The sequence below is a fragment of the Pyrgilauda ruficollis genome, unplaced genomic scaffold, assembly GCF_017590135.1.
Source record: "Pyrgilauda ruficollis isolate IOZ18807 unplaced genomic scaffold, ASM1759013v1 scaffold19, whole genome shotgun sequence".
Taxonomy (NCBI): domain Eukaryota; kingdom Metazoa; phylum Chordata; class Aves; order Passeriformes; family Passeridae; genus Pyrgilauda; species Pyrgilauda ruficollis.
The window spans coordinates 5311713-5383801 of record NW_024518095.1 but is presented as its reverse complement, the minus strand read 5'-3'; the positions used below and the strand labels follow the sequence as shown (position 1 = coordinate 5383801).

The 72089-nt window shown below is 39.4% G+C and overlaps 1 protein-coding gene across 1 annotated transcript; it reads right to left on the bottom strand.

Moving 5' to 3' along the window:
- Nucleotides 1–28157: 28157 nt before the first annotated feature.
- On the bottom strand, nucleotides 28158–51247 carry CAND1 (cullin associated and neddylation dissociated 1). The gene is made up of 15 exons (XM_041465599.1): nucleotides 51131–51247; nucleotides 47430–47573; nucleotides 40497–40651; nucleotides 38625–38748; nucleotides 37949–38205; nucleotides 37759–37864; nucleotides 37120–37265; nucleotides 35767–36059; nucleotides 34969–35110; nucleotides 32841–34334; nucleotides 31971–32066; nucleotides 30111–30280; nucleotides 29854–30018; nucleotides 29529–29636; nucleotides 28158–28460 (listed from the first exon to the last, which is right to left on the bottom strand). The coding sequence occupies exons 2-15, from the start codon at nucleotides 47567–47569 to the stop codon at nucleotides 28236–28238; spliced, it is 3621 nt and encodes a 1206-aa protein (XP_041321533.1). The 5' UTR covers nucleotides 47570–47573; nucleotides 51131–51247; the 3' UTR covers nucleotides 28158–28235.
- Between the last annotated feature and the right edge of the window lie 20842 nt (nucleotides 51248–72089).

Below are 72089 nucleotides of genomic sequence, written 5' to 3'. Positions count from 1 at the left end.
GGATGAGAGTATTGATTCTCATCTTCATTTCCCAGTGGACCACCTCTGGGATGAAGTGATGTAAGAAGGAATTAATTTGGTCTCATGGTCACGAATGAAAACTATTGCTATGCATCACCTGAAACGTCCTCACAATGCTCACAAAGACTGCACCAGCACCAGCAGCATCGGGGGTTTTGTGAGGTGCAGTGAGGGGCTTCCTGGTGATGGAGCCTCCATACAGTTCTCTGAGGGAAAAATAATTGAATCCACTGGCAGAAGTCAAAACCATCTCTGGTGAGTGTTGGGTACCTGACTGTCTCTTACTGGAATCCCATGGTGAGTAAAAACCACTGACTTCTGTGAATTTTGCTCAAAAATACATGCAAATTTGTGACAGTCATTTGACATGCTGCCTTCTTCCATTCTCCTCTGTAGTTCAGACTACAGTATTTCCCTAGTAACCTTTCTTTACCACCACAACCCCTGTGTGATCCCAAGAGGCCATTAAAATGCCAAAGATGCAAGTGTGACATGAAGAGGGCTGGCGTCTCTGCCAGCACAACTTCATGGACGCCAGTACCCTGGGGAGTTGAGCTGTGCTAGGGAAGCATCTAAGGTTTTAAATGTGAACAGTGTCCCCTTGGTGCAATAGATATCCTCTTTTTGCTTTCACCACGAATGACAAGTTGAAATGCCTGCCCTCGGGCGTGTGGCAGCAGCATGGGATACTAGGAAAAGCCAAGTTCCTTCTGAAACACGGGGAATGATTGCATTAAGTTAAAATCTCCAAGGACTCTGGGCAGATGCAGAAGTGAGAATGACAAAAGCCATTGCACTGGAGCCGCGCTGTGGACAGCAGATAGAGCTGGAGCTAGAGGTGAATACAGCACGGGTTAAAGCACTGGGATCTCCTGTGCCAGGTCACCTTCCTGCTGCCACTAGAGGAGTTTGCATACATTTTACAAATAGCTTTGCTGTGACAGAAATACTGAGGCTTTCCTTTTGGATAGGCAGCATCTGTGCGTTTTAGCCATTTCTTTGTTGTTTGCTGCCTCCAACAGGACTACTGGGAAAATTTTCTCCACTCGGTGACAATAGACTTGCAGCAAGAGCAGCTGCCTTTGATACTCACAGAGGAGGGCAGAATGGTCCTGAGAGACGAGCGAGAGATTTGCAGTGAAGTCAAGAGATGTCAGCTAGAAATTAGCACAACTCCAAATTAAAAACTCTCTTTCTTCATGGTAGTTTAAGTACTAATGAAGCCACTGTTTAAAAGTCCATGAATAACAACAGATTTAAAAATCAATTGCTATTTGGAAATGAAACTAAGATAATTCCTCCAGTGTTGTTCTTGGAGGTTTTATCTCTGTGAAAGGGCAGAGAAAATAGGAGAAGATTGCTGTGGGCCACCTCTCAAGGCACCCCTTCAGATGCTACCTAAGCTGCCTCTATATCCTAACACAGCTGCTAGCACTGGATCTTTGAACCCAAGTGCAAAGTCTTGGTTCATTAGGATTAGTGAAACTTGAGCTTAAGTCCAAAGTTTCAAGAAAGGTCAAAGAGATTGCTGTGTGCTAGAAAAAGATGAGAATGCTGCTTGACTTGAAGGAGTGCTACTGCTAAACACAAACTGAAATGTAGGTTAACAAATGTGTGCGGGCTTGCAGATCTGCACACACACATGAAAAGGAGAGGGGGAAGAGGGGAAAAATGGGGGCGGGGGGGACGGACATGCAATACCCATCATGTTCCCTGCAGAAGACAAGGCAAAGAGATAAAGGGGATTTCTCAGAAGTGCAATATGTGCAATGTGAGTGCAGAGTGGCCCCTGGATGGATGGGTGAGGCCACCTGCAAGTCTTAGCCTGAACCACAGCAATCCCTACCTCCCAGAAGATCGACTCACTGGTCCAGCAGACCCAACAGCCACCACAATGATTTTCTTACCAAAAAGGTGTTACATGACGAAAAACAAAATCAGCAAGGGAAAGAACTTCTTCATTTCTGCTTTAACTCTGATTTTTCCATTGTGTGAGCAAGCTTGAACCTGGGGAGACATACAGATCTCAGTATTAAGGTGCTTGAGAGCTGTGTGTTTATACAAAACCGTATTTAGTTAAAACTCTATGACCTCTTAACATACACAAGTCTAAAAATAACATTAAGCACATGTTTTTTATCACAGTTAAAGCTGTTGCAATAAAACCTATCCAACATCACACCCAGATATTTGCTGTTATGTTGCATAGTAACAGTTGGCAAAAACAAAAACCACTTCTGGTCAAATGAAGATCTGATAGTAGCCCCAAAAGCTCCATGAAGCCCTTGAAGGAAGATACACAACTGATGCTGTGGGATTTAATCTGATGAGGGGGACACAGGAAAGAGGTAAATGCAAACTAGAGACCAAGCCTGGTGCCATGACACCCAGTCAGGAAATGGGATGGGTTAGGAACATATTTTCCTGGGAATCAGCAAATATTTTTCAGTCCCAGGAACAAGAAAAAGACACAGCAAGGCTGCAGCATACTTCCCCCTGGCTGTGCTCTGATCTACCTTGCTGGGGGCTGGGAACCAGCAGAGGAGCCCTTATTTCAGGCCACTCAGTGGGAGGGAAGAGGAACAGGTTGTGCCTACTTGAGCACATGCAATTGAAACAGCATGAAATTAAATTAGTGCAATGAAGAATCAGTCCACAGACACAAAAGCATCAAACACCATGTCTATGATGAGCTATGATGATTGGTTTGTTTTCAGTGTGGCTCAGCTCATGCCCACAAGTCTGGTCCTTTCCAAACTTTCAAATTCAGCTTTTCCCGTATGGAAAAAAGGATTAACTCAGATGGCATACACTCCAAAATACCTTCAGTGACATGAACTTCAGCATCTGATCTACTTTTCTGCAACTCAGCCAACACTTCTCTTCAGTTACTAGGAGCAGAAAAACACTGTTTCTCACATCTTTCTGTTCAGCTGAGAGGCAACAGCACATGCATTTGGCACTTTGTCAGTCAAGAAAGAAAAATGAGTTTATAAAGAAAATGCTGACACAAATGCTGGCAGGGCATCCCTGTAATAGGGGTGAAGAACACAAGCTGTTTGATCTTCATTGATCCTAAGTTAGAAGCTAAACAGGAGGAGATAGCTAAAGGCTCGTGAGAATGAAGTCTTCACAGCTCATTGCTGCCAAGGCAAAACTCCCTACTTTAAGGCAGAGGTGGTTTTACACCTTTGCCACACTGCTGAACATCACTGGTGTGCCACTAGCAGTCCCCAAGTGATCACTTAAAACCAGCAGGTGGAAGTCAAGGAGCATCCCTCCAGGTGAAGGATTTTGTTCAGTCCACAATTTGCTTTATCCCTTCCTTATCACCTCTTTATCACAGCTCCATTCATTCCTGGCCTCCAACTCACTCCTTTCAATTTCCCTCCGTTTCCTTGCCATATAGCACCTCTTTGTCTACCTAAATCCTCCCAGAAAAAGCTGGGGAAATAACCTTGTCTTTGCCACTGTCCCGTGATCCACTTCACTTGTCTGCATCTTCCCTCCCCTCTGTATGCCTTGCTGTTGCACAGGCTACAGGACAGGAGCTGCCTGCTGCCCTGTGCTTTGACAGAGGGTGCATGCCCAGCATATTGTCACAGAATAGGCTTTTCACCACTACTGGGGCTAGATTAGTGGCTTGGGAAAGATCATTCAGGACAGTCAGCTATTTTTATTTCTTTTTTTTTTTTCTTGCAATTCATAGGAATGCCAGCCCACCCATCAAAGATCCAGTTTGTTGCACAGCTTCCCGCACGAGTCAGAGGTAGTCACTGATTCCTGGACTGTGTGGGCAGAAGATGTGCTGGAAATTACACACACTCTTTGCACCTGATTTTGTTTTCCCTGAGAAAGAAACCACAAATTTTGGTTGTTTCTGCACTTACACAGAGCAAGCAGGAGATTAAAATGAAATTAAATTACTCAAAACCACCCAGAAATGGGGTAGAGCTGCTGCCTGCTTAGGAGCCATTTCTGCATCTATGTATAAAGATTTTAGTGTGGTTTTGTCCCATCTGCCATCACCTTTGGAGGGGTAAGTGAGGGCCAGGAGAGTAGAGGATGATGCTGGAGATTATGAGCTCCACTGGTGCAGAGGCCCCTGAGACCAGCCCCAGGCAGCTGCTGCAGGTCCTGCTAGCTGACAGAACTCCTCATGGCCTCTATGTATTAGTCTGTTATTTGTTAGGTATTTTTGTCTGTGAATTCAGCTTTTGCTTTCCCAAGGAATGGCACAGTGCTTTCTCTTCCCCCCTATTTCTGGGAGCACATAACACCAAATTATCCAAGATTTGTATAAAACACTATCCTGGGTGTGATACTTTCTTAAAGCTGCTGGAAAAAACAGCCCTGACTTGTTTCTATCAAAGAGCTGGGGTGGGTCACCTCCATCTTCCATCACATGCAGAGATGTGGCCATCCACCCTGCAGAGGGGGCAGCTCTTTACCCATGCTCTACTGCAAGGCCTGGGAGGCAACTTGAGCCAGATCCCAAAACTAGGATCTGTTCATGCTGTTGGTTCCCTTAAGGCCCCTGTGTCCATGGCTGTGCCTGGCAAGAGGGTGAGCCCTGCCTCCAGTACCTCCAGGATTACATGGAGAGGGCTGCTGCCATGCCCATGGCATTCCGCACACCCACACTCCCCTCTTGCGGCCCTTCAGACCCTTCAAAGGGTTCTGGAAAACACAAATCCCAGAGCTCCAGGCACACCGCAGCTGCAAAAGGCATGAAAAGGGAACACAGAACTGCCACAACGTGGCTCCCTCCACAGCTTTCTCCTTCGAACCAGCCTCAGCCCCAGGCTGCAGTTACTGCTCAGCCTAGGCTTAGGGCTGCGCCTGGGGTCTCCACATGAGGTGCGTGTCTCACCACACATCTGCTGGGTCTCACACGTTTGGGGGCAGTGCCACACTGTCCCCTTGTGCCTACAACCCAACAGCTCGTGCCCCACAGCCTGGTCTCACCTGTGACTTAACAACTTGCTGAACCAGGCACATGGGGCCCCAAAATTGGAAAGAAGCTGTCAGACTTCAAAAGCAGGTTTATTTTCTCCCGGTGAAAACACCACTGCTCAGCAGTGCCCATGGGGCCAGTGTCCTGTGCCCAGGAGGCCCGTGGGGCGTCAGGAGGTTCCCAGCCTGTCCAGCTTGCTGTCTGTGGGACAGAAACCTCCTGCTGGGAGCCTGACGGGCTTCCTCCATCAGCTCATGTCGCACAAGGCACAAGCAATTTCCCCTGGAACACAGACTTGCTGTCGTTTCACTTGGTTTCTAATCACCGGTCTGCACTTGAAACACTCAGTTGATTTTATTTCCTATGGAAACACCACCAATTCAAATTTTAAGATGCTAAACATCAACACAATCCTGTACCAGGCCCTTCTAATTAAGAGACATTTTCAGAGAGGGGGTGAGGCAAATGAGAACAGTAATTAACTGAGAAACAACTTAAGTTGTTCTCTCAATTCCCTATGCACCAGGCTGAAATGGTATTATGGCTTCCTACAAAATTACATGTACCACATCAAAAGTAAACACTTAATCTAATATTCTAATTGTGGGTTTAGATAAACATCAGAGCTGTAAATCATTTTAATGAGTATATAAAAAAAGAAGCAAATACCACATTAACTTTTCATTACCTTTTTAACATCCCCCATGGATAATGCAATTCATTTATGGGTATAACAGCCCCCTCTACTATATGCTGTAGATACACAGAGGAATTAAATAGTGTAGCTCTGGGGGTGGTTAAGGTGTTTTAGAGTAAGAAATGGCTATGACTGCTCATAAAAATAAAGGTTATGCATTTTAACAAAGAAGTCTGGGATGGAAACACAGATAATTTGATCTAGTAATTAGAAAGAAGAGTTTTCTTAATTGCTGACCCTATACAAAAAGGGTTCTTAATCAAAGTAAAAGCGAACAGTGGGAAACTGAGGAAAATCATCTTTTCTTGACAAGCTGTTAATCTAAAGACTCTCCAGTTACAGTCATGTCATCAAATACATCCCCAAAAAAACATAGTTAAGGCAAACTAAGCATCCCAATGGGTGGCAACTTCTTTGTGATAGTAATTTAACTGCTTTCAGAAGTGTAGCCACATGCTTCAGTGAAGAAGAGAAACATCTGGGGAAAAATCATGCTGTTCTGTAACTCAGCAGAATTTCAACATTGACTTCAAATGTGATCAGGCATTGGGAGGTGTTTTAATTTCACTCTTTCAGGGAAAAGTCCCTCTTTAGGTCATTTGACTGATAGTAATAGCTTAAAAACATAAAACTTTGGTTATCTGAGCAAAAGCAGTATGAAATTCCTATTTCTTTGAAACAATGTAAGCAAATATACCATGAAGCCTTCCTAGAGAAGTACAGCTGGTTTTTCTGATCTCACATCTCTTCTTTTTGTCTTACTCTAAAATTTATGTTGTAATATTTGTACAGGCAAGAGAATTTCACACAGATCTTTGCAGTAGCTGAATCAAATGACAGCAGTGATGAAGAAAAGAAATTCTTTCGCTGTATCCTAATTTATTGCACTTGACTGAAATGGTTTAGAGGCATCTCTGAGCCACACAGCCACTAATTCTCTCCTTCATGGACAAGACACATTTTCCTAGATGTAAACTAAATTATTTATATAATGCATAGAGCACATGAACCATCCATTACCTGATACCCTCGAAACAATAAGATGGAGAGAAGCCAGCATTAATTCATCATCCAACTGTCCAGTTACTCTATGTGGGCAATTTATGCCAAATGCTGTAAAACAACACTTTGAAACATTTTCCACAAATAAATCTTCCTTATAGAGGGAGGTGGTTGTCTTTGGAAAAGCTATTTATGAGCAGTGATTTGCCAGCTGCAGCACTGGGTAGGACATGAGCCAAGCTCCTGTCCATGCTCAGCAGCAGGGCTGGTGCTCGCATCCAAACACACCTGATGGAAGGGCTGAGTCAACAGGGCACTGCGTAATTCTTCTAGGACAGGTTCCTCTGAGGTGTCACAGGCAGTTTGGCCTGGCTCAGAGGAATCAGTTATTAAAATCATCGCTACTTTTCAAACCTGTGGTAAGAAAACCACCTTTGACGGTCTCCCCCAGTGCCACTGGCTCGGCAGGGCTGGGCAGGCAGGTAGACTTGCTAGGTAGACTGGTCTGTTCCCCAGAGCTGGAGGTCACCATCTGAGCAGCAGCTGGCTCCCTGAACCAGGCACCCTGGGACAGAAACAGCTCAGCTCTGGGGCACTGCTTGGCACAAAGCCCAGGTCAAACAAACCAGCAAGGGCAGTGTGCCCCTGTGCCCCAGCTTGCACAGGGCCACACTGGCTGGTCCGTAGGGAGGTCTCATGTGAATGTCACCCAGACATCCTGTAGCATCAAAACATCACCTTCCTATATCAGCATGGTCTATATCATCCTATGCAAGCATGGTGATTAATCAATTAATCAAATAACAAGTCATTCCAATAAAAATGGCAACAAACTCTTTTTCTCCCTCTGATTGAGCTACCAGTTCTGAGAAACTTTCTGGTCTATCAGTTCTCTCCGTTCAACTTCATGTCCCACATGAACACTTGGGAAAGTTTTAATTTCTAATCTCAACTTTCTATTCCACCAAAGCAAATATATTTACATCCAAGACCATGTGCCTGTTAAGTTTTCTGCCTTCATGTGGTTGAGTTTTTTTATTTCACAGGAGCTTTTCCTTTGGAAAAATCAGCCTTGGAACATTGTTCAACCTACAAGGTGATGAGATGCTCTACACAACTCAAATCAAGGTGACAAATCAACATGGTATGTTTTAATAGACTCCTACAGCATGTCCATAAAAAGATTCTGTTTTATCTGATAATATATTATACACAGTATTTTTTTAATTGCATATGGAAGAATACTGAAAAATCTAATTTGTTATGACTGCAGTGTAAATCTTCATGCGACTTCAGCAGGAGTGCCTGTGAGGCAGACAGAAACCCTGTAGTGCACAAAAAAGAATGGCTTTTCTTCATCTTTTCCTTGCTGCTCCACAAGACCTGATAACAGGTAATCTTGATAGTCTGAGCAATTCACAGCTGAGCCTTTGCAATGACAAACTTGTCTTTCCCTCTGTGCTGCGAGTCCCAGTTTCCCCAGAAGAACCACCCTGGGTGTCAAAGATTTCAGATGCAAACTATTTGGGATGTTCCACTGCCACCTACAAAGAAAATCCAGCTGGTGGGCATGGGCTCTCCTGCTCTGGGAGGGATTTCTTTCATGTTCAGTGTATCCTACAGTTGCTCTGTCCCTTCCTTCCATTTTCAAATCAGTCCATCTTTTCCTTTCTTCCTGACTCCCTCTTACTCTTGTTTTCCCAAGTCTTTCTATGCCTACATTTTTAATTTTTTCCTCATCTAAACTGGCATTCTGTTCACTTCCTCCTTTATACTCCTAAAATTCACTCCCTGCAATGCAATACTGATCCCCAGAAGAGGAGGTGGTGGTGGCAGGACCATGTTGTTCCTCCAAGATCTCTTTCCACCTACCCCTCATCCCCATAAAAGACATTTTAATTCTGCAGAAAATGTTTACAGAGATTATGGGTAAAATATGACAGTATCCTTTTCCCGCCATAAGTTAATTTAGATGGATGATTTGACTTAGTAAAGGTTTTGCTAAGGTACAGGAAACCCCCTACCTTTTCTGCAGTTCCCAAGTAGAAAAGATTGCCCCATACATAATTATAGTCCCTCAGATCCAAGGATACACAACTGTTTAATATGGTTGTTTATAAGAAGTGCCACTTAAATCAATAGCTGGGGTCTGAAGAGGTTTGCAGTCACCGTGAGATCAGACCTGTCCACACAGGTGTGTCTGAGTACTTGAGCTCCTTCTTCCCCCTGGCACAGTATCAAACACTCAGATTCCCTACATGGATGCACCATGCATGGAGCACACCATGCTGGCAGGCAATGTTCTGGAGTTAATCCATTTCCCCATTTCCTGCCATGTCTGTGGCGAGCTGACAAGTTCTCTAGTGAGAACTTAAAACCAGAGGTGAAACACAGCTGGTGACCAAGAAGGGTTCAGTGTTTTCACTCACTATTGAAATACAAGTTGAGGCTCATGTGGCAAGGAAAGTCCCCAGCTGAACCCTCTCGGTGTGCAGGAACACTCCGTAGCCCAGAGCACGGTGCTGATAACCCTGAAGTTGTGGGTTCAACAGTGTGCAGGAACACTCCAGAGCACGGTGCTGATAACCCTGAAGTTGTGGGTTCAACCCCCATTTGGGCCATTCACTTAAGAGCTGGACTTGATCCTTGTGGGTCCCTTCCAACTCCAGATATTCTGTGAATCTGTGATGAAAAAGCACAGCCAATTTCCCGCCAAGCAGACCTGACCAGCCATCACCCTGAGTCCTTAGCAAAAGGCAGGCAAAGGCTCATCCCTCCAGCGGGTGCAGGGAAGCCTCTGGTCCCAGCCCAGACTTCCAGCCTGCCGTAGGAATGGATCTGCAGATCACATTGAAAGCGTGCTCTCACTGGCTCCAGCTCTGGGAGAGCAAAGTGCAGAGATGGTTAAACTGCTGATGCATGGGGGAAACCCTGCACGCCAAGAAGAAACGGAGTGAGGGGTTTGCTTTGCTCTTCACGTCATTGCTTAGACCTTTCTTTTGATGCCTGCTTGGCTGCTCCAAAAAAATCACAGAAAGGAGGTGATAACCTACATAGCCTAGATTTGATCCAAGATTCTCTCTAAAATTTGTTTTCTTCATAATCTTTTCTACAAAAGGGGAGCTTACATACTTTTACTGAGCCTTCTTATCTTTGCAGGACAGCTTAACTACCTAACTAGCAAAATATAGTGCCATAAAAAAACAGGATAATAACTGTTGGACTGCTTATCTTAATGATAATTTATTCTCTAACAAAAGAGGCATATAGCTGTGAGATGGGAATTTATTTACAGTTCATGCCTGACCTTTTTAACATCTGGTAAAATCATGTTATGGAACTGTTTGAAAATTTATTGTCCCCATTTAACAATGGTGACATTTTGTAATTATTGGCCCTGGAAAATCTACCGGCACTGTCGGATAGAGAAAGTTCAGAAACTACTTCCAGGGAACTACTATGCTCTGACTTTTACTTACATACTTTTACTGAACCTTCTTATCTTTGCAGGACAGTTTAACTACCTAACTAGCAAAATATAGGGCCATAACAAAACAGGATAATAACTGTTGGACTGCTTATCTTAATGATAATTTATTCTCTAACAAAAGAGGCATATAGCTGTGAGATGGGAATTTATTTACAGTTCATGCCTGACCTTTTTAACATCTGGTAAAATCATGTTATGGAACTGTTTGAAAATTTATTGTCCCCATTTAACAATGGTGACATTTTGTGATTATTGGCCCTGGAAAATCTACTGGCACTGTCAGGCAGAGAAAGTTCAGAAACTACTTCCAGGGAACTACTATGCTCTGACTTTTAGAGTGCTGAACACTAACAGATCCTTTTTATTGCATATTTTTAATATACACAAATAAGGAAAAACAAGATGCAAAGCAAAGCTGAAAAAGGAAAAGAGAGAAGTACTCTTGATTAAATGCAAATTAGAAGAGAGCTTCACTCCCAGCTGTCTGAAGTCCGTGGCAAAAAGCATCATTACTTAAAGCAAGAATGATCAGGTCCAGGGGCACTCCAGACCAGTCCTGTGACAGGTGGAAAACAGCTCAGCAGAGCCCGGCTGGCAGCAAAGCAGCCACACAGGAGCTCCAGACTTGTGGGGGGCTGCAGGCAAGGAGCCTGAGCTGGTGAAATTTCCAAGTGCCCACGCCACACAGGCAGGGCTGAGGGTGGTCCCAGCAGAGTCTGCAGGTCACCAGGGGCAAGTGACAGCTTTTGTACGGGCCCAGGGTGGTGCCCCTCAGCCGGTGTCTGCACACAGCAGTGGTGAGGGTGAGCTGCTGCACGAGCAAAGCCTCCATAAAATTGTCAGTAGGTAGTAGCCTGACATGGTGCTCGAGGTGGTGTTGAAAAAAACCTTTGCCAGGATATTTCAGCTGTGCTCATGTACAGCAGCTAAATATTACTGCAGAATATATATAATGACCACTTGCAGGCTTTGTTAGAAGATACCATGGTTTTCCTGACCTTTCATTCTCAATGACCTTCCTTTTCAAAACTCTCCTTTATCCCTTTACGCTTTTTCACCTAACGCTACAGAAAAATAGCATTATATTCGTAGAAACCAACAGCTTTTTGTACAGCAGTAAGAAACTACCTGCTCTGTCAAAGTGTTCTTAAAATTCAGAGTGACATTGATTCACAAAATCTTTTCCATTGCCAAGATGAGGCAGCAGATCTCAGCTCTTGAAATACATGTTCCTGGTGCATCAGTACTTCTGAAGGAATTAGTGAGGCAGGGTTATAGCTGCTATGGAAAAATGCACAGTCAGCTGACCAGTTAACCAATTTACCACTGAGGGACAGGGATTTTCCAACATGTTTAGCTTGCTACAAAATCTTTAATGAAACCGGATAAAAAATTCTTGCAGAATTGCAGCTACAAAGAGAACCAAGAAATAGAAAGATTTACAGCCTTTCAAATATTCAATTTTCAGTTTGCCATCACATCTGCAGATTCTGCAAGAGGAAGTGGCCTCCCTGTTGCACCAGGGGAGTTTTAGGTGGGATATTAGGAAAAAACCTTTTCACTGAAAGGGTTGTCAAATATTGGAACAGGCTGCCCAGATATTCTCCATCCCAGGATATGTTCAAAAGACACATGGGTGTGTCAGTTAGAGACAATGTTTAGTGGTGAACATGGAAGTGATGAGTTAACAGCCGGGCTTGGGATCTTAGTGGTCTTTTCCAACCTAAATATTTCTGTGATTCTTCTAAACAAAACCACAGAAGAGACCATAGCAGTGTGTGACAAGAAATATGTAAAACTCTACAAGTGGAAATTGTGAAAATTATGTTTATGGGGTTTTTTGTTATGATAGTTCTCAACCATTGTTATTTAGAACCAGCCAAGCATTACACTGATTTCATTGAAGTATAATGGTCTTTACAACTGCTCCTCTAAGTGTAGTGACTGATCTAACAGTAAATTCAATGGAAATAATTCAACTATTTTCAATAAAATACAGAATTCACACTTTTGGAAAAAGCACTTTCACTTGAAGCACACTACAGCTCGATAAATGCAATTATATATCTAAATGAGTTTTTCTTCATTCATGGTAGTATCAGATCTATTCTGTCTGTTCTTAATGCTCCAAAGTTATTCATCAAAATCTCACGTTAAAACATCTAGGAGAAATTTTGACTCAGCTACTCTAAAGGTCTGGGTTGCAACATGGATCATTGTGTGCTGCTGCAGTCATTTATACCACAATAGAATCTTTGATTATATTCTACTCTCCTGCTTTGTCTGCTGCAGTACAGAATCCCCATGGATTTGCCAACACTTGAATTAATTTTAACAATAGCTTTTGACTTGATGCAGCACCTCAAGAAGCTGTTAATTATAGGACATTTTCAGGCTCTTTCAGCAGATATAAAAGTTGTGTTGTCTGGTGATATTTTTCATAGTACCAGTTCTTCATTCTTTCTGCAAAATGCACATCTTAAAATTAATTGGTCCATTATGAAGGATTGGAGAAGTAAAGTAAAATAATGAAACCCTTATCCCAATCCCAGTAATTGTAACAGGCTTAAACTCCACGGGAGGAACACAGATAACTTTTGTGTAACTGAACATTGAGAGTAATACATTGAAACATTGAAACCTTGAACATTGAAAGTTTATAGGAGTGACTGTAGTAAGAACTTGCCCCATTTTCTGGTGGAAGTGATACCAGTTTGGATCAGCCTACACTTTTCTTTATCTAGCTATTGTCAGCCTCACGCACCAGCATCTGTGTCTGCCTGGCAAGAAGACAATTTTCAAATAAAATCTGACAGAGTCCCCAAAGCTAAAGTATGAAAGGAGCAGCTTTCTGCCCTGAGACAGACACAAACAGTGCTGGAAACGATGGAACAGCTCCTTTCTGCAAAGAGCCAGCAATGACCACAGTATTCCTGGAGCATTCTCAGGTGCCATTAATGAAGTTTAGGGGTGTAGTGAAGCTGCTGGTGGCCATGAGGAGCACTGCTGGAGAGTGGAAAGCCCTCCCCACACACACGTTCTGCTTCAGGAGTCCGGCATGCCTAAGCCAGCATCCTTGAGGAAGATCCACTTCATCTAGTATTTGTCACCTAAGCAAGAGCATTTAAACAAAGCAGAACAGCTCTAATAAGGCACCTCAAGGGAAACTTACCTCAGATTAATCTGCAGTTTCATTTTAGACTAGTGAGAGTTAACGAAAGAACAAAAACCAGACTCGAGCTCCACAAGATGAAGTTGATTCTCTCACTGGTGCCTGCAATTTCTTTTTTGGAAATTAAAGAGTGCAGAGAAAAGCAAGGAAAAAGTACAGCATCTTGAATAATCAATATTTCCATTTACATTGAAGAAAAAATGGTGATCTTTGATTTTGGCATAGAACATTATTCTTTCCGTTTTACCATTACTTGCATGGAATTTAATTCTGGACAGGGCAGCCCATTTTCACCTTTATCTCAGAAAGGGAAACATTGTCAGAAAAGTGCCTGTGTGTGCTGATGGACACCAGGCTGAGCAGGAGGCAGCAATGTGCCCTGGTGGCCAAGAAGGCCAACAGCCTCCTGGGCTGCATCAGGCACAGCCCTGCCAGCCGGGCGAGGGGGGTGATCCTTCCCCTCTGCCCATCCTGGTGAGACACACCTGGAGTGCCAGATCCAGTCCTGGGCTCCCCAGTGTGAGGGAGATATGAACAGACTGGAGCAGCTCCAGGGAAGGGCCGTGACAGCACCTGACATTTGGGAGGGGAGGTGAGAGCTGGGGCTGTTCCACCTGGGTAAGGGAAAGCTCTGCGAGGGATCCCACCCGTGTGAGAGTGCCCGAATGGGGGAGGAAATGAGTAAAGGAGACAAGGTCAGGCTCTTCTCAGTGATGTACAGTGGCCAGGGGCAATAGGTGTGAGTGGAAGCATAGATGAAACTAAGTAGAAACATTTTTAAGTGTTTAGTTTGTTGGGTTTTTGGTTTTGTTTTTAATGAGGGTGGTCAAGCACTGGAACATGTTGCCCAGAGAGGTCCAGAGAGTTATTCCTGATCTTCTATTCCCAAAGAATTTTACACCTCTGGTACAGGGTAGCTTCTTGCTGGTGTTTCATGGTTAGCTTGTAGTCTGGATGGCTCAGGGAATGTCCCACAGCTCTCCCCAGCCCTATATATGAATTTATTAACCACAATCCTACACCTATATTTATTAAAGCCCTAAAAGCAATTATCTGAGGCTCCACAGCAGCTTCACACCATCTCACTGATTCTTCTTCAGCTGCCTCTCTTCTGTTAGCAACTCTCTCCCAAATTCTGGATCCTTCTTTGCCCTGGAAAGAAACTCTTCATCGTCAAGCCAGTGCTTTACAGTTGATAAAGCATGCCAGCTTGTAAGAGCTGAGCCAGATAACCTCTGCAGGGACAGAAAGGAGAACAGTATTTTTCTCTCTAACTTGTGCAGTTCCTATAACTACTCTGAAGCTAAAGCAAATTATTTAGAAAGCGTGAGATAACATGAAGATACTGTTCTCAGAAGTTAACTGACATGACAATCAGAGGATGCTGTGTCCTTTTGTTATCCATTAATATGCATTTTGTGTTTTCATGGTCTCAGTGGACACACTGAGATGTAATTCATTTAAAAACACACCAAAGTTAAACCAAAATAGGTATATTAATGTGTGTCAATGTAATCTGAAACTTTAAAAATTATAAAAATTGGTGGTTTTTTCATACCTAGAGAAATTAACTGGGTTATGCACAAGGTAACTCAGAGCAGATTTATGCTCTCAGTTGTTCACTAGAATAAATATCATGAAGGAACTGGATCTGAAAGTTCAAGGTGGGCATTCACATCCAGGAAACTACAATTCAGGCAGCAGAGCTGTAAAAACTGCAATAAAGGCCCATCTTGGCCAGAATGGTACAATGTAACCTCCTTGCCATCATGGAAGCAAACCTATTCCCGAAGCTGGAGATGCGGGCTCTGACAGAGATGGCAACTGCTAAGCAGTGACTTTTCCTGTTGTCAGAGCAATGGACACGTTCCTCAGTGAAAGGAGCTGACAGCCTGTAAATGAACAACCAAACCAGCCCTCGTGTTTGCTCCATGCAGCTCCTGGCTGAATTATATTCTCTTGTAGTGCTCTAACCAGTGGCACCGAACTGTTTCACACTCAATTCCAGTCATGAGAAAAAAAAAATTAAATCTCAAACATGTTCTTCTCATTGACTTCTAACATTGCATGAACTTAGTGAGAGAGTTTTTGCTTTGTCAGCTAGATACAGGGGTTTTTTAAATGGGCAATTTCTCCTTACTCCAATATTTGCCATATCATATTGGACCTCCACACACAGGGGTACATTTGAAGCCTGAAAAAAAGCTCCTCATTGCTTGCTTGTAGATCTAAAATTACCCATTCACTTCTTCATAGCTGAGAGCACTCAAGCATGTCAGTTTTATGACATTCTCTGCAGCTTTATGTGCCTTGGTTCTTCCAGAAACAGCACACACGTGCTAATTAGCACAAAACTGCTCCATAATAAGTACTGAGCAGTCAAGTAGTGTATAGTTTAAAAAATATCTTTTTCCTTTTTGAAATTTCTCAAGCCTCAGGATGTTCCATTTTCCTTTCCAGTTAAGGTGTGTCAGGGAGCAGTGGGGGCCTCCCTCATCTTCAGACAAAGGGATGGTATTTAGAGCGTCACTCTACGAATGAGAAAAAAACAGTTCTGTCAAACTGACTTTAATTTTGTTTTAACTAAGATAAAATTTCAGTTGGTATTTTTTACTCTGAGAGCATTGTAAGAGTCATCCTTGACAAGCTGTTCATACAAAAAGAGTTGTCACCATCTTAGTAAATTCATTATAATTTTGATGCCTTAAATCCAGGATGTTCCTATAAGGAAAAACTTGTAGTTGAAACTAGGTTCTGGTAAAACCAGCAAGTTCTGATGGCAGCTTAAACTATTGGAGCATTAGCACATCCAGGTGGCAGGTCAGCTTAAGAGTGTATTTGTAACTTGAGTTTTGAAATGTATACAAAACCTAGTTTTCCTTTCCTTTTTTCTCTCAGGTACCCAAGCTGCAGTTTCTTCAGCAGTTTTCCATCTATAATGTTTGGGCAGATGAGCACTGAGTTTTATTACATTTAGACCCCAAGCAAGCACACAGAGCCTGGTTTCCATACACATGAGAATAAACAAATTTGAAACTGTATCATCTTCAAAATCTTCACTAACTTTGTTCCAGTTTCGTTCTGAAGCTGTTTTTCAGAGACAGAAGTTGAAGTCACTCCCTGCATTGTACTTGGCAGGAGAAACCACTCAGTGAATGAAACCCTCAATTTAGGTGAAATTGAGAAAAACAAGGTAGATCAGACACATCCTATCAGATGAGGAAACTCTGTTGATCTGCCACAGAAGCCAAGACACCGTGTACTTCTGCTGAGAACATTGTAAAGGAATACCAGCAACAGTTCTGGGCCCAGAGAGACTGAGTCAGCAGAAGAGTGACGGATTTAGATCCTGCTGAGCGAAGAAATCCCTCTGCCGGAGAACAGCTGTGAGCAAGCAGTGCTGAACTGAACAGGAAGTTCCGAACAAAAGCAGGAGGCTGATGGGCATATTGTATGCTCTGAGCATCACGGAGGAAGCCACGGAGAGCGCAAGCTTGTTGAGCTTAAGCAAATGTGCAAAATAGCAAGGAGAGCTGGATGAGTTAGAAAATCAGAATCTACTTCAACTCACCAAATTAGTCCTTTTTGGCATGAGACCTCTCTCAAGAGCTCCTTGACTGAGAAGGAATAAACTCCTTCAAGATACTGGGAAACTCACAGTGAAACTGTAATGGGAAGGGGCAAAATGAGCTCAGGACCCCAGCTGGGAATGGGCAGTGGGAATGAGTCCACAGCCATGTCTCTGCAGCTTTCCCTGGCACCCGAGTTCAGCGCTTGCTGCTCTGCCTTTTTCCCCACTAACAAGACCCTAACCAAAACTCCTTTACAACACTAATGCAGTGTGATGGTAGACGTTGTACTACCCTTGGACAAAACCTACTCCTCAGTGAGACAATAAAGGCATCCAGGATTTTTATTTGGTCTGGTGCTGGTGTGAGCTGTGGGCACCTAAGAGAAAAGCTCTGTTCTGAGGGCATGATGAGCAAGATAATGGCTGAAATTAAAAGCAAACAAATAAAACAAAACCCTCTGAAAGACTGAAAATACAAAAATGGTTGCAAGTGAGATAAAACAAGCTCCAGCCAGACATCCAAATTCTGCTATCTCTCATAGCAGTGGCTGAGAAGAACATCTGCAAGGATGTGTTTTGATCAGTGTTTGTGCTCGCTGGATTTGACAGCTTTCTTCCTGCCTCTGCTGCTGCCTGGAGCAGAAAGCAAGCTTCCATCTCCAGTCATTTCTGCTCAGTTACTGCAGTATGGACAGATCATTCAAAACACTCATCACCTGCTTTCCAGTGTTCAGCACCAAGTACAGACATTTACAGGATTTATCAGATTTTTGGAACTTTTAATTTATTTTTTTTATCCACACATTTGTATTTGTATATTTCAAATAAAATAATGTATGTTTTGATTTTTGTAGAATCCTGTCCCTAAGAGCATCTGATAGAGCAGCATTATTTCAGAACTTGCAGCATGAAGTGCAGGTCTGCCCAAACCATCTCAAAAGCATTTTTGAGCTGCTGAATCTGCTGTTGGGCTTGCACAGACATCTCCAGGGACAACTTCTGTGCAGTTACCTTCCCCAGCTTTTCTTACAATTACAGTACAAGCTGTGGTTCATTAGCATCACATACAGTTGGTTCTAGATTACTAGTTTTCCTCCCTTTGGTCAGGTTTTCCAGAACTGAAACCCCAGTTCTGCAGCATCAAAAAATATTACCACTGGAATTGGGGTCTTGTTGCATATTTTGTTTAGTGTATGGTCAAATTGTAAAACAGTATTTTAAAATTTAATTAAAAAAAAAAAAAGAAATAAAAAAAAATTTAAAAAAAAGTTTTCAGTTGCCAGGGTAACTTAGATTAGAAATACAAATTAAAATCCTCTCTTGTTTAAACTCCAGACCTGCAAAGTAAGCCAGTGTGCTGTTGCCCAAACACCTAAATTTCACCACTTAAGAAGTGAATGCACTCATTCAGGGGAAGGCAATCACTGCGGACACGTTCATCTGCTCACCAGAATCCAAACCTAGTTTTGTGAGGTCTCTCATGTTAAAAACCACCATTCCATCACAGCTGACTGCTGAAAGCCTGCAAGAAGGAAAATCATTAGCAAGGTAGAAAGAAAATACGGAACCATGCTACAAAATCTGCTTTTTCAGCCATGTAACTCAGCTGGGGGGGCAGGGATTTACTGCACTCCTTGAAGCAGTAGCCAGCCATCCAGACTGGACCACCAGCAAACATCTGGCTACAGGAGCATTGCCTGGTGGCCACCCACCTGCACAAACTTTGACAAAATGTACACTACAGAAGTGAACCTCAGAAATAGCTTGCAAAGGATTGAAATAGAACTTTGAAGCAAGCCAGTCTTAACATAAAGCTTCAGTAGCCTGTCAAGAAAAATAAAATTCACTAGATCCATTTCAAATGCATTCTTCAAATACCTGCAATTTCTTATCTGAAGAAATCTCGCCCCCCCCCCCCCACACCCCAATTTAGTTTGGTGTTTGTTAATGAGGTTACAGCGCCATCTCCTGGAAGAACACGACTGATTGCAGCTGCTCCTGAAATTTTCCATTTCCCTTTGCCCACAGAACCAGCTCACACAGTAGATTCTGCCAGGGCAGCAACCTGACGCAACTGGATAGGCAAAACAAAAAAAACTGCTGACTTTTTTTTTTCTTAGTAGATACACTGCAGTAATGAGCACTGGGAATGAATGGAGAGGTTGATTTTAGCTTATACTCCACTTTTAAGAGGCAACACAAGATTTATTGTCATACAATCAGACTGGGAGAGCACCAGCCTGCTCAAACAGATCCGGCCATTCATTGGTTCAAATAAAAATGAAAGGGTTTCTGGCCCAAGAGGTCCATATACCTTTTGGTCAGAGGGTATAAAACCCAAGGTCCAAAAGGCTAATAACACCCCATGATGAAATCAAAATACCTCCAATAAATCTTTTTTTAGATGTGTTTCACTGCTTTACAAAAACACTTGAGAAACTATTAGATTAGCACTAAAACTACTTTCACATAAAAAGGGCCATTGTCAGAGTTAATTTTAGCCTTTTTAAAAAATAAAATATAATTAAATGGTTTAACACTTAGCATTGGAAAAACACCAAAGAGTTGTCCTTTTAATCAGATTACTGATGTAACTTCTACAAAAGCAATGCTGATCATCCAGGGGGAACAGTAACTTCAAAAAATTAAAACACCAAAAGATGGAAAACCCAGGAAGACTCACCCATTTTCAGATATATGTGCACACATATGCACAGATACTTAGTGGAGATTTTAAAGTGTTAGAGAGCCACTTGAACAAAGAGAAAACATTATTTAAGAATTACTAGCAAGCAGGTATTTTAATCTTGCAGCTATATGTGATATTAACAGCCTTAGGCACTTTGCTATATTTATGGATCATTCTGAAAACTTTGTTATGAGGCATAAAGCATATACTTTATCAGCCTGGGATTACTACTGGCATTATCAAGAAGAAATAATAGTTGTTTCCAGGACAGAAGAAACAACAAAAAAAAATATAGTTACTTAAAACACTTTTCTTTCATTTAAAGGCTTCAGGGCTTGATATTTAAAGCTTTTTATGAAAAATGAAAAAATAAAAAATTATAGTGATTTTTATGATCTAAGCAATGCAATAGAAATCTTGGGCATCATGGCTCCCTACAGAAAAATCCCAGTGCACTTAAATGTTATTCAAAAACCCTGGTGAAAAGGGTAACTTGGGGCTACAAGAATACCCTATACACAACCCATCATCTTGCTTTTGAGCACAAAAATAACCTACAGCACCGTGCTGTATTCACCAGCACAGGACAGTGTATTTACTGGTACAGGCAGGCAGGAACAGCTGGATCTTCCTTTGGCAAAGGCCACTGATGAGCTGTGCAGACAGACTTCACAGCAAATAGCCTCTTCTTCAGCCACACGATCAAGGAGCTCTAAGAACAGATTTCTCAAAGAAGCTTCTGCTGTTGTTCTCAGATACTTTACTTTTAATAAACCTATTTCCACTACTTTGTCAAAGAAATAGCTGGTCTTCAAAATGAGTGCGTTACATATGACATCTTTGTAGTCAAACATACTATTCTGCATGCAGACCTCAGACATTTCCTAGGGCTTCTGTGTTTCTCTAACATCTGCTCGTGTCAGAAATGAATGTTTTTATTGCTATAGGCTGAAATCTGAACAAAACTGCAGAAAAGTATGCAAGATTTAAACAAGGCAAGCAAGACTGGGTTTTGTAGTGACATAAGCAACAAACATTGACAATAAGAGACAATCTGTTTACAATCCTAAAGTGCATGTGTTGGAACATTTCTCTTGTAAACAAACAGTACAGAAGCTCAGAAGCAACATTGTGACATTTAAGGCTAACTCTGCAAATAAATACTTAAATCTTGTATTATAGTTTTTGCCTTTTCAAAGCACGATCCAAAGAGATTGCTCCTTGATGTGTTCCAAGTATTGCTGTACTTTACAACACTGGCAGGTCACTTTTCTCTGAAGGAAAGAAAAGGTCTCCTCCAAAGCTAACTGAAACAAGTGCCAAGTAAGTCTCCAAATAAGTGTATTTTTTGTTTTCAAAAAAACCAGCATAAGCATTCTTGATTTGAAATAATATATATTCACTAGACTATGTTAAAACTCAAATAAAGGAGATGAGCATAGACTAAATGCTCTCCCACATTGTCTTCAGCACTTCTGAAGGTGGGAGGTGGGAAGAAAATCTGACTTGATTCCTGCAGATCTTTCCACTAATCCTGGGAACTATGCATTGTAGTCATTTGCTTTACTTATTAGATGCCATAGCAGCATTTAAGGTTCCTCCTTGGAAATAGATTTATTGGAATTATTAGAAATACTAAATCATAGTTTCAGCTACTAATTGCTGCCAGAGGAATTTTTTTAAATAATAATGAGGTGAATTCTCCAGAAGAAGATCCATGAAGCTAATTTTTAGGACAAACCTTCTCTTGAAATGTAATTGTGCACTTACTAATTACAATTAAAAATATGTGTAAAAAGTAGACTATTGCATCCTTGCAGCCAGCTGGACAGACCTGTAAATGAGCATTACTCTGCTACCTCAAGCAAAACAAAGCTTCGGTACTTTCACTTAATGACCCATTGAAATATGAACTGAATGATGACATAACAGACTTTTTCTTCACCACATCATCCCCATGTCACAACAGCATATTCTGCTCAGCATTCACACTACACACAGCTGTGGACCCTCACTGCACCTGGGCTTGGAAGCACACTGTGAAATAAGCTCCCAAGTTCTCTTCTTTCTGCAGTACAGAATGTACCTTTCCTAGATGATGTAGCTAAAAGCAAACGAAATGACATCCATACTGCAACAGCAACCCCTGGAGGTTCTTTCCAACAGGTCTGATCCTCTTCTGTGAGTTTCAAGGAGACACTTGTTCTCTCAGCTGGGAGGTCTGATCTCGCAGACATGCAGGATATTACCAGGTCTATTTGGCCAGTCATATTAGAATTTGTTTGTTCCTGGTTTGTTCCTGCACTTCAGGACAGCAAGCAAAGAATACTTCGACCAAAGAACGACCAAAGAATGCTCATTACACTCTGCAGTGCTCTTCTTGACCTTCATCTATAGAAGTACCTGAACCTGCCAATGGACCTTTTATTTTTCCACCCTTCCACGTGCTGACATACAAGAAGAAAATCCCAGCCTGTTGCCAAACTGTTTCTGCATTCTTTCCAATCCCTGTGACAAAGACAACTTGGGTAACATGTCAAATATTGTGTTGATAACTAAGCTATGCAGTCTTGCAGCAATAAATGCCTAGTGACACCAGTATTAAGAAAATAGACCAACAAATATGAAACATTTGCCAAACAGCACTAGAATGCACCTTTGTATGGGTTAGCCTGCCTTTGTCCTCATTTTAGTTTCCTGAACCAGCCATGTGCAGCCACCTAACAGACCTGAAGTAATTCATACACAATAAGAAATTTTTACTGTTTCAGAAAATGTTTTGTCTTTACATGGCCCTTGATGAATCAAACTGTTTCGACTTTAATACATGCATTCAAACCATTCAAAACATTTTTCTCCATGTATAAATAACCTCTCAATTTTTCTTGTACAACCACAGAATGACTGGATACACAAGGCTGAAAGCCACTCAGATGAATTCATATTCAGAAATCAAATACCAACACCACTACAAAATAACACAATTGTGGGGTTTTTTCTCTTATTTTCAGAAGTTTGGAGTGAAGAACTGCAAAAATAACTTGTCATCTCCCTAGAAAATGACCTACAGCAAAGGTAAGGTCACTGTAAGAACAGAGTATAATCTTCCATGTCAAACAACTTTTTAATCTTTATATTGGCTACCTGGAGATATACATATTCTACCTTTTTATTAGAGTTGAACTCAACCCACTTTATATGCCCAAACTGGTACCAAAAGCAGCAGAGTTTAGTACTTCATTTTGGCTGCCCCCTGCAAAGGTATTAAAATAAACCACTGCTGTCCATCTGCATCTTTTGTTCCTCACTTCAATTTTGATGATGAGATGGTTTTTGCAAACGAGTCACATTTCAAACCAGAGTCATGGATTTTCAGCCTACAGCATTAGGAGAAACAAGAACTCCGTAGAACTCAGTAACTTTAGTATATTCCTCTTTTAAAAGACTCAACTTGATCATTTCCACATTTGGAAAAAAATATGGTAATGTCATTAACGACTTTGAAAAGGAGTTGATGATGGGAAATCCAAATTTTTTTCCCCTTCTGTCAATTGTGGCTGACACTTCAAAGTTGCCAGCTGTGAAGATAAAAGAAACTACCATACATTCCATCAGTAAGCAGAACTCAGCTGTTACAATTCAAAACACCTTACCAGCAAGTTGGGCTAGAATAGAATGCTATCATTTGGTACAGTGTGAGCATTCTTAAACAGAGGGGCAGGAGAAAAACTTCCATGAAGCCACATTCCATGGAATTCTGTGGAACACATAATTTTGTTTTGTCCCTAGATAATGTTAGGTATTTTCACTGCTGAGGGGAATGCTTGGGCTACGAACTCCCTCAAAAACAGCACTCAGTCACATGTAAGCAGGCCATCTCTGCATGAAATGCCTCTGGAAAATGGATACTGCATACAATAAATGAAAACATTCTCTTGCACAATGGAAATAGCGTTGATACAGGAGACAAGCCTGAGCCTTCTAGCAAATAACCTTAGTAAAGGACTGAAGAAAACCAGAAGACTCAATATTACATCAAGAATCCCCAGGAAGGATGGCATACAAAGTAACAGTAATCAGATGTTTAGGAGTCCAGTATTTGTTCAGTTGAAGAGAAGAAAGGCTGAATGCTGATTGGAAACTACAGTCATACAGAACTGGGGCTTTTTAATCGATTAGTAAAAGAGCAGTGGAAAAAAGTAAATGGCAAGTTTCTTCCATAGGAATATCTTTACTGCACTGAACCAAGTGACACAGCTTACTTCCTAAAGTCTTCAACAGCTTTATTCAACTTACTCATAATTGTCAAGTGGGAGAAATCCACCTAAGACGGGAAATAATTTCTGCACAATAAAAAAATAAAAATATGACAAAACCAAAGATAAACTCCTTCAGAATAAAAGTATTTTCAAAATTTCTACACAGTTTCATCAAAATACTCTTCTTAAGAAGAGGAAACTACCCCTTTGCATTCTGGGATCACAGGCCACCACTTGCCAGTTACTTTTTTCTTTCCCTTCTGTATTTCCCATTCTTCAAAAATATCAAAGGCAGAACACAGAGAAAATTATTTTAAATTAAAATAATCTCACTTTGGTTTTGCCTTTTTCTCAGCATGACAGTTTAGTTAACATCTTCCAACCAGTGTCCATATTTTCTCAGAAACATGCTTTTATTTCTTCTGTGGTATGGATGTTCTTTCTGAAGGAAGTTTTCTCCTCGTTTAAGATTATGTGGGATTATTAAAGCCTCATATGGTGGAAACAAATCTAAAGAAGTCTAATGCCATACCAACACAAAATTGCCTGATTCTCACAAAAGGCTCATTTCCAGAAAGCTTCTGTTTCAGCAACATTGCTCATGGAAGATTAATTTACTTCATTACTCTTAAGAACTCCCTCTCCAAACTCAGATACAATGAAAAATTATATGGATACTGATGAAGAAGGTAGATTTAATGTGAGTTATAACCATACCCAAGAGCTCTTCCAGGGCAAGGAGCTACACTTGCTGCCAGAATTTCTACCTGCTCACGTTCAGTAGTGCAGCAATCAAATCTTCCCATCTCACAGCAAGGAGGAATCAAAGAGGGGGGAAAAAAAGTAATAAACTGACTACTATTTTTCATTTTTTTCAGAATTAATTTTAAGAACAGCAATAACAAAATAGACATTTTATCTGAAGTTTAGAGCAAAAGGGAAATAAAACCCAGAGGCTGCAGGTTTAACTGTTTGGCAGAAACAAATATTATTTCAGTCAGAACGATCAGGACTCACAAAATAAAAACAACCCACACACAACACATCCAAGGCCACATGTTACTTTGCTTTTAAAAGTGGAGGTAATGGAGGAGAAGTACCAGTAAGTATGAGAACAGTTGCTAAATCCCTACTACTAAGTCCACCAGTGCAGGGTGAACTTGTTCCAAGCCTCATTTCTGAGAATATCTGTTAAGGCAAATACAACAGGAGCAGATATGGATTTTTAATTCCTATCTTCAAGTTGATGAAATTTAAATATAATCCTTCATTTGAAGGAAGCAATGCTGTTTACATGGTTATGTGCTGCTTTGTACACCTCATAAAATACATTTGGAAGTAGTACAGCTCTCTTTATTTTGTCAACTGCTGTATTAGATGTCATACTTGGAAGGAAAATTATATAAAAAATAAATGTACATGATTGAAGTGCAGCGTTCTTGAAGTATTTGTAGGTTTCAATTTATAATTTTAGAAAAAAACTCGCTTGTGAGGATGGTGAGTTCTTTCACTGAAAAACAGAGCATGAAGTATTTTTGAGATACAAAAACATTTTAACCCAAGAATCTACAATGCGAGGACTGGCCAACCATTTTTATATTATGCAAAAGCTTGTTAATTGGTCTCAACTGTCTGTGTGCAAAGTGATGAAAAATACTAGAGAAAGTTCTAATTTTACCAAACATCCTAAGAGCAGCCCTTGAGAATGCTGGTTTTGTTTTAGTGAGAGAAATTTCCTATTTCAGTTTCAAATAATTAGCATTTGAAAAACAGCTACAGGTATTCCTGACACTTCTTTAAGAGAATTACATGAACGTAATTGATCTAAAAGCATAAACACACCAGATTTATACAAGTACTTGGATGTACAGAGGGAAAACCAAAGAAAACTTCCAATCTAGCGATCCAGTGAAATTGAGTGGAATTTCAACACCTAACATGGTCAGATTTTGCAACATGGATAAATTATCTCAGTAATTATGGTGCAGTTACAATCTTTATGAGTTAGTCTTCCCACATCACCAAAATAACTAACTGCTATGTGGAGACAACCACAGTCAGAATTTCTGCAATTTACAGGGAAGACTTAGTTCTTATGTTCCCACTGCTTTGTCAGTGGTCAAAGTGAAGATTACTCTTCTGCAAGAAAGCATTCACAATACAATAGAGCTCAACATTCTCTTCTGTCCTTAAGCTTGCTCCACTGTCAAGTTCTGTAAAACAAAGTGAAGATGATCTGCCTCCACCACATCAGCTGTTTGTTATGGTAGCACATAAGAACACAGAGATCTCTCAACTACAAATATTCTGTTCACTTACCATTGTCACCTATTCCCTCTTCCTATGTTAGCCTCATGGTTCATGTTTATCACACCATTCTCACATCTAACTTTTGATCTATAAAACATTTTAATATACTTGGAAAACTTAACGCAAAAAGTTCAAAGATTAGTCTGAAAACTAATTAGTACAACAGATTCTTAATTAGGAGACGGGTATATTGCTGCAATTGAAGTAGATGATTTATACAGTAAGATAACATACACCTAATTCACAGTGATTTTTCTGCTGTATGGTTTCTCTGTAGTCATTCCAATCCTTTTCATGACATTTAGATATGTTGGTATGTTTAATCTCATTTATTTCTACTTCTAGAAGACAATTGTTACATTAGTATGAAGACTTTGGAGACAGAGAAAGCTACATTTTCAAAAATTTCTACAGCATTAGAATTGTTACTATTGAATGAGTTCATAGACTTCTTTGTTCAGGTCCTTCTATTAAAGTAAAATGTACCAATATCTCCTTTGCTTTTCCCAAGCTGCAAGCATGTAAGGTGAAGATTTTGCCCCCAAGCCCCAGTGCTCACAGGAAACTGTCTCTGAGGTCATAAAAATGAATGCTTTTTCAGTCCCGTAGCAGCTTATGCCACGTACCCATGTAACAGGTTTCCAAAATATCAAACTAGCTAAAAAAGACCAGTTAACTAAAAAAATTCAAATTCATATCTGACTTCAGAAAAAAATAAAAGACAACTAAGCAGTTGCATTAAACAAGTAATGAGGCAGTGGTCCCTGATCATTTTGTTATTAAATTCCCAAATCCAGTTCATTGTGGGACTGCCAGCTATCCACTTCTGGTCAATTTCTAAATTACCTCATCGTATCCACAGAACATTTTCTTCTGTTTGCTCTCTATCTCTACCCAGCCTTTTGGCCTCCCCTTTTTTCTGTCTCACCAGAATACTGTATGGCACTCGCAGCATTGCAGCCTACTGGTGGTGACATGTGCCAGAACAAAATGATGGTCTGGCAACACTTGCCTAGGTAACACCACATATTAGTGCCTTAATAAAAGCTGTCAGATGAAGACTAGGAGATAGAATCCACTGAAGAAACTTCCTTCATACTTTTATAATAAAAGCAAAGTTGAATGCCGAGTTCAGGAACCACTGAGCAGCTCTTGTTCTCTCTGCTCATTTTACCTCCATCTTGCTTCCTTCCGATCTTACAGTTTGCCAACCTTAATTCCAGTGGATTCAGTCTTTGGGAATGAAAACTGCAAAAATTGTCACGTTTACTGTAAGAATATCTGCAGGATCATATTACTGGCATTTAAAAAAGCCAGGTTAAGACAACAAACCTTCATTCATCCCTTCCTGTATGAATGGCCTGTATGTCAAAATACCTGAAAACTGCACTGATACAGTAGAACTTATTTTAACTTGCGTTACGAATAAACTGCACATGCTGTTTTACAGACAATATATATTTGTAAACTTGCTCATGCAAAATTAGTGTGCACAACAGGGATATTGGTTTTCTAATCCCCACATCTGTAAAAATGACATTTATGTCTGCTCTTTTTGAACTGTGCCCAAACTCTCTTTTTAATAAATCTTACACATAATTCATCTGCCAGCCAAAACAATTTATGAAGCTAAAACAAAAAAGAATAAAAAGTTATACAAAAAACATGGTGCACCTGGACACTTGATTCCCACCTCCCCCCATTTTGTTTACAAGTAGAAAGAATGACTAAAAGAAAAAAAATCATGGTCACAAAATTTCGACATTTTAATCCTAAACATTACAGGGCAAATGGATGTTGGAATTAATTTCCATACACCATGAGTCAACTTTTTAATTCCCAAATGTGGCCAAATCCACTAAAACAAGAGTGGTTAAACTCTGGACTATGGAAATACATTTCTGGAATAAATGCTAGAAAAGCAATTATGGGAAAAGCCAACTGTCTCCATAAAGGTAAATAAAGTGGAACAATGTGTAGATTAGATACTTTTTCTGTTTCTTACTCATAACCTGTCAATTCAGTGCATCATATGGTTCAACATAATGGTCCCCATTAGACAAACATCTAACTAGTGTCCATTGATTCCAAGTTAGTGGATGATGAATCTTTTTGGATACTTTCAAAGATGGCTGCCAGCTCAGGGTTAGAGCTTATCTGTGACTGAAATTCACTCATTAATGGACTCTTCTCTGCTTCTGGAATGGTTAGAAGTGCTGCTACAGCTCTCATAGCAGATCGTTTTAGTTCATCTTGCTTTTCAAACTCCTGTTTCACTGAGTTTGCCTTTACCTATGGAAAAAATCAAAATATGTTTGAAACTTTACTCAACCCTCTCTCTATACCAATCTTAAAAAATGTACCTTAAAAAAAACATATTTCCTCTCAATATGATCTATGCTCTTGAAAAAAACAACCAAAAAGAAAACACCCCCAAACATCCTTTTAGCAGAATTTTTACCAGCAGTTTAAAAACAGACTGAAGCTTCAACACGCCAAGGTAAGCAGAAAAAAGCTGTAAGCTGCCAAGTCAATCACCAAATCAAAGCAACTACAGCAGCCAGCCTTTAAGCTAGTAAGGTCAATAAATGACTTTAAACTGCTATTATCACAGTACTCCCAGCTTCCAGAGGACAGAACTTCTTAAAGAAGATGACCTTCATTAGAATAACTGCTTAACCTTCTGTTGTTATTCTCAAAGATATTTCAGTGCTACAAACACAAATTATAATTAAAGGCAGTCAATTTTCATGATGTGAAATACAGCAGACTAGATAATAGAAAAGCAAGGTAAATCAAGCAATAAATGACTGTCAGAGCATGCAGGTGAATTAAGACCAAGCAGGAATGGAAGGAGACTAACTACAAAGATCCAATAATCCTGTAATATAAATGAAGAAGAGGTGGGGTAAATGACAAAAACTCTTAACAAGTCTAGACAAAAAGTCTAACAAAACAAGGACTACTTTACACTGCATCAGCCAAATGCTTGTCTGAAACAACACCACCATCAGAAGTCAGATAAACTCTCAGTATTCCAGTTTCATTATTTGTAATGAAGTGAGATTTACAAGTTGACCAAATGGCAGCAGAATTTTTAGGGAACAAAAGGAAATGCATCAAAGAAAGAGAGGATTTTTTTAAAAGAAGCTTACAAATCTACCTCTCCGTCTGTAATTTAAATAAATTTAACACTTGTACAAAGATCCATTCATTTCTATTCTAATTATGCTGCCTACTGCAGCTTATCAACTGTAACTCAGGAAACACTGCAGCAGTACAGAAGTATTCTTTAAACACGAGTTCATTTATATTTCCGTAAGAAAACACAAACCAATGAAGTTAAATAAGCTGAAATACCTTAGTTGTACATGTAGCACGCAAAGGTTCAACGAGCCTGTCCAATCTCTGCAGCACCGCGCTCGGACAAAGGGTAGACAGTCTCACCAGCATTAAAAAGGTCAGCATCTAGGGTGAGGAAAAAACCCAATTCAACAACAGTTATGTCTTTCACATATATGGAAATCCATTTCCCACAATGTTGTGTAACCTTTTGAACAGTCACACTTTAATGAAAATGGCAAATGTAGTGAAGTACTTAAGCATATGAAGTAATATTTTTACCATTTCAGTCTATTCACCAATTGAAATATTTTGATAAAATCCCTGCTTTCACAGAGCTAACCTTAATATCATAGTGATCCTTCAGACCATCTTCAACATGGTTTAAGAATTCAAATATATCTAGTCTATCCAAACAGCTGTCCAATAGAGTATACATGCACTCAAAAGCTGCTTTCCTTATGTCCAACCCATCATCAACTGTGTGCTTAAATGGTCCCATTTCCACCTGTCAGTGAATAAAAAAGAAAAAGTTAAGTAATACACATTTAAAAGATAACCTACTTACATACTTAGCATTGTTTTTCTCAGTTAACTTACTTCTCTGATTAATTCCTTTCTGACTTTTGTTTCATTGTAAAGATGAGGAAGCACAGTATCTAAGAGGTCCCTTATCAAAGATGGTTTATTGTGGGCAGCTGAATTAAAAGTCACTAGGGCTACTCTCCTGACATTGAGATCTGGGTCCTCCAGAGTTTTCAGAAAATCACCTGCAATCACATACAGAAAGAAAGCAACCTATGAGGATCTTTCACATTTGCAACTTTTAAAATAGTTTTACTTAAACTTTCAAAAATATATACTTAGTGCAGGAGTTCTTTTAATGGAACGGACACCTGCTATTTCAGCACGATTACACAAATAAAGGATTATCATAATATGAAAAGTATTAATATAATTGTTATATAGTATTTCATATAATGAAACAGTAGTAGAAGAAACACCATCAAAATAAGCAGCCATCATAATGACATATAAACTATCTTTTCATGTAAATTAATTAAAATTACATTTAGCCTTTCATCTTCTCAATTTATTAAAATGCTCTCAAAATATGCACTAGAAAACCAATTTCAATTTCTCCAGTTCAGGAGTTCCAGAACTCCTCTTAAGGAAACTACTGACATAACTGATTTTTTAACCCTCAAATTGGCATATACTGAGGATGCCTAAATTACTACAAAATTGGCCTACTCAGTACATATTAATATAGCACCACCTCTCCCAGCCCCCCCCACCTTTGGGCATTTTAAAATTAGATTTTTCTATACTTCTATAACACAGCCTTATTAAAATAAATGACTGCATGAATATATCCTCAATGTTTAGGAAGTTGTCGTAGCAACTTCCATGAGGAATGAACATTTTCTAAGGAGAAAACCAACAAGGTGTAAAAACAAAGTGACTCTTGCACCCACCAAAAAGCTGGGTAACGAAACTCAAAATTACTGAGATTTTTGAAGTGCTAGATTCTGATAGTTTTTTGATTGAATAATCAATTAATACTTCTGGAAACCAAAGGGGCAAGGCAGCTTCAGTGGGAGGGGAAAAAACCTACAAGCAGAATTCTTTAATATATTACTTAAGAAACAAAAAGCTTAGTGACACACAGTAAACTGGCTTCATTTCCCTATAAATAAAAACCTTGCTCTTTATGAAACTTGATGCTTTTAAGGATAAATCTTTCCCCTCCTATTAGGTTAAGAAGCATAGATTATTTTTTTACATATCTTTAGACCTGTACTTAACCAAGGATAGAACATTCATAGCATCTTAAAAAATCTACAATACTTTGTTATACAAATGAGAAAATAAAAAAAGCCACAGCATTGCAAAGGCCTTTGTCATACTGATTTTACACTGAAAGCTCTGATTACCTTATTCCTGTATAAAAATACACCCAATTCCAAATGCTTTCAGAATACAAGCATTACAGAATCATGACAACCTATATTTACAATTCAAAACCTGGTAACACTCAGAATAACTCTCACACGCATACATGTCTTAAGTGACTGAATGTCAAATATTTGCAAGACCACACTTCTTGGTAAATATAGTACATCTTACTAAATCAAACTGATATAATTTGGCAAAAACACAGGAAATCAGCTTTTGGATCCCATCCTACTAAAAACATTAGTTTCTTGTATTGCCCATCACAAAGTCAATACACAGAATTTTTAATTACAAAATTTTTACTGCTCAGAATTAAAATAAATTAGTGTTAATAGAAATAATTGGCTACTACGGAAATATCTTGTAACTCTTCCAACAGTTATCATTAGCAGCTAATTCTAGTATCTTCAAAATATTTATTTCTGGTAACACACAAAAAATTTTAAATTTAATTCTCTTGCCTGAAAACATAGAAGCTGTCAGCGTAAGAGGAGTACTTACCTATGCAGTTCTTCAAGAGTGGGTCTATGGGTTGAGGATGATCAGAAATAGTGAACTTAACAGCAGTAACCACTGAACTTCGAGCATATGAGGATCCTAATATGAAACAAAAGTGTGAACATGCAAGATTAAAACAGAACAACAGAATCTAAATCATGCTCAATGCCACTCATTCCTCTTAGACTTCTAATACTCTTAAGAACAGCAAACAAGAAAAGCTATTTATTGCTAGCAATGCAATACGTAACTCAAATAAACCTACGGACAGAACATTTTAAACAGGGAAAAATACCATAACATTGTAATAAGCATGTAATGTTATCTCCTGTAGAAAATTTGAGCAATAAGGCTATTAAAAAAAGATTATTTATGATCATATATCGGCCTACAAAAAAATTCTTCCCTTTACAGCAGAAGCACATGAAGAAAATACGTGAACACAGTTCTTGATATGAAACCAGTTCATTAATTATGCACAAAAATCTTTCCTAATTCTTAAAAACTTCAGAATCCTTATCTGAAATTTAGGAATATAGTAATTTACACCAAAAGGTCAAAATCTTGCAAGTGGTTTGTTAATTTGTCCCTTAGTTGCCCATGCTCCTTCCCCTTCAAGTTTATAGCTCTGTCTTAAACATAAAACATAACACTGTTAACAAATACAATGTCTGAAAGCAGAACACAAGTAATTCTTGTTGTGTATGACTAACAACTTCTAGTAAACGCAAAAAACCTTAACCTTCCATTGTTGGGGAGGGGAGCAAAACTTCAAGACACAGCATTTAAGCAAGAAATTTGAAAAACTAGATCCATTTATTAGCAGGTATCATAAAGCCATCTGCTCCAACAGACACATGCACTACTTCTCACCTGATGCCAAGTATCCCTTGAGTCGTGGAAGCAGAGTCTCTGGGTCTATCAACGTAAGCTTGCCCAAGCATTCAGCAACAACATTCCTTGTACCCTCTTCTGCACATTCACAGTGTTTCAAGAGTAAGGCCCAGATGTTCTCAACATATGGTTTGAGACCAATCACTGACGCAGAGCTAATTATTTCTTTCAAGGAATGCAGAAGAAGGTATTGCCTCTTAGGCTGACTGGTTATTTCTTGTAGGACAAATGGCAGATACTCAGGAAGATTGCCAACACTAATACTGCCTAAGGCGTATGACGCCGCTGACTTGACTTCTTCACTAGGAGAAGAGAACGCTTCCAGTATTACAGACTTCAGCTCGATTTGTCCACTTAAGTCAATGTGATGCCCGACTTCCCCAAGAGAAAGTAAAGCCAAAAGACGAATGGAATCTGTGGACCTTGAGTTCTTAACGTCTTGAATGAACTGACCTACAACAGCTGGTCCTTCCTTAGGGCAGGCTCGAGTAAGGGCAGCGACACATTTGGCAATGGAATAGTAAGACTGCTTGTGAGTAAGTGCTGTGCTCTGTGAGTACACTGGACCCGTTAACATGCGCAGTAAATCCATATAGCCTAAATTGTTTGTACCAGTCACAACCAAAGCTTGGAAAAATTCTAGCATGGCACTAAGTGCTCCACCCTGAAGAAGGGGTGATCTCACCAGCCCAATAAGTTCATTGAGAATGGAGCCACTAATCTTTGACAGGGAAGAAGGATATACTTTAGCCAGTGTTGTCAGGAAACTGATGGCCATCTGTGATACGTGCATGTCACTTTCGCTAATCAGAGGTGGAAGCTCATCCAGGACTGCATCAATCATGGCAGCTGTCAAGCTGTCACTGTAATTCTTAATTAAAATATCTAGCGCAGAAAGAGTGCCCAGCTTCAAAGCTCGCTGGTTCTTTCTCAAAAAAGAAGCAAGAATAGGAACTCCTTCCCCAAGGATTGGTCTCAAATCTATCTTCAAAGGAGAACCAGCAATCAATGTCATTGCCTTCACAGTAGTTAACCGAGTGATCTCATTCTTCAGTCTCTCTAGAAAGATCTGAAGTGTACTAGGCAGGTCTGTGCCTAGACTGTCACCAAGGCTACAAATTATTTGACCCATGCAAGATATTGCCCTTTCTTTCACCTCCTGATCAATGTCAGCAGCCTTTAATCTTTTGATTGTACAAGTAAACAAATCTTTGATGTAAGGAGTAGCATCAAAGGAAGAAGGCTGGTCTAAAGGACGAATAACCTTTACAAGTTGTTGGGTAACCAAAAGTGCCTCTGATGTTATCTTGTAAAATGGGTCACCAACACAAGCTACAACTGGAGGTACCAATGCTTGAACATGAGGATGAAAGACTTGGGGAGAATGATTGCAGAGGATCACATACAAACAGGACAAAGCATCTATCTTCAGATTAGAAGAACTTGATTTGTCATTCAGTGAAAAGATTATTCCTGGAAGAAACCAAAAAAAGTATTTTTAGGGCAGGTATTTATAGAGTCTACTAGAACACTTTAAAATTTCCAAAGGAAGGCAGCTATACTGAATTAATGCCAGAGCCAGAAGGCTCCCCATCTTTCTGAATGCTTCCAAAGCCCTTTAATCACTTTATTCAACCAATTAGCTTTTAAGCTTCCTCCATCAAAAGACATGGGTCATTCAATGGTCTATGACATATTTTCTTAATTATAAAGAAATTCTGAATCTTTAACATTTCCAACCTTACTTTTCACCATTACTTCAAATTTCAACATTTTAAGTTTTAAAAGCTAAACTATGGAAAATATTTTTCTCTGTTCAGATGGAAAAGGAGTCAATTTGATTTTGTAATTAAGAATCAAATTAACTTCTTTTTTTTATAAAGAAGAAAAAAACCTTTAATCTTCTTTTCAAGATTAATGGAAATATATGACTAAAATATTTATATGGATACACATAATAGCTGATTTTTTTGCTATTTTCTTTCAACAGAAGCCACACTTCAAAGCTTTTGCAAAAAGCACAATCGGGACTTCAATATTTTGATGTTTCAGAACTTCCCATACCATTTATTAGTAAGTATTTAAGTTAATGCTGTATTTCTCATACCTGGTACAAGTACAGGAACATGCTGTGTTAGGGCTCCAGGTAACACATTTACTAGCTCAGTCAGCATGTTAAAGCAGCACTGACGAGTCTTAACACTTTTCTCCTTCATCTGTTTGTGCAAGGCTTTAACTATGTTGGGAACCTGTAATCATCACACATCTGTTAATTGATTCAATAGCTGACATTTCTTTCATTATTGATCTCTGGGGAGATATAAAGAAATACGTGCATCCTAACCCCCTGATTTCTCTACAGAACTAGAGGTGTTGTAGAAACACTGGGAAATGAAGATTCAAAATAATTGCTTTAAAAAAAAAAAAAGTGATGTAGCTTTGAAAGGTTAATTGCACTAATAAAACTGTAGAGAGCAACACTTGAAAAGCCACCTAAATAATTCACTCAGATGAAGTTTCTTAGCATTATCTTTTTCTGCAAATAAAATACGCTGCAGCAGATCAAGTTTTATCTTGATCGTTAGTGCTTATATCTGAATACAGAACGCACAAAGTAACTTTTGCTTTGGCAATGTGGCTAAATGACATAGGACATGCAACTTTCACAGGTGAGTAAACAACTGAAATTAAATAAGCACATTTGTACAAGGCAATTTCAGTTTCTAAGACTGCTGCATTTTTTGGGCCAGTTTACCCAGCTTGGTCACTGCGTTAACACTACAGGAATAAACTGTAACCCGTGTATAAAGAAAGCATGATAAAGCATATTGCATGAACTATCCTTACGAACAGGGAGCAATTTTAACATGTCTTCTGAAAGATAACAAAAATCTTTACAAATAACCTGGCTCTGAAGCATCGTCAAAGGTGTCTCTCCTTGTTCCATTGCATCAGGATCACAAAGCCAACTTTGCACGGGTCGAGTTTGTTTTAAAAGAGAAAGATATGCATGAAAAACATCTGCTTTAACATTCTCTTCACGTTCTTTGAATCTGGCTATCAAAGCAGGAGATACAGTTTTGTAGAATTCTGGAAGCATTTCGTGTCGTGTGCTAACCACAGCATCCAGACATTTAGCAGCTGCACGCCTCACTTTCCAGCTCATGTCATCATCATCACTATATTCATCATCGCTCCCTTGAAAAAATAAATTATGCATATGTTCAAGTCTAGACAAGCAAAGCATCAAGTTTTATTTTAAACAATTAAAAAGAACACACTTTTTAAACAATTAAAAACTTGGGTTTTTTGCATAAGACACACAAAGAAATAGGTTCAGAATTACATTAAAAACCATATATATAAAAAGCCTTCTACACAGCCTAACTTGTAATTCTCAGCCAATTTTTTTCACGTTAGTCTTCCAAACATATTAATTTAAACTGCAAACAGGAAAAGGAGCTCCCCATCAGATTTCCAGCCTGACTACTGATTTAAAGCATATTCTTCTTTATTCATGACAACAAAGCAACAATGAATATTAGCTGATCAAGATTCAAAAAAGTATTCTGTCTGCTTATTTCCAGAGGTAAATCAAACTATACAGCATCCCCCCAAAAAATAAAAATAATAAAATAAGCAATATAGATTTTTCAGGTCTTAAGGCAACAACTATGCAGCTCACTCCTTCCTTAAGTAATGAGAATTTTATGCCCTCAACTCAAATTACTTGTGTGTCCAAGTTTTCACAAAGCTTCTATCTGGCAATGCTTGCCACCATATTAACAATAAAATACATTATGCCTTTCAGTGTGAAACACTTCTATCCTACAGAAAAATACTGAGTCATTTTCAATCTATTCTGATTTTATGCATTAGGCACCAACATATTATAGTGGAAAGTAGTGAGAAGCCTCTCCTATGCTGTAGCCTCTCCTATGTATTTTCAATTCATTAACTTATGTTCTCACTTTATTTATATCATGCTACTCGCTTCTGCCTTTTTCCACCTTTCAGGTATTTTAAAATATTGGTCTTGTATTTTATGTTCCCTCTCAGAATTACTGATCTCCAGCCTATCCTTTTATTCCAGGAAGTGAGTTCATTAGCCATGTTTAAAAAAGATACAAAATTTGAATGAAAGTACACAAGTCATTCAAATGCTGGTACTCAGGAGTATTACGACCCATACCAATTTTCCCAGATGGGTGCAGGATCAAAAGCTCATCCTCTCCCCCAAATCAAAAAGAGAACATACCTTGATCATCATCATCACCACCATCAGCATCCATAGCATTTTCATCTTCATCTTCATCATCATAATTGTAATTAGGATCATAAGTAAGATATTTAAGACAAATGTTTATAATAGTAGATACATGAGGATAAACTTCTTTAGGACACCTGTGTAATATAAAAATACAATCACTACCAAATTACCCTGAAGTACCAAAATATTCTTAAAAGATTTCATATTGCATACTGTATTCTGGAGAGAGTAGCCAAGACAACATCAAGGCATCTCTCTGAACTACAGAAATTCAAAGGGAAGGTCAGAAAAGGTAATGCCACTTTATAACAGGATCTGCTAGACTACAAGGTGCAAAGGACTCAGATATGCCTTTGGATACCAATTTTTTATCACCACTACTGGACACAAATATTATTAGATTATTTCCCACCTCTTGTTTGCACAAGTACCAATGGCATAGTAGAAAGCTTGTACAGACATAACACACTGCTTAAGAGTTAAGTTACAAGATAGCTACAGGAACTGTTCCAGCTGAAAGCTTGCAAGTATTTTGTATGAGGGAGGCTGTCTCTTGACAGCTTACAACCAAATGACACACTATTAGATCTTAAGAAAGCCTGAAATAGGTACCTATGAATGACTTACCTCCTAACAAAAGATTCAAAGGCTTGAATGCAGTACTCTCGTAGTTCATCATCATCTACATTACAAAACTTTACAACCAAAGGAATTATTTTCTCAAGATATTCACCTATTAAGAGAAAAAAATTAGCTAAGTAATTACTCTCACAGAAAAACTTCAAAGTAAAAGATAATTTATATATATTTTTCTTACCTATTCTGTGACCTGCTTGCCTACTGATAGCGGCAATACACTGTATATAGGTCCTAGTTGTTGACATGGAATCATTTTTAGACAGCTCTGTCAACAGATGTTCAATGAGGTCAACAAAAACCATATTGCCACAACTCATAACCAGGTGACCAAGAGCAATGATGGTTCTTTTCCTCACAGCAAGTCTTGGGCTGGTCAGCTGGGGGAGCAGACAGGTCAGAATTGAAGGATGGAAGTTAACAAGCAGTCCTCCTTGCCTTAAAACAGACAAAACACAAACTCAAAACCAATTGAATCTAGATAACTTTGTTCATATACTGTAAAACAATCCTTCAAATATTCCCCAAACATCACAAAGATTCCAATCAAATGTTTAAAATTTCAGGTTTTAGAACTTATTAAAAGAAGAAATGAGTTTAAAATGTAACTTCAAAACAATGAACATTAAAGTAAGCTTAAAGCTACAGTTCTCAGAAAATTAAATAGTAATTGATCAACCAATTATCTTCAATACATTCACGTATTTTTTCTAAATTAAGTTTCATCTACATATAATATTAACCATATTATTTCATATTATTTGGAATCATTTAATTTTAACATTTGGAAAACTGAAGTTCAAGCTTTAAGTAGTATTTATGAGCATTCACCAGCATATTAAAAGAGGGATGTTTACCTGCTCAGCATATCAGCCATGATATCCAGTGCCTCCAGTTGCACAGACACATCTTCCTGCTTGGCTATAGCACTAGTGAGACGCCCTGTGATCTTTTTGCAAACATTAGCTGCTAATGCAGAACCTGAAAGTACAACAAAAACTCAGCATTTCCATAATATTTTAAAAATACAGCTTTTAACACCAGAGATGATGTCTGTCATATGGAAAGCAACCCCATCTACATAAAGAAGCTTTTTCCAACCAACAAAACAAGCTTAAACAGCCACTCTGCTAAGGTCATGTATGCTCTGCATTAGAGCTGAAAAGATTATCTATGTACAAACATACTAAGCAGGAGGGATTCTTGTCCCAGAAAGTACACACAACAGAACACTGCTTTTGGAAGGGCAAGCGATGGAAAGTGAAAGCCACAACTCTAGAGCAATAAATGAAAAGACTATAAGTAAAAATGAAGGTATATACTGTATGGTAAGGAAAAACACAGAAGTAGATAGAGCTACTTCTAATGGCAAAAAAAAAAGCAAAATTATTTTGCCCAAGAAGCTACTTAAAAATTAAGTACCTGAAATACTACTGGAACATTTGAGAAAGGGAGGAAAATTTATATCCAAAGTATTTTAAAATACAAGTAAAAATGTCTTTATAACAACTTCATAGTTCCCCCTTCCTCTAATTGTCTAACATTTCAAGTAACTATGAAAGGAACTCCTATCATGGTTAGTACTCATCTTCACCTGCATGAAATTCTTCGAGTCACATTTTGCAAATTTCAATGTGAAATTAATACCATTCCAACCTATGGTAAATCTAGTTTATATATATATTATGGCTCATTCTTAACTACAACTAAAATTAAAATATAACAAGTGGACAGTCTAATGTGTTACCATGGAGGCTAAAAAAAAAAAAGAGAACAATCTGTGTTTGAGTCGGGAGCTAGAAATAACATGTTGTTTATTTTTACATTAGGGACATTAACTATATTGAAAGACTTGCCTACATTTTCGTTTGAGTTTTACCTCCACCCAAAAATCTTTTGTTTTGTGTAAGCAAACAAAAGAGTAAAAGCTTAAAACACCTTACTTAAAATTAGTTATTTATGTAAAGCTTATGCATCTCACTGCTGCTTGACAGAAGCAAGATTTACATGTCAATTTTCAAAAAGGATATTAAAACCAGAGCTTTTCTTTTAAATTCAAGAGACCTCAGTCTCTAAAAATGTCATTTCCAAAACCTTTTCAATCACTCTCTAGTCTCATTCATATCCTACAATATGATATCTGAAAAGCACTAGAGTAAAAAGCAATGCTATTAACTGATGAGCTGTTCAACATCTGTGTCTCTTCTAGAGGAAAGACTGCCTTCATTTAAACCTGCAGGTAAGACTTTCACTAATTTAAAAGGCAACTGTCAGAAATACAAGGTACTTTCCAAAACAATTCCTAGAAAGTGAGACAAGAAATCAGATGGTTAAAGAAAAATACAGGAGCTGTAATCAATTTTAAAGCGCATTATCAACCAAAGACCAAGATGAGATTTAACTATTACTACAGCCTAGATGTGCTCCACCAGGCAGTTATTAAAATAGAAGCTTTTATAACTTGTTATACTAAAGTTCATATTCTCTGAGCTTGTTTTGCACATTAATGCAATCCTTCAGTAAAAAAAAGTTCTTAAACTAGTAAAATTTGGCAATATAGTCAGAGAAGGAGAAACTGAAAGGGTATTTGTGCCATGTTTTTACCCTAACTGAAACTAGTTCCAGTGCTAAATTTACTGAATCCTCTTCCCTAAAACCCCCCGGTTTTAAATTTTTTTGAATTAGTAAATTACACAGCTATATAAAGTCTTTAGTACAAAATTACTTACCACTGGAAGCTGGAGGAAGTTCTCCAATCACAGTTTTAAGACCAATGCTTGAAATGTCACGTAACTGTTCTTTATCTGAAAGCATGTTTGTACACAGGGTATCTACAATGGTCTCCACTTGATACTCCTTCACTTTACTCACCAGAGGTCCCAGGCTATACAAACAAGAGAAGAGCATTAAATTGGCAACAATATTATTTCAGTATTTTGCATTCAAGTCATAAACTTCAGGTTGATTTTGGTAGCAAGACAAAGCAGAATTTTAAAAACTGAAAACCCTCATCTGGTTGGACTCTTAACTTATTTACTCCATAAATCTAGTAACAAAACACTCATTTAGTACATGTTTCTTATTTGGAGCTGGAAATTCATTTTGTATGGCTGTTCTGCTTCACTCTCAAAACCACAGTCCCTCTTACTTCTCAGTTCACAACAAGATCTATAACAAAAATTAACCTAGCCAGAGCCATCAGTTTACATGCCTGACCATCAGTGTCTGCGTAATTCACAGACAAGTAAACAATATTCTTAATTATGCATCTTTGTTCTATACAACATTTGGATTTAGGCATGGCTCTACACAGTTAAACAAACCCAAAACACATCTTCCATCCCCAAACCTCTATGTACCCCATTGCTCATACCCTTTTTCCCCACATCCACGAATTCACAAGGGCAAGACCTAACTATTATAAAAAAACTGCCCAGCAGAAAGCAAGAGCAAACAGGAGGAGGACATAGACAAGCAAGCCCTTGCACTGAAGCACTATGTGTGACTTACTGCACGACAGTAACCAGAGTAATGTTCAAAGTTTTGGCATTAGGGGTCTGTCACCACGTTAGGCAAACCTGGAGCTTCTCTTTGAATGGCCACACTCACAACGCCTTACCTGCCATGAACCCAGAACAGTGCTTGCACTTGAGGCACAACACTTAGATTAACACCCAGGAATACACAATTCCCAAGGCAATCACATCTAGCACTTTCCATGCTTTCCTTCACAAACTATAACCAGCTTGGTTTCTTTCTCTCCTTACCCACTCATGTGGGTACTAGTGTGGTAGCACCTGCTGAAAATACATGTGGGGGGCGGGGGCAGGGGAAGGGTGGGCGGAGAGGCAGCAAAGGCAAAACAGACACAGAAGTATCACTTGCAACTAACTCCATCTCGTTAATGCACAGAACTGGGAACTAATTTGAGATTAGTCAAACGAGTGCACAAATATCTGAAACTGATACCTTATGATCACGTCAATGCCACAAATTCAGAAAGATTGCAATTTATTCAATTTGTGGAGTATTTAGTGGAGATTTACATATAACCTTAAAATAAATACAGAAGAACAACTTTGGGGTTACATTTTCAGAAAGTACAGCATACAGATAATCTCAAGAGAACTCTTAGTTGAGATACTGACTGGTATCTAATCAAAGGCATAAAAAGAAGCCCTTTAAGTACACAGAAATAAAGACATAATGGATGGTTTCTCTCTTGCTTCAGCAGCTCCTGCAGAAATGAACAGTTCTGACAGAGATCCCTTCCTTAAAAGCAGTCAGACCTCATGCCCTAACCTGACACTGCCCTTTAATTTAGGGAAAGGGCACTGTACTTAATTCTTTAGATTTGATTAAACTATCTCTACAGCCATTAAATCCCTGAGAGTAGGGAGGGGCTTAGAGGACTATATTCACAATCTAATCTGGTCATTTTACTGCTTCAATTATATTAAATTAATAATGATTAAAATAATTTCTGAACACTAATACGGGTAAAGAATTTTTGCCTCTAACTTAAAAACTCCTGATAAATCTGTACACAAACAGATCTGCTAACACAAATTATTTGTACACAAATAATCTGCTAACACAGATTATTACCAATAATTATCTCTGAGGCACAAATACATCAAGCTATCCCTGGCTGCAGTTGAAACATTTTCTCCAGTTGCTGAAAAAGCTCACGGCTTTCTTCACAACTTGATTTGACTCCAGTCAAGCTCTTCCTTCACCGTGATTCATTGACACGTCTATATATAGAGCTTCCCTTCATGCACACCACTGTCAGTCAGTGGCTACTCACAGCCCTGTTGCATGCATCTGCTCTTGGTGCATAGTAAATTGTTTTGCAAGCAACACAAGCACAAATCAACTCAAACAGAAACTTACAGAATTCCAAGGTACAATGACTCCATGGTAGTCCAGAGAAATTAAATTCCCTGTGTGTTTCACTCAACAGACACAACAATGTACACGATGTTAAAAACCCCTTGTTTTAAACCTGAACTGCTGAAAAACTACTGAATTCTTTTGATTTAAATATGCTTATTTTTCAAATGCAACCTATAAGTCATTAAAATAATCACAGCAAAGGCCAGTCAATCAGATTCATCTCAGCTAAGAATCGGAAACACTTTTTTGCTCATGTTTTAAAAATGACCAAACCACTGGAATGATATTAACACACACCATAAATTACAGTTTCTGGGAAGTATTAAGCCATATATTATCAGAATCAGCATCTTTAGTCCTATTTATTCAACCTATTAGTTCAGCGAAGCAGACATAACAATTGTGAAGTAAATTTTACAAAATATTATCTCAAGCTTTTCTGGCCTTCAAAATCAGTAAATATCACTCATAGACCTTATTATTAGTTGGGACAAATAATACAACTAATAATTACACACCAGAAATTGAAAATAAACTATAACCTTCTTGTATCAAATCAGTTTCGACTACAAAGCTTTTGCACTTAAGCATGCATTTTACACACTTGAAGGCCATTTTGGATAGTCTTAAATGCTCTTCGATCTTCTCCCTTTCACTAGCCAATAATTTGCGTATAGGTTCTCTCAAAGTAAAAAGCTCATTCAGATGCCTATGGAAGTAAACAGCAACACACTGTCTCCTTTAAGTTACACACATTTGGAAATAAAGGTGTTCATAGCATAGCTCCATATTAGGAAGGTGAACACCAACATATAATCAATTATAATCTCCAACTGGCATATTTTAACAGCTATGGAATAAGCACATTTATTTACAAGGAAGAATTAAAATTCACAAATTAAAAAAAAAATGTACATTATTCAAATCACTAGTATAGCATGATGTGCAGTAGTGTACTACCAAAGCATATAAAATGCTTTAAAGCTGCTGAACTGGATCAGCCACACAGCAGCCAATACATGCATCATCCTGTTCACACTAATGACTCAGACTCAGAGCGTCAGGGAGAGCTCCCTACATTGAACTACTGCCCAGAGAAGTCACTCTGATAAATGCAGAGAAACTACAGTACCACAGGGAGGAATCACTGAAAGCGCTTTATCCCACCTTTTTTTTTTTTTTCCATTCAAGGTAGATTTGAGTATGTTTGGCTTCTTACTGGTTTCAGGAAAGATTTCACAGTGTGAACCAATAAAAATTTCTATGTGTAGGTTTAAATGGCAGAATATCAAAGTGTTCAAAATGAGAAACATGCATCCTTAAGCTGCAACAATGAACACATTAAACATTTAATGCGCAATTTGGACCAAGAGAGCACTACAAAGATTATCAGCAATGAGGAAAAAGCAATACCAACACAATTGTTGACAAACCACAGTGCCTGACTACACCTGATGCACATAATCTTAATCAAGCCACAGGATGGACTACACTTACAGCTATAAACTAAGGATAAGCTGTAAGAATAGCCTTTTCCACACTGGCTGATGGTAAAACAGCCTACGACTACCAAGTAAACCATAAACCATTCGTTCAAAAAAAAAAGGGAGACAACAAAAATACATTTAATATTTTACATGCAGTTAAGACAAACAAGATAAACAACCTGTTGTTACAGACACAGGTTTCTACTATCTACATATCTACTGCCTGCAGTAAGAAGCTTAACAAATAAAACTCAGTTCCCTTCCATAGGGTCAAAGATTACAGCAGGCCAGCTTTTACTTCAAGACTACTAACACAGCTCATTAATCTTCATTTTTATTCAGAAATGAACTGGACAACCATTTTGCAAGGTACACCCAAATACCAATGAACCCAAAAACTGACTTCTGCTGCTTTTACATGGTTTATCCTGGCCCAGACCAGCACAATGTAATTGAAAGGAACAAGAACAAAATCACCAGTGTGCTTTGTAAAGATAATAACAAAAAAGTTTGTCGACATTTTAACCAATAGAGCTCCTCTTACTCAAGTGTGAAAGCGAGCAGCAGATAGGCAAAACCAGCAACACTGCTGACTTGTTGCTACACTTTCCTAAAAATAAATACTGCTTTACAGTTGCTCCGAGTTGTTTCAAATCAGACGTGTTCAGTGACCTCGAGAATCAAATCTTCAAAGAGTGACTCTTATGCAAGAGTTTTATTCAGAGCATTTCAATTGGTCTACCTGTAGAGGAAGTTCCCATAACAAGCTCCAACACTTTTCTCCCTTCCTCAAGGAAATTCCTATCTCAAGCGCAGATTGAAAATTACATTGGGCTGTCTTAAATCCTCTTTCTATGAGAGAGGGAATTGATACTTTAATGGGTCATCAAGGGCCTGATGAAAGTTACTGCTAACAGTCTCTAAAGTTCACCACAGCATTTAAGTTAAGAGAGATCTAAAGACAGTTTATGCTGGAAGTGCCAAGAAATCCTTAACAGAAATACACAAGAGCACAAAAATATTTAAAATTAAAAAAGCCAAGAAAAATATGCTGTGTGAAATTAACTTCCCAATGAATCAGGCTTACACCTAGTGTTGTAGTAGATGGAAGATTTCAGATCAGCTTGAACAGTCTTAAAAAACCTGCAGCTTAGTAGTGTTCAGCCTCTCCCATCCTTCACCCCCACCAATGCTTCTACCAACAGGTAAACCGCAGGAGGAAATCAATAAGCCAGAAGAAAACTAATTGCCTAAACCAGTCTGTCACAAAACCAGGTAAGAAGCAGTGCGAGAAAGAGAACAAGGAGTACAAGAACAGCAAACAGGAAGCAGCAGCAGCATTAGGCTTGAAACTGTCATGAACTGTATTTTGAGTACAAGCTGCTTCAAGAAGAGAATACTAAAAGAGTGGTGGTTTGTTTTTTGGTTTTTTTTTTTAATTCAGAGCATAGGTGCAAGTGATTAGCAAGTGACACAAAAAAAAAAACCCCAAAAAAACACAACTTGATGTGATCCAGAATGTACACATGTCCACCTTCTACACAGATGTTCATAATTCACCTGAAAACTTTTCCATTATGTTTCTTGTCCCATTAAACTTAACACTGCTCCTTAACATTATTTGGAATTCTCAAAAACACTCCAAAGTTGAAAGAGATTTAGTTACATTAGTTAAATCCAAGAGTTTTATCAATATATCAAAGTAAATTTAAAACCTGAAGAACTGTTAATAAGAACAGGATGTGCAGACACACAGGAAGTCATGTATTTTCTCATTCCCTTCCCTTTGCAATCTTTCTTTAATGATATAATAAGCATTACTTGTACTTTAGACCCTAAATTCTAACACTGCCATTAAAAATGGTGATATGTCTCTATGTGCATTAATCTAAACTTCAGGACAACTTTAGGATGTACATTAGAAATGAGTATTGCATGTATGCTAAAATGTAACTTTTCCATAAAATCCTACTGCACACAAAGACAATTCTAAGCCTGAGCCAAGTTTCACAACAATATGCTCTTCTGATTGAGTACAAGCAATCTGTTTCAAAACCATGAAAACATGAGCAACAGACATTCCAGAAGTTTCAATTAAAAAGAAACAGGGTATTTTGTGTTGTTATGAAAAGGAGACGGGTAAGACACGTTTTAATAACACTGCATTCCTGGTGACAGTAGGGGAAAAGTAGTGACAGCTATAGTACTAGTATACTTAATATTGCTAATAACTGGCTTGAAATTTGATATTCCTACACCAATTTGTCTGTGCAAGATTTTGGTTACCATCAGTCACAATGCTTCAGCAGCTGAAGCAAACACTGCTTCTAAGTACATAAGCAGAGGCATACACAGGCTTTTTCTGCTTTGCTTGTCTGACAGGGCAAACTACAAAGAATAACAAGCTAAAACAAACCTGGCTAGTCACAATGTGAAACTTCTCAAGCTCTTGTATACCAAGTTTACTCCAATCCATACCTCATGTAATATAAGGAGTGTATATGGAGTATTAAAAAAAACCAAACCTGAGCTCACAAACAAGAAACATTCTCAGGAACACTATATGGCTCCTAAAAGAGGCCCTCTTTAAAGCACACAAAAATCAGAATGGCCAAGAACAAAAAGTCTTAAGAAATGCAGCACCTCTTCAAAGGGTGCTCTGGAAAAGTCACACCATATGTAAAACTCAATAAAGTGAGGAAGAGAGGGCAGTGAAGCAACAGAAGTCTCGGAAACACAGGTAAATGCACCCTGATCCCATAAAACATTTACAGCTCCTGCAAAGCTTGTAAAACCATTAACGCAGTATCCTGAATGTTAGTGAAGAGGTGAACTCCATGTTTGATAACCAAGGCCATATCTTTACCATTTCATGTTTTCATGTCTGCTTGAAAACAACTCTAATACTACAATTCTTCCCCTGCTAAGGTCTCACCATCAAGTATCAATGCAGCAACTACCACTGAATTATAAGCTTTTGTATCTGTTTAGCAATCAAGAATTATCACCAAAGAACAAGTGTGTCACTCATATACTTCCAGCAAGTACTGCACGTGCTGTTTGGTGCCTGAAACCCCAAATATTAATGCCCAATGTCACCAAAATAGTTTTTTATATTACAACACTTAAGGCAGGTAGTCTACAAGAATAAGGGTTCCTTTGGGGACATCAATTTCAAAATTATTTTGTGTAGCAGTGGTTGTTTGAGTTTTCAAAAGTGCTTTATATTGTTCAGTCATTATACAATTCTCTACATCATAGAAAAAGAGTACCTACCATTTGACAGCTAAGTTTTGCACCTCACCATTTTTATCTTCCAGTAATTTCAAAATCATCTTCACCACCTTTCTTTCACTGTCATCATCCAGCTTGATAGAATCTTTCTGTAGTTCTGTCATCAAGTCATTAGTAGCCATAAACCTGCCAAAAGATGTGAGATAATTATTGCTAAAGGGATATGGGTTATTCAAAGTGCTCGGCATTCAAGATTCTCAGTTTCCACAATCTGTTATCAAACAAATCACTTTTAGCATTGAGTTACTGTTGCCTGTTTTGTGATGCAAGTAGCATGTATAAAACAGAAAGGAAGAAAAACTGTATTTGAAAATTATAATAACTGAGCTACATCATCACCTTTCTCTTATGAGAACAGCTACATATTTTACTTCCAGCATGTACATTATATTCCACATGATCTCCCCAAAGGAAAACTGACACTTTCACAGATTTTAAGTAGTCCTTTCATAAGCTATGCTGATGTTGTAAAAAACAAGGTCTCTTTTAAACTTTGTTAAAAAAATTGATCTCTGCTCTAAGTTCATTTTAAAACAAGTTTTAAGCAAGAAGAAAAATATAGTTTCTCAAACCTTCTCCCATAAAATTCACAAAAGCCAAACTTTAATTAATGAAGGGAGAAATGAAAGTTAAGCTTATGTTCCATGTGTTTTTCATTTTCTTGCCTTGTACAGACTAGCTTGTTTACAGCTCAGAAAACAGAGCTGATCACATTTATCCAGCCCTCAATACAGGGTGCCACAGTAAAGAACAAAATTAATTCTTGAGAGATCAAGCAAATAAAATCATCCTTCATATAAATTAATTTACTATTTAATAACAGTCAATATCCACCAACAGAAGAACATACTGAAAAATTACATTCCAAAAATATTGCCTTTATGCCTTCTCTTTCTTTTCCTTCTGAAGTCTGTTTCACAATCCATTTTTCTTTTGTAAGTGCCCTCTCTTCTCAGAAGCAGCAATACAGATGTATTACTCAATTACAAATCCCACGGGCTTCGGTACTGACACCAACCCCCATGCAAAACTCCAAACAAGGGTTTGTAGTTAAACAGTTAAGGGTGACATTTGGATTTCAGGCACATCAGCCTCAAGCAGACATCACTTCAGCTCAGGTCATGCTTGGAAGGTAATCTCTGCAGCTTGACATGCCAGACACTGCTTTTTATTGAAAATAAAAGCCAAGACTCTGCATAATCTTAATATGCATCACGAATGCCAGATGCCTAACCTCACATAGTGGACCTCAACTTGTCCCATCTTTTAATAATTCCAGTCTAATGGTCTCAAGGTGTTTCCAAGGTAAGACTTCACCCCTTTTTCACTCACTCCAACAGTCCCACTGAAGCAAGCCTGCGGTCTGACAGGAACCAGATGTGCACCAAACAGGGTGTGGATGCAAAGCATCAACTTTTAAGCACGGTAATAAAAAAGGCTACTTGGTAAGTAAAGGTAACAGATAGGACCTAATTTAAGGATATACATGAACACTCAAAAACTGTCTCCAAGTTACTGCTGCATTTACCTCCTTTTCTTAAAAACTGAATAGCCTCCTCTCACTTTTTTCGCCAATAGCTCCTATTTACGAGCCTTAAAAGGTCATGTCCACTCATCACCTACTTGTCAGTTCCTAAAGCAAGCAGAGCACGCACATCCTCAGTGCACCAGCAGCCTCTGCACTCATCTACACCAGGGTTCTCCTGGTAGACTGAAACATGCAAACCAACCCAAACAATACAATGGGGTGAGGAGACCAGACAGCTTTAGTATTGTATATTTAGTATACAGCAGTTGGTATTTAGAAAAGTAGTTTTAAGTCATTTCAATGTGACTTTTAGTCACAACTCCCCCTGCCTGCACATCAAACTTTACCTGGTGCAAAGCAGGCAGCGTGTCAGCAGCTCCTCACAGCCTGTACTCAGAGCAGTCATTTTCCTGCTGCAGTGAGGACACTCCTTCTCCCACACTAAACTTCTCCCAGACTCTAAACTGCCACCTTACCTGACTGCCCATCTTACAACTTAAGCCCAAGCTTCCATGTGGACAATACAATCACAAGTATGAACATCTTCCAAGAAATACATATTGCAGCTCTGCATCAGACAGGTCAGTTTATCCAAAAAAATGAGCATTACTTTTTACAGTAGACTGCTTACTTGAATGGTTGTTTTACCTGATATCAACAGGACAACTACACTGTCCCTATTCAAACAGATGTGATCTAAGAACAAATGCACTTACAAATACTGAAACTAAATACCATTCTGTCCATTATGCAAATACACAATACATATAAAAAGTTTCATAAAATGTTACTCCATAACAGCCAGTTGGTAAAGGTCTATCATCACTCCTTTTTTATGATTTGTAACATTAGATTTTAATCTATGTTAAGACTTTTTTTTTAAATATTTGAGAATTTCAAAGTTGTTCAAAGCTCCTGGAACAGAATTTCTGAAGTGTGCTCTACTAAAGGAACTACACAAGAAGTTTTAACACAGCTGGGAGGAAAAAAGTGTTTGCCACAATTGCACTGGACAGGTATAACCTACCCCTTCTATACAGGAAGTTTTTAACTCATAAAAATCAGTATTTATCACAAATCCACTGGAACTTACTGTCTTTCCCATAATACAAAATGGAAATTTCACTTAATCACAGAAATAAGTTAGTATGAAAACAGTAAAAATCTTGTTACATTTAGAGGAAAAAATGTTTCGGTCCAGTTTCAGAACAATTTAAAGAAATCGGGCAATTTTAGTTTGTCTCTTTTTAGACTAATCAGTATTTTACTTCCAAAATTTCTAGTCTGAACTCTCCAGGTAATATAAAGCTACTAAAATTTGAACGGAATTGTCACAAAAAACCCATATCAAATTTGTGTCCAGTACTAAAATACTCTGTCAAAACCTAACAAGATTATTCAAAACTCAGCTCTATATATCATAACTTCTGTTTTCCTTTAGATTTTAATACATTGAGACTTGTTTGGATGGCATCTACTTTAATAATAAACTAAGCACTGTGATGCTTCAGCAAAGCAACAAAAAACAAGTGTATTTTATGCCTTTTCCCTGTCTGTTTTGATATGTTCTCATAGACAAGCAAAACCTTCAAACTTGAATTTCTGGTTGCACTCAATACCAAAACAATGTAATTCTTTTTAACCTAATGCTTTACCACAGGCAATGTGTAAATGTATTATCTCTGCTGTTTTTTAACAGTTTACTTGTATTATTTCATTTTCTGATATTTTACAATTCATCTGCTATTAATTTATTACAAAGCAAGCAAATGGTCCAATGAAAAGTAGTGTTCCTGTGACAGATCCTGAACTCAAAATTAAATCCAGTCCCAGTAACATTTAACCAGCATTTGGTACTGCCCTCTGGATGCACAGGGGCAGTACCAAACTACATGAGCAGCACAAAACCCCACTGTCTAAGACACAGCATCTGAAAGGATGTGAGCTGAGGATCACAGAATCATCTGGGTTGGAAGGGATCACTGCAGATCATCCAGTCCAACCCTCTGCAAAGACAGGTGACACAGGAACATGTCCAGGTGGGGTTTGAAAGTCTCCAGAGAGGGAGACTCCATGACCTCCCTGGGCAGCCTGTTCCAGTGCTCTGCCACCCTCAGTGTAACAAAGCTCTTCCTCATGTTGAGATAAAACTTACTGTGGTTTAATTTATGGCCATTCCTCTGAGTCCTGTCACTGGGCACCACTCAAAAGAGTCTGCCACCATCCTCTCGGCACCCACGTTTTAAGGAACTATATGCATTAATGAGGTCTTCTCTCTTCTCTAGAGTAAACACACCCAGCTCCCTCAATTTCTCCTCATAAGGGGGACGCTCCAGTCCCTTAATCATTGTGGCCCTCAACTGCACCCTCTTGAGTCTGCCGTGCTGGCTACCCCTTCCTGCTTCTATCCGTAGAATCACAGGATCCATGTTTTTTGAAGTTGGGAAGCGACGAGGGAGGTCACCTCATCCGACCTCTGCTGCTCAAGGCCGGGTCAGCGACAGCTGGTTGCTCAGGGCTTCTTCCCTTCGGCTTCTGAGCATCCGCGAGCTCAGGAATTCAGACCTCCACCCTCGCCAGTCAGCAAGCCTGGCGGCCGCTCGCCTTCTCCCTGCTGCTGGAGATCTCTGCCCACGATGCGCGGAGGCCGCGGCGGTGCGGGCACCGCCGCGCCCCGTCCTTCAGGGGCAGCGAGGAGGGGGGATGCCCTCACGGGAACTTTCTTCCCGGGCTAGCAGCGGCAGATTCGCGCCCAGCCCCGCAGCCGCGGCGCGGACAGCCCGGGCCCGCGGCGCCGGCCCCGCCGCCGGGCACCTGCCCCCGCGCCGGGTCGAAGGCCGGCGCTGTTGATTGGGTCCGCGGGCGGGCGGGAGGCGCGTGCGGCCCTGTGACACCACGTGACGTCAGAGCGTACGTGGCGCAGAGCGTGCGCGGGAAGTTCAGGCGCCGCGGGAGAGTGGCGGGAAGGGGGGAACCTGTGAGGCCGGCCAGGACTGCGTGTCCCAGCGTGCACCGCGTTCGCGCCCAACCGGAGCCGTTAGCGGTGCACGCCGGGACGTGTAGTTTGGAGTGCGGCGGGTGTCCCGCGCCGCGGTGGCCGCTGGGATGCGGAGCCTCGTTGTGGCGCGGAGGCGGCGGCGGCGCGGGCGTTGCTGAGGGAGGGCGGCTGGGGCGGGGCCGGGGAGCGGCCCCGGTACCGTCGGTGTGTCCGCATCGGGGGCGTTCGGCAGCGCTGGGGCCGGGCTGGGGAGCTGGGGAGCGGCCCCGGTACCGTCGGTGTGTCCGCATCGGTGGCATTCGGCAGCGCTGGGGCCGCTTCGCCGTGCTCTGCGTGGCCATTACAAGCCCGCGACATACCCTGATGTTTCAGGGGCCTCGCCTCCTGTTCCAGGCCCCCTCAGAGGTGTACAGTGGCTCTCGTCGTAGCTGAGCACGCTCAGAAGAATGTCAGATGAGAGCTAAAAACACTGTGAAAAATAATGTGCTGTGAAAAATAGTTTTCTTGGTAGATAATGGCGTGCTTCCATTGGTTGTGGTTTGCTGAAAGCAGTTTGAAAATATGAATCAAGAGGCCTCGGAAGCCAAAGGACCTTTCGGAGAATGGGGCTTTTTTGTGTACACCATTACTGTTCATGTCAGTCTCATTACTTTCCTGGGCCTAATTTGTGATTTGTGTATGCACAGGTAAATGATATGGAGGAGCATTAGGAGAACTGGGAAGATACTTGCACATTACATCTTCCTTACAGTTCTTACTAAAGTTCAGAATAATAATAAATAGCCTTAATCCTCAGGTACATGTGTGTACAGCAAAAGTGTAAAGTGGCTTTTGAGCCTGTTATTAAAAATAAAAGACGAACCATAAAGAAAATTTCTTTAGGCATTCATTACTGCAGCTTGCAGGCAGCCTTGCACAGCAGCTGATGGCAAACGTGCTCTTCACTCAGCTGGCACACTGTGTCACCACCGTGGCCTGTCACCCTGCCCCGTGCACAGACAGCTGTCTGGGAAGATGCTCATGCTGTTAATTTTCTGGCAGCTGTGCTATTTTCAAATAGGCTGTTCACTTCTTTGAATTTGCAATACTCAGTTTAGTGGTTACCTTTTAGAGAGGGAAATTCTTTACTTCACTTTGGTTGAATGGTTGTGTTGGATATTTAATGAAGCCAGCTGGAACAATACAGATGAAGATAGACTCAATCTTGACTTGGTTGTGACAGCTGAAAATGGTTTGTGATGATATTTTAGACACACAGGAAAACTCTGTAGCTCCTCTTCAAAGTACTGAGGCATGAAAAGTTGAAGTACAAATGTGTGACATTTGCCACGCTGATTTGTATTTTGCCATGGTAAGGTTGGCACTATTCTGAAACGTCTTGGTGACTGTGACTTTTGAGCATCTTACAACTTGTTTCTGGGACATTAGTGTCCCACAGTTGTCACATAGTGCAGGAAAAGAATGTTCTAACCTGGTCTTTATTTACATTCACAACTTTGGTACTACCTGGGGCTTAGGTGATAGCAGGTGGGGAAAGATCATCTGTTCCAAAAACATTCTGCCCACATGGTTACCACGATGCATTAAACTGCAGAAGCATGCTAAAACCAGGCAGACAAAAGACAACCCTTCGTGGCAGTTAGGATTGTTTTGTTGTTTGCTCTTGTAGAGTAAAGCATTGCCAGTGGTCCCTGTGAACCACTGTTGGGATTTACCTTTTTAAATCCTTACCATTTTCAATTGGACACTAAACCAAGTTATTTCCCTCTTTGGGAATCCTACATGCATCTACTTATAATAAGAGATTGTACAAGAGGAAAAAAGATCAGAACAATTCTGCTCTGGGCTGCTAGACAACCTTGAACACTTCTAAAATTTTTCTTGAATCCTGTGAGATCATCCTACCCTTGCTAGTTCCCATACCACAGTCGCCTTATCCTGCCACTGCTCAAACCCAATTAATGCCAGAAACACAGGCCATCGCAGAGGAAGAAAGTATTTTTTTGTTCAAGTACATTTATTACGATTGGGATTCAGCTATAGGAGATGTAATGTTCCAAAGGAAGTTAAACACAGAGAGAGACTAATTGAGTTGAGATTTTTTCCAGCTGATAGCAAACAACTTCACAGAAGGAGTGGTGCTCCTGCTCTGTTCCCTGTAGACATGCATATTAGATGCTCTTCAGTTCATTCACAAAGATAGCTGAAAGCTTAATTAAATGCTGGAACCTGAAAGGGTTTATCTTGCTTTACACTTGCAAATACATTCCCCAAATGTTGAAGAAGAGGGAGTTAGAGATGCATTTGCAGCCCTAGAATTTGAACCCTCTCCATTTTGCAGTTTTGCTTCGGATGGGAGCTGTGAGGCCACTGATGGACAGAGGGTATCGGGAATGTGCTGCACCTCAGTCTCAATCCCAGTGTGGAAGGAGTTATACCACACAGCTCTACTCAGCTTAAAGGGAATCCTTTTAGATGACAAGTTAAAAGCTGGTTATCATTTTTTACAGCTGGTTTTGGGGGAATAAAAGGAAAATTGCTGCTCTAATTCAAAAGCTGCTCACTGCTGCAAGCAGATATTTGAACCAGAGAACCTTAGTTATGGTTTATCACTTAGATACGTGGCTGACTTTGAACATATGAACTCAGAATTTTCACAAAGATACCTGGAAATAGAGTTTTACAAATTTATTGACTGGTTTTATTAACAAACCACAGATAGTTTCAAAGAAGTGATCTAGATTTAAATATGAAAGAAATAAAAAGGAATGGTATGGCAGTATTTAACTTAAGGCAAACAGTTTTTAAAAATAGCATAACCTACACTGGAATGGTCTCATAGGTAAATGTGTATTCCAAGACATTAAGGTTATTATTGTATTGCATTGTGTAAAGTGTCATGTTTCAAGACATGAAGGTGAGTTAACTGTAGAACTTTAATTTTGGCTTGGAACCTTAATCCTAACTATACTCTACTGGGGTGGATCTTTTTTCCCCCCCTTACTTTCTGTTTTCCTTATTTTTCAAGTTCGATGGCATTTCGTAGCAAATGATAGCAATTTTCAAAGTAGGACACAACTAAATAAATCATTGGCTGCCTTTGGCCTCATAAGCCAAAGTTTTCGTTACGGTTTTCTTTCTTCCTAAAACAGAAAATTTGTTGATGTGCAAGTAAGAGTGCCAAAGCGTCTTTCCAAATGGCGCTAATCTGCTGATTTTCACTTCAGATGGTTTCATTTATGGGCAATTGAAGGTACTGTTGGCTTTATTTAGGAGATATCTCTACTGACTTACCAAAAATAATAAACAATATCTACAGCTGTGAACTACCTTCCTAACCCAGATAATCCACTTCTGAAAAGCAAAGCAAAGCAAAACAAAGTGTTTGAGTATCTGATTCCATCGGCTTTAAAAAGAAAGACAGGAAAACAGTGCTAAAAAGAATGTATTCATCTGGGTAAGTAATGGAGTGAAACAACTGTCACATGAGCTCAAATTATCTCTCTAAAAGACAGAGTTCCAATAGCACCCTCATCATAAGATTAAGTTTCAGGAAACATAATATCTTAAAGGAAAAAAAAATGTAACAGTGTTTTAATTAAAAGGTTAAAAACCGTAAAACCTCTACAATAAAACTAAAAGAAATCTCCCTTCTTATTCTTTAACACTGCGCAGCTTTTTGCAGCATATGTGGTCATTTACAAATACGTACCACAACCACCCAAAAATTAAAATGATCAGTCTTTCAAATGAAATCTGATTTGAAATATGACCCAGAAATTTAGATTCAAATATTTTTATCATTGTATTATTTTCATGCCAAATGAACTCGGTTTACAGAGCAAAATGGTTTTCTCCCTCAATAACTCTCCTGAAAATCAGTCCAGGTTGTTCTTCTTTTTGCTTGACTGTTTGCATTTTCATGCCTTCTCACAACTTGAAATTCCTTCAGAGCCAATTATGTTTTCCTTTATGTCAGCATACCCAAATTTGTTCATATAATGATCTCAGCAATGCTTGTACTTGAGACACTTGTCTTCAATAAACTTAAAAGCACTTGTTTAATTGGAACTTCTGTTATGGAACAATATTCTCTGTATTTCAGAAGTTGTAAAAATACCAATTAAGTGTTTGCACTATTTAGGCTTATTAGAATCAGAGGTAGCTGTACTATGGATTTTCTTTATTCTGGATCCCACATTTCAAGAAAGCCTTGACCATACCTGCAATTTAGAGATTTCAATGTTAGTACATTGGCTAATCACAATATGAGTCAGTGTTTGTCAAAGTGGACATAAGGGCTAATCTGTTTTTTTTCCTGACACAACAACTGAATTCTGTTGGTTCTTGCCTTAGAAATGCTTCACTTTCGGCCACAGAATGTTCTGTCTCCAGTACTTATGAGACTCAGTAACTGCAAAGTTGAAAAAATACAAATACAATTATTCTGCCATGCATCAATGTGAACAGAGAGGGCTAAAATTAAATTGGAATTAATGAATCGAGGGAATGGAGTGTAACTTTGCAGAGTCTGATTTTTTGTAGCAAAACTGACTCATTTGGAGGATTGTCCAAGGTAAAGTGACTCAGTGAGTACTCTTGGAGCAGGTGATGCCTAGTGTCAGTTTACCATCACTTGAACAAGAAACACAGTCCACTGCCTGTCAAGATTTGTCCCTGTTGGCTGCCACATACTGACTCATGTTTTGATCTTTTCCATACTCTGTGAATGTTCTGCTGAAGGGCTTTATTAGTTTTCAACTCATATGTTGAAGCTGAATGGCTCTTAATATATGATGTGTGCTTTTCTTTTAAATTTGCTACTTGAGAAATAATTCATAGTAATTACTCAATATACACTGTCATCCACATTCCCAGAGCAGAACCTAAAAATATCCCCTGGCTTCCATATGCTCTGCAGGAGGCACTTCTCCGGGCATCCCTGTGTAATTGACCGCAGTTTTTAGACCTCCCATGTAGTACCTGTAGCCCTCAGGTCCTCCTGGGCAGGAACACGCTTGCTGGTCTTTATTAGAGACTCTTCTGGGACTGAGAACTCTGTTCAATCAGCTCAAAAGTTCTTTGATTTATTTTTTTAGTTTTTTTTTTTTTTAGTGAAGTATTTTTGATACTTACACATAGTAAGTGTTTATTATGCACAAAACCTTGTCAGAGGAGTACTAAATTCAAGTACTGATTAGAGCTTGTCTGTTTATTTTCCTCTTCCTACTTAGTTTTGCAACGAGAGCAAGGGTGACAGTACTGTGCACAGGAACAGACTAGAAAGCTTGAGTAGGATTGCTTGTGCTGTTTGTACTGACAGAACTGCCATTTCTCCCTTCAAAATCTTTAAGTGCTTTGAATTGAAACCTTCCAAAGGTGACAAGTCAAGGTCCAACCCCCAGAACATACGAATCTGCTAATATGTGAAAAAGCTCCAGTAACTTCTTGTCCACATTAAGGTTTTACCTAAACTTAGCAAACTCATTGCTCATTTATGCCAAGACCTTTATTCCACTTTTCCCAGAAGGCAGGACTACTGCAGGGGCTGGGGTCTCTGGGGTCTTTCCATTTTCTGGCTGTCTTGCATGGAGGTGGTGGCACCAAATTAGGGATGACCAACAACTGCTCTCTTCAGCTCTGCACTGAAGGTCTTTGTGGGTGTCAACTACCATTTGAACAGAAACAAGAATTAATTTATATTGCAGAAAAGTCCCACCATAACCTGTTGAACTCTGGGGCTTAGAGTCTCTGAGGATTATTTTGTTCAGTTGTGTAAATCATTAACCAAACGTTTGTTTGCTAAAATTAGTTAACACGGAGTCATAAGTTTACACACATATATTATTAGCCTATTCATATAATTCTAGGATTAGTAACCTAGATAGCAAGGTATAGTCTAAGTTTAGGAGATCTACACTATGGCATATGTTTGAACATGTCAGAGCCACCATTAGAATTTTTAAACCCTCTGACTTTGTAAAAATTCTCTTCATAATAAATATGTATTAAATTGAGGACTGCCAAGTATGGTGGCTTATTTGTGAATTTATATATCTGATAGGCAAATATGAAACAAGGTATTAAAAGAAGCAAGAATACAAGTCAAGAATCTCATCTATCTCATGTACATTATTCAAGCAAAAGGAGGCTCCCAAACAAAAACATCTACAATTAGTTGCCATACTTTTGAAATCATTACATGCCAGGAAGAAAAACATATGTCAATTTTTACCAATCAAATTTAAACAACATGTTTAAATTTCAAAACAGTCTTAAGAAATGCCTTCCAATATTTTGTTATCTCTTTGGGGAGTTAATGATGCCAGTAGCTCTCACTGAGAGGTCTGGTATTTTTTAATAACTTCCATCACAAAAGTCAACCCACATGCTTCAGTCTGATGCTGAGGATGTTATTTCCAAAACAAAAATAGTTCTCCAAAACGTCTTAGTCTTTTCATTTATTAGAAATTGAGTCATATTACTTATGTCAGAAACATCTCCTGCCTGTCACAGTCAAGGTGACTTACATGACTTTTAATTTTTTTTTACCACTTTTGTGGTACTGGCAGTGTAAGGATGTAATTTTATCTCTGTATTTGGCTACAATGGTACTAGATCTGGGCTTTGTTCTATTACCATCTTATAGAGGCCAAAATTAGTAATTTTTCTAAGATTTTTTGCATTACTAGCCAGTGCTTCAGAGAGACTGGAACAAATATATTTTAGAAGCAATGTCATTTGGAAGGATGAGATACAGAGAGACAATTGTCTGCTCACATATTGCAAGATGAAGATGATTTTGTCTCCCAACGATTTGTAAGAATGTCCTTGAAGTCCATTGCTGCAGTATTTCTGGAGGCAGTGCTTTCTGTAACAATAGAAATAAATAAGCTTCTTTCTTTGTTTTCCCTTACCTGATGTCATCATTTACGCCAGCATGTAGTCAGTGTGAAAAAGCTGCTCTGATGGCATTTTGTAGTAACTTTGCCCTGCTGTGAATAGTGACACCCTGTGCAGATGTGATGGGCACGGATGGAAGGAAGGTGCAGTTTTGCAGCCTTGTCTTCCATCAGGAGGTCATCAAAGAGTGCCCAGATAGGACTACTGTCAGATCTAGTGTCCCTCAACTCTCTCTTGAATCCTATTCTGGTCCAGAGAACCAGATGGAAAAACACCTACTGTATTCTGCCAGTCTTGTGTGTGGCCAAGTTTTTTTTCTTGTGAGATACAGATTTATTCCATGAATAAACTACATAATCTCATTGTTGTCAGGTCCTTGATATGTGTTGCTTTCATTCTTGTCCACTCTGCTTTTCTACATGGTTTTACCAGGGTCATTCTGAGAACCCATCAAAGGCTGAGAGCAGTGTGAGATTTGTGTTATGTGAAATTTACACAGCATGAGCAGCTGGGGCTGAAAGAGAATTTTCATTACCCCTCAGTAGTGTATAGTCTGAGGCATCTAGCTGAGAAGCTATGATACCATCCTGAAGGAATAGTTTGTACACGCTTCAAGGTCGGCTTGTAAATACTTTATTTCCGTTGAAAGATCCCATTTTCGTCAATGTTCATGAGCAAGATATTAATAGAAGAACACTAGAAGAAGAATACTTACAGGAGTCATTTTTTTTCTGTTCGGCACTATTTGTCCACAACTGCAAATTTGTCCACAAAGGATGTAAAGGTTTTTTTGTTTCAAGAAGCCAACTCCAAAATTATATTTCCTTGAGATGATTCATCTGGTGGTGCAGTGCTGCCCCTGCAAGGCAGTCAGAGGAGGCTGGCAGTGGTCCATGGTATTTCAGGCTTCAGTGAATCGTGGAACATGGTTGGCTTGTGTGAGCCATCTTGGTTGATTCAAGGCTGGTTTGAACACAACGAAGCACTTCAGCACATTGCTGAATTTTAAACCAGAGTGGTTTCTTATGGCTTCACATCTGCTTATGCGCTGTATTGGGAGAAAGATGTTACTGTGTATGGCAGGTGTATTAAGCAGGGAGAAAATCTTTATCACTATATAAGTTCTGAGGCCCAGGCCCTTCTTTAGTTCCTGTGTTTAAATCATGTGCTTCAGATGTCAGAGACAAAATAGATTTTGTGATTTCCTTAATGAGTACCCAGCTTGTCAAAGTTCTTAGCTCAAGTTAGCACTTTACAACATGAATTCCATTTTCAGCATCAAGCAGGATAAAACCCTGACACACTTGCAAAACCAAGTGAAGTCTGAGATAGCAAAAACATTTCCAGAACTGTGGAAAGTAATCGAAGGCAGCATTAAATCTACTTGATTCTCTTCCATTGCCAACCACCTGGGTGTCCAGATAGATAATTCAGAACAAATGTGTTCCTTTGAGTGATTGGAAACAAGTGGAATGAAAATCCATTTTCACATCAATTGCTAAACACTGACCAAACGAACAATTATGATGCTGAACCATGTTCTGATCTAGGGAGGTGTAGAAGCCTGTCTGTCTATCTATCTATCTAGCTATCTATCTATCTCACTCTGTCTATCTATCTATCTCTTTCAAGATAAAGCACTGGGTCATGTATGATCCACTGTTGGAAGACAGAAGGCAAAATCACTACATGTCACAATTGTCTCTACATTTCCCACCAACTAAAATATTTCCTGTAAAATTGTCCTGTTTGAGGTTTCTGCCTTAAGATAACTTTTGCACCTGCTGTTCAAAGATTAACTTGCATCTGTTGAAAAGAAACTGCCATTTGGGATCAAATATGCTATCAAATGACATTTTTTATTTATTTGTGCTAAGGCTACTGAATTAGAAAATCTTGCTCTTCATTTTGAGCTTTACTGTGGATCTTCATCATAAAATATTTTTTGAGACAGTGAAAACACCAAAGCACTCAGTTTTATAGCAGAAAATAAAAGAAAAAAGGACATAATTTCTTCCTGGATTTCTCTACAGTAATATATCTGTACTATTAATATTTCAGCTGCATAAGTAATTCTATACACATCCAAAAACCACTCAGGTACCCCAAAAAGTTACAGGTTTTCATTATTAATTACTTGATTCTTTCACTGTCATCTCTGGTAAGTACTTTCCTCCATGCCATCCTCACACCTTTGAATTACTTTGTTGTTAAAGTCATCTTTATGCCAAGCACCAATTCAGTGTCCTTCTTGATGTGTGCAGAATTTGGCATAAGAGCAACAAGAAAGTAAGAGCAGTGTCTGCTTCTTAAAAAAATAAGCTTTATTGGAGATAAATGGAGATGTTCCCAACATACAGTCTTTAAGAATTTTTGCAGAAAGCTCATAATGTGGTTACTCCTCATGTAAAATAGTATTCCTCCAGAAAAGTTATTTGATGACAGCTATAGTTCTTTATCTTTGCACAGGTCTTTGGGCAGTTACTCTAGAATAACTTCTTTATGTACACAAGCTCAGCAACAATCAACATTATTAAACTAGAGTTATCTACATTCACTGTTTTTAAAACAAAAAAGCTGAATAGTCAGCACTTGACAAAGAAGCAGAGGAGTAAGGGCTGAAAATACACCATTGTTTTTAACCAACTGGTATGAATTGCTCACTCCCTCCATGTTGCCCCCTGAATGTTGCTTTCTCTTTTGACGAGATCATTTACTCAAGCTGCCTCTGTTGGCACATACAGTTTGTGGCCCATAGAGTCAAGTAAACCCCAGATTTTCATCCTTTTTCCTCAGGGTTGGAATCAGGGATTAAAATTCCTGTGTAAACAGAATCAGGTGATGATACAAAATGGAAGCTAGTAATTCCATTTTCTGTGCTCTTAGATCTTGTGGTGTTGGTGTGCATTCATAGTTACTTCCAACTGAAATCTATCTCATGCCTATTTATTTTGTTTACCAACAGTTCCCAGGACAAACTAGTGTAAGAGGTTTAAAATGTATTTACCATTGTCCACATCTCATCTTAAGAGTTATCATAATTTATGCTCAATATAAATGCCTAAAGAGCAAGACTGTATTTCTAGGAATTGGAGCAAAATAGGGCTTCAGCAAAAAAAAAATTATCTGGCTGGGTTATCAAGTGGTATAAGACTGTCCAGGGTTTTAGCAGTGATGAAGGAATGCAAATGAAGTACAAAAGAAATGCATGTTGTCCTAAGTGCTGAATGGTATCAAGAACTAATGGAGCAATCAGCCCCTTTTATCCAAAGAGTCATTTTACAGTAGAGGGAGAAAAATGTGGTAATCACAACCTATAATGTGATGATGGAAGATACAGTGAGAGTGATATTCCTTTAAAGTTCATATTACATTTTTCACTAAAGATCAACAAGTTCAACAGTAGCTGAAGTCAGATTTCTATAGGCAGTTATTGTTTCAGCTGTCATTACCTCTTCACTTCTTGCCATCCATGAAAGTTTTCAAGCAGCAGATCCAGTCTTTGGCTTAGCTGTGTTCAACTGATGCACCAAAACACACTCAGAAAGGAAATACTGCAAGATTATTTGATGCACAGTCACTTAAACGTGAGGAAGAATTAAAGGAAATAATAAAAACAGTGTGCACTGAATCACAAAAAGGAAATACTTTCTTTTTGCTAATAGGGCTACATAAAAGTAAAAACAAAGCAGTGGATGTGCTTCAGGTCCAATTGATGCTGACAGAATTAAGGTTCCTGATATTTAAGATTGAGTCACACTGTGTGGCAGTCATGGTAGATTTTCTCTTGGCTATAAAAAACCCTTGTGATTCCAATAATAAAAACAGTTTCACTCAAATTCTGCAGCTTAATTCTTTTCCCTTCAAACCAAACCCGAGGAGCTGATGGCACAGAAGATATGGGAATTATATACCACATCAGTGCAGAATGATCTAATTTGCTCTGATGCAAAAGTCCTAAAGAAATATGCTGCTGAAGCGATCCAATCAGGCAGGGTTTCTTCTTTTCCTGTTCTAGTTTGGAAAGCAAAAAAACTGATCTGAAAACTAAAGCTATGCCCTCCAGAGAGTCACCTTATCACAAAATCAGTCACACATGAAATGCATAAATCTTTCAGGGAAAATAGACATCAAATCCAGCCTGGTGGTGTTATCGTCATTTTAGAGCTTCAGTAATGATATTCCAGAGAAATTTATAATGAACCCACAAAAAGAAAGAAGTCTGGAAAATTCACTTTCATTTCATACATGAATTAAAAAAACAGCTCCCAGACTGAGTTCTCTCTAATCATAGTAAGCAAACCTACGCCTAAAGAACTGTCAAAAAAATCTTGCTAACATAAGTAGAGTGTACCAGAATGTCTTCCGAGTTTATTTAGCCAAATGCAAAGGTACTGAAGTGTGATGTCTTTTTCTGCTACTAATAATACAACCAAGTATGATGATCTAGAAGGCTCAGTGTGCTCACCATTGTTCTCTTTTGTATCTAGGGTGGCAGTTGAAATCCTGAAATAAGTGAAGACAGTGAATTTTGTTGCCATATCTGCTCTGAGGGATTTGGTCAGAGTTCCTGGTAAACTAGTATTAATCATCATGCAAAATGTTTTGTGATAAATTGTTGCCCTCTTAATCCCCAGAGAAAGAAATAATATAGACTGAAGCAGGCAGGAAGAACAAAATTCTCACTAGTTCTGTAGGTTGTTCCCCTTTGGGCAACAGATTTACATTGAGGAATTGAGCCAGGAACAGTAAAAGAAATCTTGTAACCCTTCCCACCTACATCTTCTAGTACCAGCCTTATGCTTACCCAAACTTGGTCAATTTTGTTTCAAAATTCTTCATGAAAGGCTTTTTCAGGTCTGCATCGAACCACTAAATGACAGCTAGAAAAATAACCAACAGCAACTAAGGAAGTGAAAGTAACTTTTTTTTTTTTTTTTCCACTGAAGAAAACACATTTCAGATTTGCATTCTACTCATCCTCTCTCAGTAGTAATTTATTCTTTAGTCTTGTGCAACAGGTCATTAACCTGCTTAACAACCCTAAATTTAGATGATTTCCCTTTAGAGAACTGTAGTGAAAATACCAAATCTTTCTTCCACTTCATTTTCTTTGATAGTTTATAGAATGCATGTACTGGGATTTTTCTTTCACAGTGGAAAACAGTAGTTTAGCTCTTAACTACGTGGGATCCAGATTTGGGATCGTATGTCTGTGTAGAGTCTTTTTATCTGCTGAGTCTGATTATATTCAGATCAATATTATCTAATGGCTGTTATCACCGGTAGGATATTTCAAGGGTATTTCAACTTCCACCACCATTTGACAGTAGGCAGAAGGTATCACTGCAAAGTTATTTGGTCATCTTGATCTTTTTTTTCCTAATCACAATCAAGATGAAAATCCTTGAGAGGATAATTTAAATTTTTCATACACAACCCCATTATTTTACCTGCACCAATAGCCACATGGCTGTTTAAAACACAAATCACGTGAAGAAAGCAGAAGCTAGAGCTATTCCTGAAAGCACAGTGACAGTTCAAACCCCCTCCTGGGTTTTGCCTCTCTCTCACTGGAATTGGTGGACAGAAGTTGCTATTCTAAAGTTATGTTTAGATTTCCTATGTTTCCTTTGATGTGTTCAGTCTTGTTCTCACCCATATTGATGTTCTTTTCCAATGCATAACCTGGAGGCAAAGGCCAAAACCTCTCTAGCTTAGAAGCAAATGTGTTACTTGTTTTTCTTGAAGGATTATAAAACCCCATCATGTCTCTGCCAGAGATGTTCACTGAGAGAGATGCCAGCCAATATGTTGTTCCAGGATTAATTAAAGAGTTTGTCTGCCAGACATTCTTTAAGTCTGCTATTTCTAGTTTTATTTTTACTTTTTGGCATGTAATAGTATTTCCATACTTATTAAATCCTGACTGATAATTACATGCAAAAGAGCAATTAGCAGCAGACAATTTAGTGGCAAAGAATTTATAATTTGAACTGTTTACCATTCAGAGATGACTGAAAGTGATATCAACTGCATCAAATGAAATTTCATCAGTGATATTGTTCCAGTGGAAGTTCCACCTGGGGTGCTTTCTATTTCTTCAGTCTAACTTTACTTTAAGCATAAAATCGAACCTGTAAGTAGACAGTTACTGGAATATCCTGCAGAATATCAGGTGTTTCCTAAAATCAAAACCTCATTTCATTGTTCAGCACTGTGTGTGTTGAGGGACCTGTCCATGTGTTACCTCCTGTTCTTATTAGAAAGCCCGAGTGTCACGAGTTAGCATAAATGAAATTTCCTAGTCAAAGAATCCCTCACTGAGTGATTGAGATCTACAGAGGTTTCCCCTGCTTGTTTTCTATACTTATTTTAATAGAAGCTTTACTTTTTTGTCTGCGGGAGCATAGATTCTGTGTTCCAAAAATAATAGTGCCATTTCGAGCACAATCACTAGGCCAGCAAATGCAGAACCCTTATCAAGCAGTTCATATCTGAAAAAAAGGAAAAGATTTGATGATTAGTAAAAAAATCTCATTCTGAATGGGATGTTGAGGGCAAGGATTTGAACACCTCTCTGATCATGAGCTAAGCAGGAGCCAAAATGTCTCACCATTTTGACAGCCCTTTGAGCTTGAAGTGTTTCAGTCCATTTATGTATGGGCAAGAATATGCACAGGCATTACCATTTTTATAGGAATAATTATCAACTGTCTCTGGCTCTTCTGACTCATGTCAGAGAAAAGATCTGAAAATAATGCTGGATAACCAAAAAGAAGAAGAATGTCTGGAAAAGAGAAGACATCCCCTCCCCTCAGACTTAGAGGCTTGATTTCTTTCTAGTATTTGCATGCTTTACTCTGTTGCTCTTTTTCCTGAAGTAACACTGCGCTCCAATTTATACTGCAGTTATCCAAGATTGCTTTTGTTTAAACCTTGCTTTCAATCGCCCCTTTTATGGTCAACCATCCCATAAGAAACTGCATAGAAAACTCAGTACATTTATGATTCATCACCTCAAAGGAATCTGGGACCAGTTTATTAAGCAATACTAAGAAAGAAAAAGTTGAGATGAGGACCCAAGTTCACAGATTCCTTTAAGATAGGTAGCAGAGTATAGTTGTGCCAGTTTTAATGCCCTTGCACCTCTAAGAAGCCATTATGATGGGTTGTCCCTGGTTGGATGCTAGATGCCCACCAAAGCCATTCTATCATGTCCTTTCTCAGCTGGGCAGGGGAGAGAAAATGTTGGGAAAGCCTGTTTGGTTGAGATAAGAACAGGGAGAGATCACTCAGCAGTTACTGTGACAGGCGATACAGACTAAACTTGAAGACATCAGTCTAATTTGTTACCAATCAAATTAAAGTAGGATGATAAATAAAACCTAGTCTTAAAATACTTCCACACCTCCCCCTCCCTTTTTCCCAGTCTGAAGTTTACTCACACATTTTCCATTCCTCCCCTGAAGCAGCACAGCGGAAAGGGGAACGGGGGCTGTGGTCAGTTCCCTACATGTTGTCTCTGCTGCTTCTTCCTTCTCAGGGGGAGGACACCTTACACTCTTCCTCTACTCCAGTGTGGGTCCTCCCCATGTGAGACAGTCTTCCACAGCCTTCTCCAATGTGAGTCCTTCCCACAGGCTGCAGTTCTTCACAAACAGCTCAAGCATGGGTCCCTTCCAGGGGTACTGTCCTTGACAAACAGATTCCTCCAGCACTGGTCTCCCATAGGATTACAAGACCTGCCAGCAAGCCTCTCTCCATGGGGCCACAGGTCCTGCCAGGGCCCAGCTCCAGTATGGGCTTCCCACAGGGTCACAGCCTCCTTCCAGCATCTTCCTGCTCCTGCATGGAGTCCTCCATGGGCTGCAGGTGGATCTCTGCATCCCTGTGGATCTCCATGGGTGGCAGGGGGACAGCCTGTCTCACCACGAGTCTGCACCATGAGTTGCAGAGGAATCTCTGCTCCAGCACCTGGAGCACCTCCTGCCCCTACTGCACTAATCTTGGTGTCTGCAGAGCTGTTGCTCTCACATATTGTCACTCCTCTCTTCCAGCTGCATCTGTGCAGGTTTTTTTCCCTCTTCCTAAATCTGTTATCCCAGAGGCACTTGGCACTGTCACTGATGGGCTCAGCCTTGACCAGCAGAGGGTTCATCCTGGAGCTGTCTGGCATTGTCTGTTGGACATGGTGGCAGCTTCTCACAGAAGTCACCCCTGTAGCCCCTTGGCTACCAAATCCTTGCCACACAAACCCAACACAGTCACTCTCTGTGTTGACCTGGAGACTTGCAGTGGCAATAGCACCCTTTCAAATACTAGTTTAAGCCTCATACAAAAGGGAGTCTGCTATCTACTGGTGAATGTTTCCTTCCTGATTCACCTACTATGTGTTTCCAACCAAGCATTGACCTAATCAACACTCATTTAGCTTGTGAGGGCTCATGTGACTGCAAACTGGCAGGTATGATTTGGAATATTTCAGAACTCAGCAGAAGAAAACATATCCACTTCATATTGCAAACATTCAACCCTGAGCACGCATTTTGATTCATTACAAAAAGACACACTGATGCTCTTAATAGGAAAGCAGAAAGGATCAGTTTTGAGCCTGTGTTATTTTTTAGATTTATTTGCATGTGTAAGTAATGTGTAACTTCTTCGATCTAACTGACATAACAGGAAACTCTTGTTTGCTTTACAGTTGAAGGGTAAGTGTAATGAAAAGCATCCTTCAGCATCTATCATGAATATACACAACTGTGGCTCCATAATGACCTTTCAAACCAAAATCAGAGAGCCTGGGAAAGCTTTGGTATGGATATACTTGTTGCATCAAAGCCGTTGAGGCCATTGCCTCCATTGTACTTACCAGCAGTTTTAAAGCACCATAAGAGTTTGTAGCCTCCACATCTATTGCAGAACAATAACTGCATTATATTTGCTTTCATTCCTCTGAAATCTATGTTCACTTTCACTTTGCTAACCCTAAGTCAAAACAGATAAATCCAGCAAACTATTAACACAATATTGTTTTTAAGACAAAGGGTGTGTTTCTTTAATAAAACAAGAGACAGCCATGCAATAAGACATTAAAACATTTACACCTACAAAGAAGCAAGTAAGCATAGTTAGCCAGGCAATATTACTTAATTATATTGTAATAGAGTCTGCTGCTCTACTGGGTGGAGGGTTCTTTATGGAGGAGATCCTCACCCATAAAAAACCAATTTCATTTGCGTATACAAAAAAAGGCACAAAACTTTTCAAAATAACAAAGGATTATTCAGGCATTGAGTTGTTATAACCTCTCTGTTCTAGTCTGGGAAAAAAAATCCGGCCTTGATGGTAGATTGCAGGAGTCCATCTGGTCGGGAGGGGTGTGGTGTGTGTACCAGTCCTTTCCCCCTTTAGTGGGGAGATGTCTGTCTTTCCACAGAGCCCATTCTTGCCTGCCTGGCTGCCTGGCATTAATAACAGGGAACAGAATCCATTCAGTGATTGATACCAGCTTATGCTAAACAATTTTCCCTCCTGTTTCCAATAAACATGGCTGTTCAAATAGATTATAGTGTCTCAGAGCGTTCACATCCCCTCCAATCCCCCTCCCCGCTTCCCCCCTTCCGCCTTAGATGTCCTTTAGCTGCTCTTTTGTGATGGTAATGAAGCTAAACAGCATTTCAAAGAGGGCTTTGATTAGCATGATAACCGTGTAGTGGTTTGATGGGCAGCATGGAATGGTTGTCTAGCCTTCCAGCACCAACAGCTTCGAAGAGAAGTTACACAATTTGTTAAAATGCATGCATGGATGTAGATATGAATGTATGTGTGTTTGCATTCACATAAATGAAGTATCAATAAAACCTGACAAGGTCCATTCATTGATACTCCCTGTTGGAACAGCGTTTTCTTGATGCACAGGCTAATTGCAGCAATTTGCCAAAACTTGCCTGGGTAATCCGCATGCCTTTAAAGCGGGAACAGGATGTGGAACTGCGGTAGAGCTCGGTAATTACTCATCATGTGCAGCATCACCACACTGCTGCTTCTCAAGCCACTGGGCATTGCTAGAAATTGGACTTCTGGAAATGGCATACAGCAGAAAGACTGCAGAAAATTCCATGTCTCAAGACCTATGTAGCAGTGTCAACATGCACACCGACGGCTGAAATTAAAATGTCGTGGTACCACTAATAGAGTCTCCCAAATCAGCTCATTTAGGTTAAGAGTTTATGCTGAGAGAACTCCCTTTGTCCCTTGTGATATTTATTCCTTTTTCTGAAAATTAAGTGCAAGACAAAAGTTTATTCCTGGACTGTTGTTATCTGACATGCATTATGGTTCTAAATGGTTAGAGCCATACAATGGGATGGGGAGAGTAGAAGCCTGTTGGTTGTTTCACAGTAGTTAGACTTCATGGGATATTGCTGACTCCTTTGGTTTCATTTGTTTTTGAGTTTCAGCTTTCAGCCTCCCCATCGTAATTATTTGGAGCACCACCATGAAAAACTGCCTTATTTGAAATAATGTTTCCTCTGGATTTCTTTTTTACAATGTTTGTACGCATTTTGGCAGCCCTTCAGGATGTTATATGTTAAGCAAGTAGATGACAAGTGACATCTCGCTAGTCTGCAAATACTTAAATTCCAGAATATGAAGAAACTTCATGTTATTTATAATAGCAACATCTATCTGCAATCCAAACAGAAAGTAAGAGAAGGTACATTGCAGAGGCAACAGATGAATTCAGCAGCATCATGAAGCTGATCACTATGACAAAAAGCTGACTGTCACCTCTGTAAGTGTACTCAGAACTGGCAGCTATGGTTACTAAAGAATATCAAAAAGCCTTACAAAGAGGTTTAGCTGCTTTAACTCTAGAAATACAAACAGCATGAATCCAATATACACTTTGCTATAATATGTATGGGTTTAGGCAAATATTGACAAAAATACTCAAATCAAGCCAACAAAACCCAAGGAGTTATTTGGAATAGGAAGGATGAAAACCATGAGTAGCCTGATGCTGCTGTGTAAATTTTGCATGTGGGAAGGGGCTGGGACTCGTGGCTGACAGCAGGATGAAACATGAGTCAACACCATGCCGTGTGTGGTGGGGATGGCTGGGAGCATGCCCAGCTGTTTCAGTAGAAGCAGCATGGCCAAGAGATTGTCACCCTTTGTTGAGGACTCCCCATGTGTGGAGACACGAGGCCTGACTGCATTTCAGAAGGCTGATTTATTATCTTATGATATATATTATATTAAAATACTACATTAAAACTATACTAAAAGAACAGAGAGAAAAGATCATCAGAAGGCTTGAAAGAACAGGAATAGAATAGAACAACAAAATCTTGTGACTCTCAGAGTCCGATGCAGCTGCATCTGTGATTGGTTCTTAATTAGAAACAACCAACATGCACCAATCACAGATGCACCTGTTGCATTCCACAGCAGCAGATAGTTATTGTTTACATTTCTTTCCTGAGGCTTTCAGCTCCTCAGGAGGGGAAAAATCCTGGCAAAAGGATTTTTCATAAAATATCATAGCTACAACCCTTCTCTCAGTGCTCATTAGAGCGCGCTGGAATTCTGCATCCAGTTTTGGGCCTTGCAGTACAAGAAGGACATAATAAACTGGAGTGAATTCAGTGCTGAGCTACTCTTGATGGTCAAATCTGGGGCACTTGCCCTTAAAGGAGATACTGAGGAACCAGGGAATGAATCTTCAGTCTGGGAAAGGGATGACTCTGGGGGAACGTGACAGCAGTACCAACTAACTAATACTAGCTAGCACCTACCAAAGAGCACTTCTGCCTTACTGAGAAGCTGGAACCAGTTCTTGGCAGCAAGACAAAGGACAATGGCCATGGAGAGCTGAATGGCAGATATGACTGGGTATAAAGGAAAATATTTTGCTGATGAAACTAAAAAAAATACTGGAACAAGGAGGCTGTGCACTTTCTACCCATGAAGGTTTTCAATGCCTAGCTAGATAAAGCCCTGAACAACTGAATCTGACCTCATGGTTGACTCTGTTTTGAGCAGGAGGCTGGACTACAGCCATTTTGAGGTCCCTTCCAGCCTGAGTTACCCAGGGATCCTGTGTTTCACACAACTCATAGCAAAGCTGTACAACTTTGCTGCAATATGCTGCAGACACTGTGGGTGTCAATGTAGGTTTCAGACATTGGCCAGGGTCACCAAAGGGAAATGCACTGATGTTTTGGTTCTGAACCCCAAACAAACACATGGAGACTGGGAAATGTTCAGAGGAAATACTACCGTAGGCTTGCTATTAACTCATATTCTTCCTTGTGCAGCTGCTTATGGCCACTGTCTGAGTTGGGGACTGACTGTCCATTTCCCAAACCAGTACTGCTCTTTTGTCTTTTTATTTCTATAAAACACATCATCAGCATGATCTACTGTTTCAAACCTAAAATTTTGCAGAGCTTTTAATTACAGGGAAGTGGAGCTTTTAGAACGTCATCACTACCCTTGGAAGGAATAGTAAAATAATGAGGCTTTTCAGACTACATTTTTTTGCAGTCAATTTTCATAATGACAGTATTTGGGGGGAAATTGAAGATTGTAGCATATTACCAAAAAGTACCAGAAATGTTGTAAAGAGATCTATTTTTATTTATTTATTTTTTTTATTTTATTTTTTCAGAAGTTCAACAAGTTCATTGCAATCTGCCTTTCAAGGTCATCCATCTGAATCAATGATCTTAGCTCCACCAGTTCTGATTTTTTGAATAAAATTGTAATTACCATCCTTTTAAGCACCAGCTGCTCTATTGAAACATGATACTGGTGGTGTACTCAGTCCTGGTGGAAAAATATCTGTGAGCTGCTCTTCACTGAAGCCTCAGAGCTGATTGCAAGAAGCATTTATAGTCACAGAATTAAAGGGGCCACAACCAGATCCTTTATGGATACAGTTCCTTCTCCTTTTGTGCCTTACCCTGTTCAAACATGCATTTGAACTTCCACTGTACTTGTTCCTTATAGAATAAGGAGAAAAGGGAAAGTTCAATATCATGCAGTGGAATGTGCAAAGGAAAAATCTTATGAGCTTGTCCACATGATGAGCCATATGAGGGCAATGCGCAGAAACAGGAACATTTTGGGGAAATGTTTCTCTGCCATTCTTTAGCAGCACCTATTTTTTAGCAGTGTGTACCATCTTTATCAACAGGCA

Coding starts and splice junctions, on each gene's coding strand:
- CAND1 (XM_041465599.1), bottom strand. CDS start 47,569: ATGGCTACTAATGACTTGATGACAGAACTACAGAAAGATTCTATCAAG. Junction 37,266..37,758: donor TTTGAATCTTTTGTTAGGAG/GTAAGTCATTCA, acceptor TATATTACACAG/GTGTCCTAAAGAAGTTTATC. Junction 35,111..35,766: donor TGACGATGCTTCAGAGCCAG/GTTATTTGTAAA, acceptor TGATGATTACAG/GTTCCCAACATAGTTAAAGC.